Source organism: Salvelinus namaycush, chromosome 30, assembly GCF_016432855.1.
Source record: "Salvelinus namaycush isolate Seneca chromosome 30, SaNama_1.0, whole genome shotgun sequence".
Classification (NCBI taxonomy): domain Eukaryota; kingdom Metazoa; phylum Chordata; class Actinopteri; order Salmoniformes; family Salmonidae; genus Salvelinus; species Salvelinus namaycush.
The window spans coordinates 18,907,574-18,979,662 of NC_052336.1; the positions used below are offsets into that span (position 1 = coordinate 18,907,574).

Below are 72,089 nucleotides of genomic sequence, written 5' to 3' on the forward strand. Positions count from 1 at the left end.
GTGAACCTGAAATGGTGTGTTCCTTTATCTGCAATTGATTGAATTTGAGCTACTAGAGTGTGCAGCTTCACCTTTTCTTCTTGAATGATAGCATCTTCAACCACTGATAGTGTGGGGATAGTCTACTCAATGATACTGAGATGAGGGTGGCTCTCATTTCACGGTAAGTTAACTCAGGGGTAAAAAGTTGTAGAAGAAAAAAGAAGAGGAGGCCTCTGTCTACTTAAACCCAAATGAGAGGGAGATGAGTTGAATCAAACTGTATTTAAAAATGGAAACCACAGCCATCAGATTATGTAAAGGACTAATGGTTCATCATTTATCTCATTTAAGTGAGACCTCCCGACTCTGTCTACGTTGTGTAATACTACAGAGACTGATGCAGCGCTCCATTACACAAACACTCTGTGATTCCCCAGCTTCCCCTAACTGTGGAAGTGTTCAGAGTATTCCTGGCGTTTCAGAGAGGGGGGACTAGAGTGAAGAGGCTGACTGTCAGAAAACAGTGCAGTGTATAAGAGTCTGCCTGTATCTTTGTATCTGTAGGGGTTGAACTCCTCCTCCTCATCATCACGCCTTTCATAATCACTGTCTGTTCTGTTCTCCTTTAGCTTTAATATAATGATGATAAGGGCTGTTCTCCTTTAACCTTAATATAATGATGAGAAGGGCTGTTCTCCTTTAGCTTTAATATAATGATGATAAGGGCTGTTCTCCTTTAACCTTAATATAATGATGATAAGGGCTGTTCTCCTTTAACCTTAATATAATGATGATAAGGGCTGTTCTCCTTTAGCTTTAATATAATGATGATAAGGGCTGTTCTCCTTTAACCTTAATATAATGATGATAAGGGCTGTTCTCCTTTAACCTTAATATAATGATGATAAGGGCTGTTCTCCTTTAGCTTTAATATAATGATGATAAGGGCTGTTCTCCTTTAGCTTTAATATAATGATGATAAGGGCTGTTCTCCTTTAACCTTAATATAATGATGATAAGGGCTGTTCTCCTTTAACCTTAATATAATGATGAGAAGGGCTGTTCTCCTTTAACCTTAATATAATGATGATAAGGGCTGTTCTCCTTTAGCTTTAATATAATGATGAGAAGGGCTGTTCTCCTTTAACCTTAATATAATGATGATAAGGGCTGTTCTCCTTTAACCTTAATATAAATATGAGAAGGGCTGTTCTCCTTTAACCTTAATATAATGATGAGAAGGGCTGTTCTAATTTAGCTTTAATATAATGATGATAAGGGCTGTTCTCCTTTAGCTTTAATATAATGATGAGAAGGGCTGTTCTCCTTTAACCTTAATATAATGATGAGAAGGGCTGTTCTCCTTTAACCTTAATATAATGATGATAAGGGCTGTTCTCCTTTAACCTTAATATAATGATGAGAAGGGCTGTTCTCCTTTAGCTTTAATATAATGATGATAAGGGCTGTTCTCCTTTAACCTTAATATAATGATGAGAAGGGCTGTTCTCCCAAAGGCATAACACACATTGCCGATTTTTATTTATTTAACCTTTATTTAACTAGGCAAGTCAGTTAAGAACAAAATCTTATTTACAATGACGGCCTACCCCGGCCAACAATGGGCCAATTGTGTGCCACTCTATGGGACTCCCAATCACGGCCGGATGTGATACAGCCTGGATTTGAACCAGAGACTGTAGTGACACCTCTTACACTGAGATACAGTGTCTTAGAACGCTGCGCCACTTGAAGACGATTACAAATATGCTGTATGCAGAATCAACCACCCTCTTCCAGAGACAGAAGAGGAAGCGAGGACATCCCACTGCCTCATTTTTTCTGTTTCAATGGAAGTCAATTAACTAGGAAGACTCAGCTGCTATTAAATTGGTGTCTATGGGAGAGCCACCCCCCGGAAATGATGATGTTTGGTTCAATAGTAAACGGCCTGAGTGAACTATATTTATCCACCATCTTTGCCTCTTCCATTAGAGAAACAAACTTCTTGTTTACTGTGATCACGGTCACAATAGGAAGAAACTTCTTATAGAAAACCACCAGCAAGGGGAGACAAATACGCAGGCAACAGAACACCATCATCATCAGACAGTATTATGAGTATCTGAAACCTCAGTGATCCTACATTTAATTCCCTCAACAGAGTACAAGGAATGCATCAGATAAAGTTCCTTCCAAAAGTTTATTCACTCACATGTTCACGTGTCTTTTTTCCTCAACCCGTCCTTGGACTGCCCACCTTCATCAGTGTAATGATGAGGCCTGTCGACTGCTCAGGACCGCTGTACCATAATTACTTAAACTAGGCCTTATTAAGAGATAATGGACCTTCAGAGGCACATCATATCTCATTAAGTCTGCCAAATGAGGCCTGAACAACCTAACTGCGAGAAAGAACACACTGAGAAACAAACCTTACACGTTAGTGAGATGAACATATCCCAAATTCAACACTAGCCCCTATCCCTGACCCTCTAGCCCAGAATCCCTAGCCCTGACCCTCTAGCCCAGAGTCCCTAGTCGAAACCTCCTAGCCCTGACCATCTATCCCAGACCCCCTAGCCCTGACCCTCTAGCCCAGAATCCCTAGCCCTGACCCTCTAGCCCAGAGTCCCTAGTCGAAACCTCCTAGCCCTGACCATCTATCCCAGACCCCCTAGCCATGTCCCCTAGTCCTGAACCTCTAGTTCAGCGTCCCTAGCCCTGACCCACTAGACAGATCTATAGTCACCTGATAGGAGTGTATAGGTATAAGCAATATTGTGGAAATTCCCAAACACGTGTGTGAGATATAGAATAACGTTTCAAGATTATACATACTCTGAGTGGATTCCCAGAGTTTTCGTTCCTTGCAGAGCCATTCCCAGGGGAGTCATACAGCATAGAACAAGACTTGCATAAGAATGAGCTAAAAAATCAATCCTATAAACAAAACAGCACCTTTAACGCAGGTTAACGTTTATTGGGATGAATCTTGTCCTGGAGGCTAAGCCAAATGATTTCCACTGGATGGGACAACTGCAAAAGTCACAAAATAGGCTTTTTGGTATTCATTTAAGGTTAGGGTTAGGCCTAAGGTTCAAATCAAATCAAATTGGTCACATACAAATGGTTAGCAGATGTTAATGCGAGTGGGCAACATCGTGACTAAGATAACAAAACATTATTATTATTATTTTTTAATTGTAAAGAGAGCAGGATTTTTAACCACCCAGTACATCTCACGGACCATTTCCAAGAGCCAACATGGAGAATTACAAAAATGTACTTTCTTCAAGACCTGAAAAGATCTTATGAAAGCATTTATTTTTGGAAAAGGTCTTGTTTAGGGTCAAGCAATACATTGTAGGCTGAGTGTAATAAGTGCACTGTAAACTGAGTGTGAGAGATTAAATATTTGACAGGGTTGACAGAGTTCCTTCTCTCTTTCTCTACCTCTCTTTCTTCCTGACTTTCTTGAGTATGTGTTGGCTCTGCTGGGACTCATACTCGCCCTTCTTTGTTTGACATTTTGCTCTTTCCCCCTCTTCCTCCTTTCCCGCTCACTTTGTATAGGAGCTTAGGGTTCTGATAGGTCAAGTCCTCTGCAGGGTCAGAGGTCATGCAGCCTTTCCCTTGCCCAGAATCCTCAGGGACCCACACCCCCTGCTGTGTCTGGGTCCATGTTACTTCCTCTCCTCTCCTCTCTCTCTCTCTCTCTCACACACACACACACACACACACACACACACACACACACACACACACACACACACACACACACACACACACACACACACACACACACACACACACACACACACACACACACACACACACACAATGCCAATGAGTAGATAAAATATGTGCCCTCTTCTGGTGAAATAGTGCAACATACACAAAATACTGAATTATACGTTCCTATTATACAGTATAAGCACAACATATATTCAAAGCACAGTTGTTTCTATGGCTCATTGTGCTGTGTTAGATACAGGTCCAACGTACTCTTTAGTTATGACAGTCTCTGTTTCTCCACACATCTTTGAAAAACAATGAAAATCATTTCTTCACCCACTCCGCCTTAGACATGTCCTCCTGCGTTATGAAAAGGATTATCTTTTTCAATAGGGGTGGGGGGGCTTCGTATCTCCCCATGTGACATGAGTGCTCTTGGGCAGGCTAGAACCAGCATCGTGGCCCACTAAACCCTACACCGCCCCTAATTGAAAAGCTTATAAGGGCCATGGGAAGCTGTTAAAGAGCACCCAGAGAGTCACACTCCTCAGGCCCACACCCAATCACACACTGAGAAGAGCAGGGGGCTCAGGCTCCACTGGGTGCCATAACATTATGATTTGGGGCTTACTAAGGGAAAAATATTCAACTCCATTTTACAAGCTCAGTCAATGTATCAACTTATGTAGGTGAATGATGATGATCAATCCCAAATCAGTTCCAGGACTATCAAATTACTCAAAAGAAACAGGTGGATTGTTCCTTCTCTATCCGTTACTAAAGGGAAAAGATCCAGGGCAATTCTTTGCTGAGCCCTTGTCACGACTTGCCTCTCCTTGTTCGGGCGGCGTTCGGTGGTCGTCATCACCGGCTTTCTAGCTGCCACCGATCCATTGTACACACCTGGTTCCCATTACGTTATTATTATTTCCCTATTTAACCCTCTGGTTCTCATTATGTTTTGTGCGTGATTGTCGCTGGTTTTGTGTTAGTCTTTTGTGTTAGGGTTTGTTATCCCCGCGTGGATTTATTTGGCTGATTATTTTTTCAGAGTAAAGTACGTTATTTCACTCAGTTCTGTGTCCTGCGCCTGACTCCGTCCTCACCTCTGCACAACTGACACTTGATAGCCCTGCTGGAAAGATAAATTAACCTCTCTGGGATATGTGGGACGCTAGCGTCCCACTACGACAACAGCCAGTGAAATTGCAGGGCGCTAAATTCAAAACAACAGAAATCCCATAATTAAAATTCCTCAAACATACAAGTATTTTACACCATTTTAAAGATAAACTTCTTGTAAATCCAGCCACAGTGTCCGATTTCAAATAGGCTTTACGGCAAAAGCACACCAAACGATTATGTTAGGTCAGCACCTAGTCACAGAAAACCATAAAGCCATTTTCCAGCCAAGGAGAGCCCTCACAAAAGTCAGAAATAGTGATTAAATTAATCACTAACCTTTGATGATCTTCATCAGATGGCACTCACAGGACTTCATGTTACACAATAAATGTGTGTTTTGTTCAATAAAGTTAATCTTTATGTCCATAAACCTCATTTGAAATTGGTGTGTTATGGTCAGAAATGCATTGTCTCAAACAAATATCTGGTGAAAGTGAACGCTTTACGGTGAAAGTGAACGCTTTATGGCGAAAGCACACCTTGTGATTATGTTTGGTAAGCGCCAAGTCACAGAAAAACAATCAGCCATTTTCCAAAGGAGGAGAGGTGTCACAAAAGTCAGAAATAGGATTATAAATATTCACTTACCTTTGATGATCTTCATCAGAATGCACTCCCAGGAATCCCAGTTCCACAATAAATGTTTGTTTTGTTCGATAAAGTCCATAATTTATGTCCAAATACCTCCTTTTTGTTTGCGCGTTTAGTACACAAATCCAAACTCAGAAGGTGCGGGCAAGTTCAGACGAAAAGTCATAATACAGTTCGTAGAAACATGTCAAACGATGTATAGAATCAATCTTTAGGATGTTTTTATCATAAATCTTCAATAACGTTTCAACCGGAGAATTCCTTTGTCTTTAGAAATGCAATGGAACGCAGCTAACTCTCACGGGTGTGCGCGAGACTGAGCTCATGGCACTCTGCCAGACATCTGGTTGAAACAGCTCTCATTCTCTCCCCCTTCACAGTAGAAGCCTCAAACAAGGTTCTAAAGACGGTTGACATCTAGTGGAAGCCTTAGGAAGTACAATATGACCCCATAGACACTGTATATTCGATAGGAAATGACTTGAAAAACTACAAACCTCAGATTTCCCACTTCCTGGTGGATTTTTTCTCAGGTTTTTGCCTGCCATATGAGTTCTGTTATACTCACAGACATCATTCAAACTGTTTTAGAAACTTCGGAGTGTTTTCTATCCAAATATACTAATTATATGTATATTCTAGCTTTTGGGCCTGAGTAGCAGGCAGTTTACTCTGGGCACCTTATTATCCAAGCTACTTAATACTGCCCCCCAGTCCCAAAGAAGTTTGAACTAACTACAGGCCACCGACATCACACACACAAACACAAATTGTTTGAATCAACATTGTTTCCACGTCATTTCAAACATAAACTTCAATGTCATAACGTTGAATCAATGTGGGAAACTCATTGGAAAAAGTCATTGCAAAAAGTCATCAATGCATCAATCTAACTTTTAACCTAAATCTAATAACATGGTGACATTGTGTGTTGATTTCACACTGAATTCAGGTTAGTTGACAACCAGGGGTTGGAACCAAAATTATTTTCCAATCCTTTTGTTCTGAACAGAACAACATTTTTTTTGTGTGAAAATGTTCTTAACTGGCTTGCCTAGTTAAATAAAAAAAATTATCCAACTTGAAATGTTATAACTAGGCCTATAGTATCCTTCACTAGCACTGAAAAAGTTAATCCATTCTTTTCTAGCTACAGTGGTTCCTCCTTTGAAAGTTGCGTCATACCACGGCACACCTTGCGTGCTGCCTGCCTCAGCATTCTGTGGCTCGTCATTTAATTCTCAGCCATTTTGTCTGTTACTGCAAGTTATTGCTAGTTTGACCACCAGAGGACATCTTTGAGAAGCATTTGATAGTCTTCCATATTGCATATTCAATCCCCCAACGGGGAGGAAAGAGTAGGCTGTCCTTGTAAATAAGAATGAGTTCTTAACTGATTCCATATGTGTTATTTCATAGTTGTGATGTCTTCATCATTATTCTACAATGTAGAAAATAGTAAAAATATAGAAACATCCTGGAATGAGTAGGTGTGTCCAAACTTTTGACTGGTACTTGCTTAATTAATTTGATTGATATTATGGTGTTTTTATTCCATGAAAAAAGAAAAACCCTCTGGGTTTCTGTTAGGATGGAACGGAAAATATAGCTCTGTACGTGACGGTCGGCAGTACAGTACTGGGCTATTTAGCTAAAGAATCCCTGTGTCCTGCAGACGGGGGACCGGGGTTCAATCCCCCAACAGGGAGGACGGAATAGGCTGTCCTTGTAAATAAGAATGAGTTCTTAACTGATTTTATATGTGTTATTTCATAGTTGTGCTTTTAGTAAATTAACTTTATGACAAGAAAATATGCACAATCGTTTGTCTCTACATTAACTAACATATTCCTCTCAATTGTACTTTTTAGCTTGACTGGTTAAGACGTTATAACTACTTACATCTGCTTCCCCTGTAATGTTTTGTCAGCCATCTTCGTTGAAGAAATCCACCAGGGACGGGTGGCTCGCGTCAAATTCGTCATTGGAACCACTCGATATGATTGGTCATATAAAAACCTTGGGACCCAAATGCATAATGAGTGCTCTAACTCCCCCTTGTGGTGGTCTGGAGCAATGAAGCCGTGACGCTGGGTACCTCTAAGTCACTCGGTGTAAGCTCGCAACTTTTAAAGGAGGAACCACTGTAAGTAAAAATCTCTCTCCCTATCTTCTGAATCAAGCTTGTAACTTCAGTACAGTAGCTTATGCTTTGAAAGGGGAAAGAGGCAGGTAGCCTAATCATCCACAAGCAAAGATTTTCATTTTGCAGGCAGACACTGGAATAAGTTTCTGAGTGACAGAGTGAAGCTTTGCATAGGCGCTTTGTTGCATTTTGTTGTGGGACTAGAAAAAAATGCCTGGAACGTAAAAGAAAGTTATTAACCAGTTCCCATGCTTTTAAAATAACGGTTCTGTTCTGGAACACTATGGATCACATTCGTTCCAGGTACCATTTCTGTTCCTTGTGAAAATTTTATTATTTTCAGTTTTTCGTTTCTGTTCCCTGAACCGTTTCCAACCCGTTGACAACTCAACCAAATGTAAATCAAAACTAAACTTTGAATTTACGTCTGTACACAGTGGGTAAAGGCTTTATAATTCATTAAGATCATGTTAACGGACTGATATTATCTAATAGAACAAAGATCTCCTAAGCCTGTGTTAAGGGGCAGGTGGAAGAGAGGCTTGCTTCAGTAAGGGGTCAGGGAGAAAAGAGGGGGCGTGTAGTAGCTTGTCAGAAGTGGTTTTCTGCATGACATGAGTATGGCTCCAATACTTGCCTGAATCTATGTTTTGCTCAAACTGAGTAAAAGCAACGGCCCCTGACCATTTTATGTCACTATAGGCTCAGTGCACTTTTCATGTATTTTTATTTTTGCCATTCAGAATTTGAAAGAGGAATAAAGGTCAGAAAGGTGGGAAACAAAAACTTTACACCCTCTTTAACTTTGGACGTTTTTCCTTGAATATTGCACAAATCTGTTATAAATAAGATCACAACTTTACACTGCTATCCAAATGTGTCAGACTTTGAATACAATTAGGCCTTGGCAGTTTGAACTGACTCAAATCTATTTGTTTTTGCATATCTGGTTTAAATCTGTTACTTTTCCTGCAGTCTGAACAGTGGCATGCATGTATTCATAGATGCCAAGGGAAGCCAGGCTTTGCCCAAAAAATGACCAAGAAAACCCCCCCGTCTCTCTGTGTTCCATACTTTTCCTTCAATTCGCAAGAGGCTGACTGTATCTCACCTGAGAAAGCATCCGAGCGTGGGAAACAGCGCCCCTCTGTCTCTGTATGTGTAACCCATCTTTCTGATGCTGTCTGGTCAAAAAGAGTATGATATTGTTGCCGCCATAGCAGTGAATACAAAGGAAGCCAGTTTGGAATCACTTCACATCAAGCCAAACATCATTTGACAGAAAAAATTATTAATTGTTTCATCTTGCTGTGTTGTTGTCCTCCGGTGGCTAGCTAGCTAGCTAAAATTGGCCCTTTTGATAAATTAGCGAAGGAATGAGATAGGGATTTGGACTTGTGGTTTTACTTCATTCTACGTACTGGATTTTGATCCAACCATAAATTCATATATTGTGCCTCTGGCCTGAGAGGTTGAAAGTTCAATATGCACACTGAACAAAAATATAAATGCAACATGCAACAATTTTAAAGATTTTACAGTTCATACGGAAAATGTAATTAATTAATTAGGCCCTAATCTATGGATTTCACATGACTGGGAGTACAGATATGCATCTGTTAGTCGCAGATACCTTAAAAAAAAGGTAGGGGCGTGGATCAGAAAACCAGTCAGTATCTGGTGTGACCACCATTTGGTCATGCAACGCAACACATCTCCTTCGCTTAGAGTTGATCAGGCTGTTTGTTAATTGTGGCCTGTAGAATGTTGTCCCACTCCTCTTTGATGGCTGTGCAAAGTTGCTGGATATTGTCGGGAACTGGAACATGCTGTTGTACACGTTGATCCAGAGCATCCTAAACATGCTCAATGGGTGACATGTCTGGTGGGTATGCAGGCTATGGAAGAACAAGGACATTTTCAGCTTCCTGGAATTGTGTAGAGATCCTTGCGACATGCATTATCATGCTGAAACATGAAGTGATGGCAGGGATGAATGGCCTCAGGATCTCGTCACGGTATCTCTGTGCATTCAAATAGCCATTGATAAAATGCAATTGTGTTCGATGTCCGTAACTTATGCCTGCCCATACCATAACCCCACCTCCACCTTGGGGAACTCTGTTCACAATGTTGACATCAACAAACTGCTCGCCCACACAACGCCATCTGCCCGGTACAGTTGAAACCGAGATTCATCTGTGAAGAGCACACTTCTCCAGCGTGCCAGTGGCCATCGAAGGTGAGCATTTTCCCACTGAAGTCGGTTACGACTACGAACTGCAGTCAGGTCAAGACCCTGGTGAGGACGACGAGCACACAGATGAGCTTCCCTGAGACGGTTTCTGACAGTTTGTGCAGAAATTCTTCGTTTGTGCAATCCCACGGCTGGTCTCAGACAATCCCACAGGTGAAGAAGCCAGATGTGGAGGTCCTGGGCTGGCGTGATTACACGTGTTCTGCGGTTATGAGGCTGATTGGACGTACTGCAAAATTCTCTAAAACAACATTATGGCTTATGGTAGAGAAATTAATATTTGCAATTATCTGGAAACAGTTCTGGTGAACATTCCTGCAGTCAGCATGCCAATTACATGCTCCCTAAAAACTTGAGACACCTATGGCATTGTGTTGTGTGACAAAACTACACATTTTAGAGTGGCCTTTTATTGTCCCTAGCACAAGGTGCACCTGTGTAATGATCATGCTGTTTAATCAGATTATTGCTATGCCACACCTGTCAGGTGGATGGATAATCTTGGCTAAGGAGAAATGCTCACTAACAGGGATGTAAACACATTTGTGCACAAAATTTGAGAGAAATAAGCTTTTTGTGCGTATGAAAAATATCAGAGAACTTTCAGCTCATGAAACATGGGACCAACACTTTACATGTTGCGTTTAAATTTTTGTTCAGTGTAGCTAGATATAGTAGGTTAATGTTAACTAGCTGGCTAATCGTTGCCCATGAAAGGAAGTTAGGCTAGCGAGCCAGCATTTTAGCCAGGTAGCCTAGGACAACAAAAACTAAAAGCATGTAATGTATGACAGAGTCATAGACTATTTCGGCAACATGAAACAGAGGAAGATCACATTGGTATTTCTCTACAGGTAGGGTGAGTCAACATGATTTTTCTACTTACGCACACACACACACAAACAGCCACATTATATTTAGCTTATGTTGATTGGACTAATTTGGTTTTGGAATCTTTTAGTTGTCACTGTATTAGACTAAGCATACTATAGGTGATTTCATGATATTGAAATGTTGAAGTTGAAATAGTGCTGGAATAGCGGAGGCAGCTCAAGTTTTCTTTGTGACTTGCAGTTACTCTCCAGTGTTCTAAATCAATAGTTGTTTAGTAGTCTGAAAATGTTGAAAACATTAACTGGATTGACAATGCTGACTTGTCTAGTTAAATAAAGGTTAAATAAAATAAATAAAAATAAAAGGCAATGTAACTGTTTGTTACATCCAATATGCTTTGTGGACTCTGACAGTTGCTCTCCGGTTTTGTGATATAACAGAAGTGTGGTTGAATTTATTCTGCCATTGGGTGCGTTCATAAATTCGCTCTGGCTATCTACTCCGATTTCAGAGCACTCTCTCTGAGTGTGCATGTAACGTTCGTCTAAGTCGTCCTCCTCCTCAGACGAGGAGAGGCGAGAAGGATCTGAGGACCAATACGCAGCGAGGTATGATGACATACTGAATTTATTTAACAAGACGAAAAACTGACAAAACACTAGGAAAATACAAAACAACAAAACGACGTAGACAGACCTGAACATACGAACTTACAATAGACACGAAGAACGCACGAACAGGAAAAACTAGCCAAACGAAACAGTCCCGTGTGGTATACACAGACACAGGAACAATCACCCACAAACAAACAGTGAGAACAGCCTACCTTAATATGGTTCTCAATCAGAGGAAACGTCAAACACCTGCCTCTAATTGAGAACCATATCAGGCAACACATTAACCCAACATAGAAACACATAACATAGACTACCCACCCCAACTCACGCCCTGACCAACTAAACACATACAAAAACAACAGAAAACAGGTCAGGAACGTGACAGAACCCCCCCCTCAAGGTGCGAACTCCGGGCGCACCCCTAAAACTCAAGGGGAGGGTCTGGGTGGGCATCTGTCCGCGGCGGCCCCCCGGCGCAGGACGAGGACACCACTCCACCATTGTCTTTGTCCCCCTCCTTAGCGTCCCTTGAGTGGCGACCCTCGCCCCCGACCCTGGTCCAGGAACCTTCACCAAGGCCCCTCCTAAATAGAGGAGACAACTCAGGACAGAGAGGTAGCTCAGCACAGAGGTAGCCCAGGACAGAGAGGCAGCTCTGGACTGAATGGTTGCTTCGGACTAGATGCAGCTCCGGACTAGATGCAGCTCCGGACTATATGGCAGCTCATGACTGGAGGGCGGCTCATGACTGGAGGGCGGCTCATGACTGGAGGGCGGCTCATGACTGGAGGGCGGCTCATGACTGGAGGGCGGCTCATGACTGGAGGGCGGCTCATGACTGGAGGGCGGCTCATGACTGGAGGGCGGCTCATGACTGGAGGGCGGCTCATGACTGAAGGGCGGCTCATGACTGGAGGGCGGCTCATGACTGGATGGCGGCTCATGACTGGATGGCGGCTCTGGCAGCTCCTGACTGGCTGGCGGCTCTGGCAGCTCCTGACTGGCTGGCGGCTCTGGCAGCTCCTGACTGGCTGGCGGCTCTGGCAGCTCCTGACTGGCTGGCGGCTCTGGCAGCTCCTGACTGACTAACGGCTCTGACGGCTCGGGACAGACGGGCGGCTCTAATGGCTCGGGACAGACGGATGGCTCAGATGGCGCTGGGCAGACGGATGGCTCAGATGGCGCTGGGCAGACGGATGGCTCAGATGGCGCTGGGCAGGCAGGCAGCTCAGACGGCGCTGGGCAGACGAGCAGTGCAGGCGGCGTTGGGCAGACGAGCAGTGCAGGCGGCGTTGGGCAGACGAGCAGTGCAGGCGGCGTTGGGCAGACGGCCGACTCTGACCTGCTGAGGCGCACAGTAGGCCTGGTGCGTGGTGCCGGAACTGGTGGTACCGGACTGGAGACACGCACCTCAAGGCTAGTGCGGGGAGCAGGAACAGGGCACACTGAATTCTCGAGGCGCACTATAGGCCTGGTGCGTGGTACCGGAACTGGTGGTACCGGGCTGAGGGCACGCACCTCAGGGCGAGTGCGGGGAGAAGGATCAGTGCGTACAGGGCTCTGGTGACGCACAGGAGGCTTGGTGCGTGGTGCCGGAACTGGTGGTACCGGACTGAGGGCACGCACCTCAGGGCGAGTGCGGGGAGAAGGAACAGTGCGTACAGGGCTCTGGAGACGCACAGGAGGCTTGGTGCGTGGTGCCGGAACTGGAGGCACTGGGCTGGAGACACGCACCATAGGGAGAGTGCGTGGAGGAGGAACAGGGCTCTGGAGACGCACTGGAAGCCTGGTGCGTGGTGTAGGCACTGGTGGTACTGGGCTGGGGCGGGAAGGTGGCACCGGATATACCGGACCGTGCAGGCGTACTGGCTCCCTTGAGCACCGAGCCTGCCCAACCTTACCTGGTTGAATGCTCCCCGTAGCCCGTCCAGTGCGGGGAGGTGGAATAACCCGCACTGGGCTGTGTTGGCGAACCGGGGACACCATACGTAAGGCTGGTGCCATGTACACCGGCCCGAGGAGACGTTCTGGAGGCCAGATATGTTGAGCCGGCTTCATGGCACTTGGCTCAATGCTCAATCTAGCCCGCCCAGTGCGGGGAGGTGGAATAACCCGCACCGGGCTATGCACACGTACAGGAGACACCGTGCGCTCTTCCGCATAACACGGTGTCTGCCCGTACTCCCGCTCTCCACGGTAAGCATGGGAAGTGGGCGCAGGTTTCCTACCTACCTTCGCCACACTACCCTTTATCCCCCCCCCCCCCCCCCCCCCCAATACATTTTTGGGGTTTCTTCACGGGCTTCCAGCCACGCTTCCGTGCTGCCTCCTCATACCACCGCTCCTGGGCTTTAGCTGCCTCCATCTCTTCACGAGAGCGGCGATATTCTCCAATGTGAGCCCAGTGTCCTTTACCCTCCAGAATTTCCTCCCATGTCCAGGATTCCTGTGTAGTGGGCCGCTGCTGCTCGTACTCACGCTGCTTGGTCCGAGTTTGGTGGGTGGTTCTGTAACGTTCGTCTAAGTCGTCCTCCTCCTCAGACGAGGAGAGGCGAGAAGGATCTGAGGACCAATATGCAGCGAGGTATGATGACATACTGAATTTATTTAACAAGACGAAACACTGACAAAACACTAGGAAAATACAAAACAACAAAATGACGTAGACAGACTTGAACTTACGAACTTACAATAGACACGAAGAACGCACGAACAGGAAAAACTAGCCAAACGAACAAACAAACGAAACAGTCCCGTGTGGTATACACAGACACAGGAACAATCACCCACAAACAAACAGTGAGAACAGCCTACCTTAATATGGTTCTCAATCAGAGGAAACGTCAAACACCTGCCTCTAATTGAGAACCATATCAGGCAACACATTAACCCAACATAGAAACACATAACATAGACTACCCACCCCAACTCACGCCCTGACCAACTAAACACATACAAAAACAACAGAAAACAGGTCAGGAACGTGACAGTGCAAGAGCGCAGAATAACTGATGAATTTACCAACGCTCAACACCAGTTGAATATGGCCAGTGTCAGCAAACATTGACAAAAAAGCGTAATTAAATTGTTGCCAGCAGCACAGTTGCAGTCACCAATGCTCTAGATAACATGAAAACAGCCTAACCAGCTCTACTAGGGGGAGTAAAATGGTCAGAGTGAGGTGTACTCTCATTTGTGTCTGGAAGAAGCTAGCAAGCTAGCCAACATTACCCAGTTAGCTTGACTGCTATTGTGAAGTCAGAAAATGGTCTGAATTTAGGAAAGGACAATCTGTCAACACTCTGAATTTACGAACAGCTCACTCTGAGAGCACTTAATGTTTCGGCTGTAGGCCTATATATCATGGTGGCAAGGCATATGAACTAACAGGTTATAGAACAAACAACACAGTTATCACAACACATAGGTTGTAATATGGCTTCCCCAGTGAATTTACCCATGCACCGGTACTAAGTCTGAACTGCCAAAAAGCACATGGAATCAGATATCAAACCACATGAAGGTGGTTTGAAGTCAGATACAAATCTGTCCATGTACCTTGTGTCTGAACGGTTAAATCTTATTGATTTTCCCTAACTGGTTTTTAGACTGTTATTTGGCATATCTGGTTGCTTGATAGCTGCTTTGTAGACAGTTTACCAAGAACATGTGGTAGCTAACTAGCTTGTTAATTGTTTACAAACAAATTAGTGAATACGCTAGAAAGCTTAACGGCTAGCTAGCTAGTTGACTACGGTGGCCAAAAATTGCTTGTTTTGAATGTTGGATCATCTTATCCTTTGAGGCTTTAAAAGTGTTCTTACACTGTGATTTTGACCATTCAAAGCAACTGGGAAATGTACATGGCATGCATTGTTGTCACCTTAGCTTGCTACATAACTTCTGAGTGATAGGAAGAAGAGCACCACCACCAATCAGCCTACACCACTGCCAGTGCGCACACCAATCGTTACTATGATAACTAGCTTGGCCACGTTGTGAGGATCTGTGTTTATTGCACTATAACCCAATACTATATCACATGTGATTGAATATTAGCAACTGTTGGCCTGGGTGCCTGTGTGTGTGCTGAAAGTAACATTTTGCCCCAGATAGTGTGCTGAGAAGCTGTGGTTAACCTTGAGCGGGAACAGTATGCTTTCTATGCAGGTGCAAATAGCTCAACAATGTTACAGAACTCTGACCTCAGTCTCTAGGGTGTGGGAGCGTAATCCACACAGCAACAGCGCCGGACATCTGGGGACCAGCCTGGGCGTCAACGCCAATGATAGGCCAGTAAGTCTAAACCACACTGAGTCTCTACTCTGACAGGCCGGCTCGGAAGCAGGAACTACTACTGTCAGAGTATTAAAGAAGATACCGTTAGGGTGTTGGCCAGTTCTCTGTTCTACCCTGCGAGGTGTTACAGTGAACCCGTATATACGAAAATTGCATTTACCATTTATCGCTTGTGTCAAATAAAAATACTTAAAGTATATTCGGTGACTCTGAATCACATTTTATCCTGATACCAGATTTGATTGACGCAACCCTTTACAACGTCAACTAATGACTGCTGTCTGAAATCCGATTTGGTCACTTGTAACTTGCTGTTTGGACAGTCAGTATTCCTAAATGGATTTGAAAATCTAAACTGATTGGAGCATTAAGCCCTGTAGTCTGAATACGAGTTTATAGTCATAACTCGCTTCAATCTAATTGGAGGAACATAATGGCTTTGATGGATGAACTCGGGACCATGAGTGCATAGCCTATGCCTTCCTGTCCTCATCTGCTTTTCCTCTATGCACATGTTGGTAAAGAAATAAGACAGGTTAAAGCAAATTCTGTCTGTCCTGTTTTTTGTGAAAATAAAGGAGAAAAGCTATTGACTATTATGGACGATTGAGAGGCACTATGTTTCTCTCGCCCAAATCAGACTGAAATTGCGACTTCACGCTTACCGATGTCCTGCAACGCACCCATCAGAAGCGGAACGAAGTCAAGTCAGCTGATTATCAAACCTGCCCGGATAGGATTCTTGGCGTGACACGATTGGATAACTGGCGAGATTGAGTTGTTTACTTTTTTGCGAGTAATATTTCCCCTCTTCTTTCTAACTGTATACGGTTGCAGAAGGCTTTCGTTATTTGTGAAACTGACACACTTCAAAACGGAATGAGTACTGCCATTAGCACCCAACGAGGACAGGTAAATATAACGACTAACGTTAGATAACAAGCTATAGTAGCTAGCTAATGTTAAATTAGCTAACGACACGGATAAACACCATTTTAGCTAACGTTAGCTTCAATAATCACTCGTTTTCATTTTAACCCAAATTGGCCAGATTAGGTGTAGCTAGCTGCAACGTTTTAATGTAAACAACACCGTAACGTTAGTTAATTTAACAAACGTTAGCTAGCTACAGTAGTTTACTAACTTCCGGCTAGCTTGCTGGGTCGTTTTTACGACAGCCAACTAATTTAGAAGGCTAAAGTTTGGCAAGTCTCTCTGGATATAGCCATATAGCTAGCTTGCGCTCCTTAGCTAGAGCTTGCCAGGAGCAATAACCACAAAGGCGTAGTTTGCATTCGGCTAACTAGCTATGAAAATGAGCTACTTACTGGTTAAATCTAAAGTCAACTAGCCAGTTATCTAGCTAACTACTTCTTCGATGGGGTTTAACGGCGATTGGTATCCAATGTTAATGGTCCATTACCGCCTCCAGCTGGGCGAGGTATTGAATAAGAAATTAACAAGAAAACATTCCTGGAAAGGGGGAAAACAACATACAAAATAAAACACGTCAACTAAAAAAAACACTAAAAAACCATATTTCTCCAATCACAGTCCACTCAAAAATACATCCCTGTGATGGGGCTACATTCACTGACAGGATTTTTTGCACGGCTGTGAAATCATGAAGACACAAACGTTCAGCAGCATTCACAATGATTACAATTTTCTTAGACATCTTCTCCGCTTGTGCAGTTTATGACCATTGCAATAAATAATACAAAGTCCACCTTTTTAACATGTAGCATTTCACTATCCCTCGGTTGATGAGAAACCTTGACTGGTCGTGGTGGCGCTACCATTGCTTCTTTCCCGCCACTTGTTCCTTCCAATTTTCTCACCACCTCCAGATAGGAGACACGCTGGACACTCTTTACTCTTTCCACCTCATTCTCCTTCACCCTAACAGGGCACTCCAAGAATTCAGGCGCATGTTCACCTCCACAGTTGCAGCATTTCCCTTCATCTGGCATACGATATTCTTCCCTTCTGCACACATTAACACAAGACCAAATCTTTTACATTTATGACACTGAAGGGGCTTGTGCACAAAAGCTCTTACAGGGTATCTAGGGAAAGACTTTTTATCAAAGAAGAGTAGCATTGATGAAGTGAACTTCTTTTCTCCGTCCACCATACAGGTCAATCGATGTGCACCAACCACTCCATCAAAGTCTTCAGTTATATCCTCTGCTCTTATTTCTTGCGCCACCCCAGAAATAACCCCCTTGATAGGCGTCCTGCTATGGAAATCCATGCAGGAAACATTCCACTCCGATATCTTTTTGACTCTTAACACACGCTTCTAACACACGCTTCTTCTGCTCCGCAGACACAAACAAATCTAAATAAGACCACTTCTTGTGACTCACCGACTCCATACTTTCTTCCAACACATTCCAGATTTTCCTGGAGATGTTAAATGGATTTCCCAAGGAGCAATGATCCAAAACCCTGATTCAGACCAAAAATGAGTCTAGTGGTTTCCTATTTTCCAACATAGCTTTACTTCTCTTGTTTCCCTTTTTCTTCGCCACTGTAACCCACTCATTCTCACTTTCTGTACTATTAGCTAAACTTGACTCACTAACAGTTTCAAACAAAACCTTTAGGTTCTGCCATCTTCCGTCTAGCTAACTACTGTATTCACAGGAGTTGATTTTGTCCCCCCTCCCCAGACACGATCAGGACACGCAGATTGAAATATCAAAACAAACTCTGAACCAACTATATTAATTTGGGGACAGGTCGAAAAGCATTAAACATTTATGGCAATTTAGCTAGCTAACTTGCTGTTGCTAGCTATTTTGACCTGGGATATAAACATTGGGTTGTTATTTTATCTGAAATGCACAAGGTCCTCTAATCCACAGATAAAAGGGTACAAGTTTTTCTAGTAATCTCTCCTCCTTCAGGCTGCTTCTTCTTCTGACTTCATATGGCGGTTGGCAACCAACTTTAAGGTGCATTGCCACTACCAACTTAAGTGTGGACCTCAGTTCATCTTTCAATCACCCATGTGGGTATATGCTCCTAAAATCCAATTAAGAGATGGCACGTGGTATATGCTCCTAAAAACCAATGAGGAGATGGGAGAGCCGGGACTTGCAGCACGTTATACGTCACAAATAGAACCAAGTTCTATTTTGCGTCTGGCTACGCAGACGCTCGCGAGCAGTGTGTGTGCAATGATTGAATACCATGTATTTGGACATTTTATTTTGCAAAGCACGCGAGTGGAGTGGTCAGCATGTGAGGCAAATGGCTGTAGCTAGCGTCTATATGGCCAGATTTAAACTTGCTTGAGTTTATCAGGACACAGCTAAACCAGTGTCGTCTGTTAGCCATTTGAGCTGAAGCCTAGGCAGGAGGTATTAAGCAACATTTTACTGAACCACCTCTATAGGGCAGTGGTGGAGAGGCAGAGACAAGCAAGATCTGATGATGTTGGATTGGTTTCCCAGACTGATTAAACCCTGACCAAATCACCTGACACTTTTTGTCCAATAACTAAAAATAGGGTGGTCATATTGTTATGACATTTTCAAATAAAATGTAATGTTTGAAATTAAAATGCCATATTATGCAAATGTGGCACTTAATACGCAAATGAGTCAGTAGGAAAACACAATTACAGTAAATAAATCCCAATTTAATGTAGGGATTGTCATATTATTAACAAATCTTAATGTTTCATTCAAAACATAGTTTGTAACAATTTATGAAATTAGAACAGCTTTTTGTACGATTTATAAAAATGTGATACTTAATATGCTAATTGACTGTAAACATAAAATACAACAAGTTAAGACCATTCATTTAAACTAAGATGGTCATTGTTAACATATATTGATGTTTTATGCAGAACTGTGAGTTTACACTAAGGAGTAATACCCTGACTACACCGCTCGCGTCGCGTGCCTTGCAAAATAAATGTAGAAGTACATATTATTAAATTATTGCACCCACACTGCTCGCGTGCGTCAACGAGCGTCTGCGTTGCCTAGGGCTAAAATAGAAGTTCTTTGTATTTGTGACGCAGATCGCGCTGCAGGTCGGTGGCGGTAACACCTAATTTATGAAAGTTGCCAATCGCAATATAAAGTTAAGAGAAAAAAAAGGCCCGGAAGGAGGAGAGATGACTAGAAACGATTCAGTTGACCGTTTTATGTGTGGATTAATTGTCGGAGTAGAGGACCTTGTGCATTTCAGGTAAAATAACAACTCAATGTTTATATCCCAGGACAAATTAGCTAGCAACAGCAAGCTAGCTAAATGGGACAAATTAGCTAGCAAGTGCTAGCTATATTGCCATAAATGTTTAATGCTTTTTGACCTGTCCTCAAATTAATGTAATTGGTTCAGAGTTTGTTTTGATATTTTAACCTGCGCGTCATGATCACGTTTGGTGTGGGGGGACAAAATAAATGTATGCATGATTGTGCACGATGGCGCAGCTGGTTTGGGTTCCGTGTAAGGTGGAGCCCATGCGTGTGTACACACACACACACACACCAGGGGTGTCAAGAGTACATATAATTGGGATTAATTACATAATCATGAACAAAAAGCAGGCTTACTATTTAGTATTTACCAATTAGCAACTGTTAGGCGGTTTATATCACCGTTATGTTGGATTTAGTTGTCCAACTGAAGAGGCCTAGAGTGCCAAATATTAGGCCCAACCCTGTGCCACCTGCATACACACTGCATATCCCACACACACAGCATCCCCACACACTCAAACAGCACCCCCACCAACACACACATTTCTCAGAATCCTCACACAGCACCCACCAACACATACACACCACATCACACATAGCCTAACACAGACACACACTTCTCACTAAGTCTGAACTGTTACACAGAAGTCTACTAGTCTAAAAACATAGCTTACTTCTAAGGTAGGCCTACGCCTGAGTTGGGTTATATTGTAATGTTATTTTTTTGTTTTGATAAGTTTCTCTGGTGAAGGGAGGATAAACTGCACCATTTCCAACAAATAATTAGCCTAGACTCAGAAGACAGTGAGCTGCCTGCTAGCCAGCTGCACAGAAAGATAGATGGGACACATTTTCAATTCACTTAGCTATGTTGTTATCGATTGTAGGCCTGTCGCCACTGAATTCTTGTAGTTTTTCTTGAAAGAATAAAAACATTAATCACGAAAATTGCTAGTAGCATAATGCTGCACAGCGCTGCCTCTCGCCACAGTTGCCTCAGGGAACAGTGTCAAGGACTCCCATACATCTAGCAAGCTAGCACTCATCATGGAAATGGGGGTGGGGGGAACAAGAATTTGGAGTGTAAAGGGTTGCGTCAATTCAAATCTGGTATCAGGATAAAATGTGATTCAGAGTCACCGAATATACTTTAAGTATTTTTTATTAAACTCAAGCGATAAATGGTAAATGCAATTTTCGTATATACGTGTTCACTGTATCACCACTCAGGGTAAAGCAGAGAACTGACTCGAAATGATACAATCAACCTTTGTTATACTGTGACAGTGATAGTTCCAACTCGTCCGTTGGCCTATCACAGTAGAGGCTTAGCGTGGTTTAGACTCACTAGCCTGTTGGTGGCGCTCCAGATGTCCGGCGCTGTTGCTGTGTAGATTACGCTCCCACGCCCTAGAGACTGAGGTCAGACAGTTCTGTAACACTGTTGAGCTATTTGCACCTGCATAGAAAGCATACTGTTCTCGCTCAAGGTTAACCACAGCTTCTCAGCACACTATCTGGGGCAAAATGTTACTTCCAGCACACACAGGCACACATGCACAAAGCAGATATAGCATACAATATTCAATCACAAATGATGTGGTGGCGGGCTATAGTGCATAAAATGCATATCCTCACAGGAGCAATCCCTGACAACCCATACATTAAATTGTAGCTACGATACAATGTTGACAATTTAGTGACTTTGTCGCTATATTTAGCAAGTTTTCAGACCCATCCAGTGACTTATTGGTAAAATGTTCTAGCGACAAATTCAGCTACTTTTCAGGCTGCCTTTTGGAGAGTTTTGACACTGTCTTTTTTAACCTTTTATCTAGGCAAGTCAGTTAAGAACAAATTGTTATTTTCAATGACGGCCTAGGAACAGTGGGTTAACTCCCTTGTTCAGGGGCAGAACGATAGATTTTTACCTTGTCAGCTAGAGGATTTGATTTCGGTTGCAAATCCAACACTAACCACTATGCTACCTGCCGCCCGGGTTTCTATAGTTTTGATAGTATTTAGCGACTTTTCCCAATCAATTCTGCCGAAAACAAGAGTGGGAGAAGCTGTCTGCAACAGAAGTCACATCAGAGGCACAAGGGGAGGGGGTTTGCACCGGGAGAGGGGGCGAAAATGCTTCGTCAGGGACAGCAGCTGTGCCGCAAGGCAAAACGTCAACTAGCGACAAATCAAGGAGCCGATAGTTGGTCTCACTGAAATAATTGGCAACACTGGCTATGACGCTCTACTTTGTAACCGGTTATGTTTTTTTCGTGTATCTGAGGAAAACATGTAATGATAGACCCGAAAGAATATAGTTTTACCTGTAATGAAACAGCAGGGAGCAGGTCTCGAACCCTCGACCTTCTAGCCCAAGGTCCGGCGCCCTATCGACTGTGCCCCAAAAGCGTGCTCGTGCGGCAGAGTCAATTTCCGCGCTTATAAACCCAGGGTCGTTACATACCTTATATTTCAGTCCAAAGATGTCCAATACTCATGAAAAACCCTCAGGACTTTCCAATACTTCTTAGCAATACAATGTCACACCGATCTTACTCTGGTAGGTTGAGGAATACTTACGCCAAGAGCAAATATGAACACGCTGATTTTGCGGGTTTCACAAAAAGGTCTGTCCCACAGAATTCTTAGCATGGCACATGCTTTAAATTTGGGCTCATGTCGCGTAAATATCATAACATACAGTATTGGGATTTTTAGACATTGTTAACAACTGCCACATTAATGTTTTCAAATGATTAATGTATTTTGACAACCACATTATTGACATTTAGTGAAAGTAGATTTGTTTACTCCTGTTGTGGAATTCTCACATAGCGTCCATTGTTTGCCGCGTCACTTAACACCCTATCAATGGTGTGTCCGTGAAATCGCTGCATATTGTGACCCTTTTCTTCCTCTAGTGTGGTTTACCTGTCCTCGCTCTCTCAATTCCTCCGCTCGTTTTATCTTTTTAGGTATACGTTGGGGAGTTGCCTCAAGACTTCCTGCGTATTACTCCCACCCAGCAGCAACAACAAGTTCAGTTGGATGCCCAAGCAGCGCAGCAGTTGCAGTATGGGGGATCCCTGGGCACTATAGGACGGCTTAGCATCACTGTAGTGCAGGTAAGATGTTTTTAACTGTGCATCTGCTTGGTCTTTCCCTAGAGTCAAGACTTATTGTGGAACACAAGGTTATTAATGCAGTGGGAATGTTTTCCTGTGAATCACTGTTATGTCCCTCTTCTCTCCAGGCCAAGCTAGCTAAAAACTATGGTATGACACGCATGGACCCTTACTGCAGGGTCCGACTAGGGTATGCTGTTTATGAAACACCCACAGCCCATAATGGTGCCAAGAATCCACGCTGGAACAAAGTTATCCAGTGCACTGTCCCACCTGGAGTAGACTCCTTCTACCTGGAGATCTTTGATGAGGTGAGAAAGAAGGAAATAGGGGGGGCGGTGGTTGAGGAAGATCGTAACTTATTGGCTCGACAACTAGGCCAGTCTGGAGTTATTGATAGCAATCTACTTTGAGTGTTTCTTCTTGATGATCATCCTTGATTTTAGGGACAAGTTATTGATTTTAGCTGTTTGTGCTGGTCACCTTTCCAGAGGGCATTCTCCATGGATGACAGAATTGCATGGACACACGTCACCATCCCGGAAGGCCTGAGAGAGGGCAGTGTGGTTGATGAGTGGTACAGCCTCAGTGGCAGACAAGGCGACGACAAGGAGGGCATGATCAACCTGGTCATGTCTTATGCTGTGAGTGCATAAAACATACATGCTCACATTGTCATTGTAGGACAGTTTGAAAGTGATTGATTGATATTCCTCTTGGCTCTCATGCTTTCAGAACATGCCAGCAGGTATGCATATGTCTCCACCCGTTGTCCTCATGCCCACAGTCTATCAGCAGGGGGTAGGATACGTACCCATTGCAGGTGAGTAGAACCATACTGTGATTTAGTGTTAGGTTGAATTTTTGATACAATAATCCAAACGGACTCCAAGAAATCTCAAGCTAGATTAATTCACCACACTGGATGTTGCAGCTGCAAAAGCACACATACCGGTCATAACACGACTACAGGCTACTGCAATCCACTAGATAATTACACTCCTCATACACAAAAAGCCTAAATCTAACACTACTTTTGATCTCGAAGAATATATAAAAACTGTACATTCATATTTAGAGTATATAAAACAGTAAAGAAACAAGACAGTGTTATAGAACAGTAATTATGATCTATCAGCTCTAACTCCATCAGCCCTATTCCACCCTTATGGAATCATTCTTGCCCTCAGAGACAGGCCCCCTTTCCCTCTTCCCAAATACAAGGCACATAGATCTTTCCGTCTAACCCATAACATAATAATTACTACTGCTAGGCTAATTATACAATTATAAACAGATTAAAATGGGCTCAAGTCAGTCTTCAACAGTTGGCAATCTTAGACAGAGACACTGCAGCCATCTAAGGCCCGATTCTACACTGCTCAAAAAAATAAAGGGAACACTTAAACAACACAATGTAACTCCAAGTCAATCACACTTCTGTGAAATCAAACTGTCCACTTAGGAAGCAACACTGATTGACAATAAATTGCACATGCTGTTGTGCAAATGGAATAGACAAAAGGTGGAAATTATAGGCAATTAGCAAGACACCCCCAATAAAGGAGTGGTTCTGCAGGTGGTGACCACAGACCACTTCTCAGTTCCTATGCTTCCTGGCTGATGTTTTGGTCACTTTTGAATGCTGGCGGTGCTTTCACTCTAGTGGTAGCATGAGACAGAGTCTACAACCCACACAAGTGGCTCAGGTAGTGCAGCTCATCCAGGATGGCACATCAATGCGAGCTGTGGCAAGAAGGTTTGCTGTGTCTGTCAGCGTAGTGTCCAGAGCATGGAGGCGCTACCAGGAGACAGGCCAGTACATCAGGAGACGTGGAGGAGGCCGTAGGAGGGCAACAACACAGCAGCAGGACCGCTACCTCCGCCTTTGTGCAAGGAGGAGCACTGCCAGAGCCCTGCAAAATGACCTCCAGCAGGCCACAAATGTGCATGTGTCAGCATATGGTCTCACAAGGGGTCTGATGATCTCATCTCGGTACCTAATGGCAGTCAGGCTACCTCTGGCAAGCACATGGAGGGCTGTGCGGCCCCACAAAGAAATACCACCCTACACCATGACTGACCCACCGCCAAACCGGTCATGCTGGAGGATGTTGCAGGCAGCAGAACGTTCTCCACGGCGTCTCCAGACTCTGTCACGTCTGTCACGTGCTCAGTGTGAACCTGCTTTCATCTGTGAAGAGCACAGGGCGCCAGTGGCAAATTTGCCAATCTTGGTGTTCTCTGGCAAATGCCAAACGTCCTGCACGGTGTTGGGCTGTAAGCACAACCCCCACCTGTGGACGTCAGGCCCTCATACCACCCTCATGGAGTCTGTTTCTGACCGTTTGAGCAGACACATGCACATTTGTGGCCTGCTGGAGGTCATTTTGCAGGGCTCTGGCAGTGCTCCTCCTTGCACAAAGGCTTGACTTTGTGCATCCAACTTGATTGACTTGGAGTTACATTGTGTTGTTTAAGTGTTCCCTTTATTTTTTTGAGCAGTGTATTTTGATTGCTAGTCTACTTTCCAAATGGAAGTGGGCATAGCGTGCCTTATGTAAGTGAAACTAAAGAACGAAATAGACCACTCCTCTGACTGACCACAGAACATTGTCATTTTCTGTTCATTTTCCTGACTATTGTACATGTTGAATCGCCACTGCTCATCGGGCACCCAGCAGGTGATCTACTTACTGTGCACAGCTGATGTTTATTAGTGTGTGTTGCCCTTAAGAACTGTTGACCTGTTTTAAATTATACATTCACAGGAGATTGTTGCTTACCCATTTCTCTCTGGTTTGCTCTTCTCAGGAGTGCCCACTGTATACAACCAGGGAATGGTGCCCATGGGTATGCCTGCAGCACCCACAGTCGCCCCACAAGAAGCTCCCTGTAGTGAGGAGGATCTTAAGGCACTGCAGGACATGTTCCCCAATCTGGACAGGGAAGTGATCCGCACTGTAATTGAGGCCCAGCAAGGTAACAAGGATGCCGCCATCAACTCTCTGCTCCAGATGACAGAAGAGCTGTAACAGTGGAGCCACAAATAAATCCACTGTGGCGGCCAGAACATTGCCCATTCACAGCAACAGCACCCTGCACAGTTTGTAAATATGCACTCAGGCCTGCGAGCTCTCAACTGTCACTCACATTAAATAAAATCCAGCTGTTTTTTTTAACCATAAGCAGATGTCCATATCTGAGGTATCACACATTTATACATCTGTATACATTACCATCTGTATTATGAATCAATGTATAGCTTTGTTCCCAGTCCACATCTGGGATTGGGTGAAATTGGTTTACCTATTGATAAGTGCGGTGATGGCTGGTTGGCTTCTCAATTTTACATTCCACTTCACTCAGAAGGGGTTATGTACAATTGATGTTGATGCAGTGCTACTTACTCTGTGGGATAATGGAAGGAATTGATCCTGCAGAAGCTTTAGATCTTTGAAAGCAGTTGTTGTGAGACATTGTTGAGAGCTCCCTAACCTGTCTTCTCTGTATATGTGTATTGACCAGTACTGTCCTGAGCCTATCTGTATTTGATTGAGATTGATATATATCAATCTGTATAAATATAGTTATATATATTCAACATATGATAAATTATGAAGACAAGAGATTTAGGTATGCAGCGGTTCAGAGCAGAATGAGGACTTATCACAATATAACAAACAGCGATGACTTAGGACATGTGAAAATTCCCCCAATATTCACACAGCCAATGCCTATCAACCTCTCAAATATTGAGGTTAATTTGCCACCATTCCACTCTACTCTGGATACTGCCATATGATTTTGTACTTCTCCAACCAAAAATGCCTCTCCGAATGTTTCAATATCACTGGTCAGTGGTTTAGTAACAGTGGGTAACTATGGGGGAAGAATATATCATAGTAATCCAATATCAAATAATGACATGGTAATATAAAATTATTGAATGCAGTGCAGTGAAGAAATAAACATATTATTGATATCATCCTTTCCCTTCACCCTTTCTGAATTCACAGGCTTTATTGCAAACCATTATAGGCTGTGAAAATCCCTGCTGGGTTAATAAAAAAATTGTGTGCACAGCCCAATACTATGATATTCAGAAAATTGGTAAATGTTGGTATGACTATCTTACAGATAAAATGTAATGTCCTACCACTACCATATATAGGCCCACACATAAAGAGGAGACTTGTAAAGATCCATTGACATGAGGTATTGAATTTTGCCGTCCCCCCAAAGGTCTGATTTTAACATGGGGTTTTCATTTGATATTTGTATAAGCTTAATCTTCAAAGATGTGCATATATTTTTCCAAGGAAAGATCCTCTGTTTTGGTGTGATTCATTAAAGAAAATATATAGTACATTTCCTTTATGCTTAGGCCATCTCCATGAGTGACATACAGTATGTAAAAATACTTATTGTTTAAATTTAAAAGACCCAATTCTGGGCACTTATGTTTGATTTAGCGTTCTATCCCCTCTTGATTTAACAAATTCCTCTACCTTTCACTTTCATTTTAAATGTTAGGTTTTCTTCTCTGTTTTCCCACATGTCCCATTCTCATAGACATATTTTGAACATGATTGTGTCATGTTTAGCCAGACATCTGTATAATCCCTAACTTCCAACGTTTGGCCATTCTACTTGTTTGTTGGTGGTAGTCCATAAGTAAATGAACCTTCCTAAGCTAAAGAGACCATAACATTTCTTTCACTTTTACAGTCCTTTTAGATCAATGTGCACAAGGATGTTCAAAGGCACTTTAGCGAAAGTTAGGAAGGTTGTTCTGATTCTGTTGTAATGGAATGGCAAGGCTACGTGCTACAACAGTTTACTTGGTTTGAATGTACAACACTTTTTGGTGTCAAATTATGTTTGCAATTTGACATTTGCTCTTGTTTCTTTTACTCATGACACGTTAAGGAAATAAATGTTTTATCTGTATGTGTTTGGTCTTGTAGTGTAGATCTCATCCTGGTTTGTTTGCTATGCCATTTTTGGACTTGATGATTGAAATATACCATAGACTTTTGAAGAATATCACTTAAAAATTACTCATGAGCTTAGTTCAACTGTCGTAACCCATCATAACACAAAATATAAGCTTGTTTTACATCTTTGTAAACTATGAAATTGTAAACAAACACTGTATAGACTCAAAACATGATTAAGGCCAACATTCAATCCGGATTATGGAAGATCTGTGTTACAGAGCAATTGACATATCAAAGTCATTTTCGATTGAGCCGACATGTGCTGCGTTTACCGTTAATGTGGTCTCTGCGATCACTGGAACATTAACTTTAAAATGTGCATATAGTGGACAAAACGTGATTGGATTGAATCTGGCCCTTAAACTATAATTTTGAACTCATGGATGGTACATCAATAGAGACAGAGACTGTCTGAACTGCAGATTGCCCCTTTAAACCCCACCATGTTTTCAATGACACAAGAACATCACTACCCTATTCTAGCTACATATTTTATTATACCTTTACTATCTTGTGACTTACTGCTTGGCAAGTTTTGTTGCGTCAATATATTTTCAATAATCACTAGTAGCTAGCTACAAGTAACTGCCAAAATAATATAAAAACTTGAGTAAATGAGCGTTCTGGTGGCTCTGTTATGGTGTGTGGTGCATTTTCCTGCCATGGTTTATGACCACTATTCCCATAGATCAGTGCTATTCACATTATTTCAGCGCAAACCCCCAATTTTTTCAGCCAGATTTTACATCAACAAATAACCTTTAATTCAATGCATTTTCATCTCTTATCAAAATGAAAAGAAACCAAGAAATACATTTACTCAAAATGTTATCTTTCTAATGATCTTTCTCGAAAAAGTTTGTATATTGTCCCATACAACAATTGGTACCCTATTTTTTTGTTGTTTGACATTTTGGTGACCCCACTGCAGTTCCGTCGCAACCCTGACTTTGAATACCACTGCCCTAGAGGGCAAGATAAACACCAGTACTGTACATACACAACCATTCTGAGTGGTCACCTTCAATTTATGGTGAATAATTTCTATCCTGATGGGAGTGGATGACAATTACCCCATCCACAGGGCACGAGTGATCCCTGAATGGTTTGATGCGTATAAAAACTATTTAAACCATATGCCATGGCCGTCTCAGTCACTAGTTCTCAACCCAATTGAACACTTATGGGAGATTCTGAAGCAGCGCCTGAGACAGCATTTTCCACCACCATCAACAAAACACCACATTATGGAATTTCTCTTGGAAGAATGGTGGCGCATCCCTCCAGTAGAGTTTCAGACACTTGTAGAATCTATGCCAAGGTGCATTGAAGCTCTACTGGCAGCTCCTGTTGGCCCAACGCCCTATTAGGACACTTTATGTTGTTACTGTTATTTTGCCAGTTACCTGTACATACTTCTAAGTAGAATAATGTTACTGTTATAGTGGTCACTGAATAGCTTGAATGAATGTGAGAATTGCTGAAAGAGCAAAGGAACATGCAGAAGCACATGATGTTGCTGTTGTTTATTAATCACTACAAATGAGAAAAGAGATTATCCACTACATTTATCATAGAAAATACATTCATTCTACAATGAAGGTATAAGAACATAATAGTAAGTGTTGCCGATTGTAGAAATACACTGACATGACAGATTGAATTAAAAAGTAACAAGAAAACAAATTTGGACTAAAACATTCAATGTCATGAGGATAATTCCTATATCAGTGTGCATGTTGTCTTCCTAGACGTTTAGCGCCTCCTGCGCTTTCTCGTCGTCCCCGGGGCGGCGGTCGTGCCTGCATCACAGTCTGTGACATGACATCCGCACGACTCAACGTGGATGTAGGAGTGCTTGACCTTTGACCCATCAGGGCACATCAGCTCCACCTCTTTCTGGCTAGTGGTCGCCTCTTGGCAGCAGGAGCAGTAGTGCATCATGGTGTTCGCCTCTGCTGAGTACCTGCACATTCACAGAAACACAAGACAAGTTGAAAAGAGGGCTTAAATTCCCGGGGTTGTCTTGACAAGATGAGCACAGGAACAATAAATAAGTCAAATAGGCTTCTAGTTCATAAAGGGCACACTAGATAGTGAATAGATGATCACTGACTGGGGCCTGCATGACATTGACTAGTGCTGCATTCAGCATCTGTAGTACTTACATGGAAGAGGTTCCACAGTTTCCTGAGCAGGAATTGATCTCCACAGGCTCTGCGGTCGCACAGCCACTGATGACAATGCTAGTGGTGGTGTACTTCATCTCACAGACATTGCTGCGTTCTGTGCCTGCTCAGGGAAGATGCATCAAGAGTTAGGCTACTGTTTGGTATGACACAGATGAAGCAGAAACAGCCAACATATACATTTTTGGCCAGTATGTAGGCACACAATGTTTCCTGTTGGTCTTATTTAGGTGACATAGCATGCTATTATTAACCAGTAGATAGGTGGTTATTAGGAACGCTTGGCTGGACGTGTTACTTACAGGTCTTGCAACATCCATTTGCATCTGTCTTTTCTGTGCCCTGGGGTGAAAAATAGGAGAGATGATTCATAAGTGGCAGATTGTATACATTATCTGAGCTCCCTTCCATTCTAAATGTTACTGAAACATCTATCGCTATGACCCAAGAGCGCTACAAATTATAGTAACATTCTGTTAACAGAATTTATAACGGTTGAAGAAAAATGATTAAATAATTCTACCCGGAAACTTAACCATTAGGGATTAGAGGTTATGTAGCATAGACAAGGAGTAATTAAAGCTGATCAACATAAGTCCAAATAGGTTGGACTGGGGAAGAGAGGAATGTATGTGGGTGCCGAAAGAAAGCAAAGAGACTCCTTAACCTATGTTTGAACCGACCCGGCTATAACTCTGGGGAGATAAGATGGGACAGGGAGAACCCCTCCAGGTTTCCCTTATCTTGGGGGGAATGGAACTGTCAGTTGGGTAGTGATCAAATGTGGCGAGAATGGTAGAAAACTAGATAGGATAGCTCTCCTCCTGTTAGTGTGTATGTATGTGTGTAGGTTAAGAGAATGTTATAAGAGGAACACCTTTGGATATGCACAGCATAGCTCTCGCGAATAAAATGGGATTTGACTAATTGTGAGATGGGAAATCTGTCTGTTTCATTTAAACCAGAACTTTACAACCTCTGGGTTGCAGACCTAAAAAGATAATTGCAATTTATGAACATTGATTACTAAATTCCACAACACATTCTGAGTGAGAATGGGAAACAGTGTAACTGCAGTGTTGATTGTCCCCACGAAGGAGGTGAGATAGGACAGAAACTCACTGGAACACAGATCTCTGGGCTGAATGCAGGGCACACAGTCTTCACCTCCACTGGTATATATTGGTCATCAGTTTTGTCACACGTGTACATCACACATTTGTCACCAGGTGGTGACCATGTTTCGTTCACCTGTCGCACAAGGAGAAGATGATGAATTATGAAGTTTCAGATCATGCAGACAGATTATGCATCCTCATAAACACTTGTGGTACTCACCTGAATAGTGTGTTTGGTCTTATCTGGCATATTAACCACACAGCTTGTCTGTACACATTTCCCACAACACTGACCAGGAATGGCCTGATACTGGAAGCCCTAAGACAAGGATGAAGAGCCATCATTGAATCATTATTCACTTACTACTGCAAGTTTCTTATAAATACGTAAATGCATTTCTCATCTTTGTTAAGAGAGACATAACTACCTGTGAACATGTAGTGTCGCAGGAGTTATTTGTGCACACAATGTTGTTGAGCTTGGTGCTAGGATCCATGGTCGAGCTGCAGATACAATTCTCACATGTTCCTTTAGGAACTTCAGCACCAGGCTGGAGTGAAAGAGAGAGACACAAGTTATAATCCACTATAACAGACTGTTTGAATAGAGGAGGGTCAGAGTGCAAAGGGAGCAGTTCTATAGTATAATGTATCTAATTATGAAGGCAGCAAACACAATACAGCGTATCTCAAGCTATGTGTGTGGGTATCTTTCAGAAGCTTGTTGAATTTAATTATTGATTTGAAATGATTTATTCTTACCTGGTACTCAATGTTATTGTAGACACATACACCCTTAGGAACTGAACAGACACACATTGAGAAGGAATCAGTCAGTGATACCAGTGATTCATGTCATAGTTAACACAAACGTAATTCAAACCAGTGATACCTGGGAATTACAAAGTCAATGAACTAACTAAACCGCTGATGACGAAAATCAAAGGGACTTACCACAGGTATACTCTGGACAGCAGCTTGAGTTGGACGTGCTTATAATTGCCTCCCACCCTGGCTGGCAGTCCATCATGACTTTGGGGCAAAGCAGTGCATCGCACTCTGTTACAGCGGTAACCAATGAGAAGTGATTAAAAGACAAGCCGATAGAGGGTCAAATAACCCCTATGACCCTACAGAACACTTCAGATAATCTTGGTCTAGTACTGTATGAATAAGAGTTGGCTTTCTAATGATTTACTGAAGGGTCTGTTCCATCACTCACCACATGTATATTTCTGGCAGCAGCCTTCTGTCTTGTTCACCAATCTGTAACCAGTCTCATTGCAGATGGGTATGGCTGGTGTGGGGCAAGTGATAGGCTGGCACTGGACAATCATGGAGTCCATGTCACAGGTGCACTGCTGGCAACCACTTTCCCATGTCTCGCCAGGCTTAATGGAAAAACAGGGTAATGTCAGGTCAATACATAAAAAGAAAAGAGTAACTCAAATGTTGTTGTTCTGCAGTGAACTGGATTTAACCATGGCAGTTAATATGAACCATCATTAGGTGAGAAGAAATGGGTTGGAAGTGGTTATTCAGAGATGAAACGTTTTCTGGTCTGTTCTTTGGAAGGAATAAAGAGGACAAGACCTCTTGTCAATGAAAAGTATCCCTCCTAAGTATGTGAGTTTCCCTGATTCTCGTGAAATGCATCTCATGATATGTCTATGTGAGAATGAATATCTGGAGAATATTTAGATGGAGGAAATTCTTACCATTTGGGGGTTGCCATCAGGTCCGGTGCAGCCTGAAAATAAATACAGAGTGTGTTTAAAATGTTTGTCTCGCATAGTTGGGGTCAAGTTCTTCACACCTGCACATTTTGTTAACTGTTCCATTACAAATAAAGCCAGTAAACCGTGATTCATGCTGAATTCAAGGTTTAAAAGTACAGAAAGGTCTAATTCTTATATTGATAGCTACCTGCAAAATGACCCATAACCCATTCTTACCACAGGAGACCACACAAGTATCAGAGTAGGTGCTGAACAAGACGGTTTTAGATGGACAGAAGCAACCCTCCTTCGTCTTATTGGTCATTTGGGTTTGGTTGTTCAAATACTTCTCATTATATCTGCATACAAAATAGGTTTGCGATTATGCAGGAGATCATTTATTTAAAAGAAGGCTCATATGAAGGAAATTCATATGACATCCAATCAGACTAAAGCTTACCTGGTATTACATGTTGGTTCAACTGCTGGACCACATGGCATGTACACCTTAGTGGCTGGGCATGTATGCTCTGCAGGACAGAAACAGGTCACAGTTATGCTAAACACCAGCAAAAAAATGTTTTAAGTAGTTGCCTATTACAAAAGTCGCTGCCTTTGAATTTGTGGCATGACTACTATGCTTGGATTCATAGCTCACCACATTCTCCATCGGTGGACTTCCTCCATTCAATGCAGATCCCTTTCTTTGCACATTCAGATGCATACGCCTCCAGACTAGAGCAGCTAGAATTAGCATTGTAGCAGACATCTGATCTACAGGCCTGAACGAAGGCATCAGGAGAAACTGCTTCATGGCATTCCTCAAAGACCCTTCGACAGAAAATAACATAGTGATTAAGAGAGATGCATGGAGTGCAACCTTTAACCAGAAATGCCAATGGAACGGTACCTGTATTATGATAAAAACAGGTTTCAAATACAAGCAAATTAACATGACAGAAAATGTACATTACAATTGATAAAACACATTAGGAAGTGAATGATCATTTAGGCATTCCTATTGTGTGCTTGTTCCCTTTTTCAAACTTAGTTTGATATGTTCCTTACTTGCTCTTCATGATTTCACAAATAGCTGTCTTGCAGGGGGTAGGGGATGTGCTTGTGGGTGGTGCTGTTGGAGGAGTTGGACAGTCCTGGTTTGGAATTAGCCACTGGCTAGCTGTGACTGAGCAGCTCTCAATCTGACCATTAGGTGACTGGCAGTCATTCTTCTGGGAATTATCACAGGTACCTTGAAAAAATGGATATTAAGTAGGGTATAACCTAGTTAGAAAGGCCAGGTCATAGTTTTTTGTTGTATGCAATTTCTATAGGGTGGTCTCGATAGGAGCATCTACTGAAAGTTTGAAACTGTGAAATGTATATTCACCCACTTTAATAATACTCACCACACTGGCCCTCTGTGCTGCTTTGGAAGAGGGAGTAAGGAAGGTTGATGCTAAATGATGACCCCTTGTAAGACACCTGAACCTTAAGATCAGGGATCTCCAGTACGACCTCCACACCAGTACTTGTTAGAGCAATGTCACCCATTCTGTAAGCTGGGTAGATTCGTTTACTGTTGACATATACCTGCGTTTGTGCAGAAATGAATACACATTTAGATGGTTGAGTCATGTGTTATCTTGAAAGTAGTAACATGACAATGTTAACCCCGTTATTGGTTTTAATTTAAAGTTATGGGATTTTAATAATGCATGATAACGCAGCAGCATAAAAACGCAGGAGCATTAAAAAATACAAGCAATGAGAATGATAGTTTTTTAAATAGTTACCACGTTTTCTGTTGTTTCACCAGATCTCTGCTGGGTAAGAATCACTTCATAGGAATTGTAGTGAATGATAAGGGACTGAGGACAGAATCCACTGTCAGCGTTTCCACAGTAGTGGTTATCAACAATAATGGTAAGGTTGTATTTGAAGTTGATTTCTTTCACTAAGGTGTAGGAGCAGTTCTCCTTGAAATTGTAATATACTCCATCAAATGTCATGTAGTGAGATCCACCCCATCCACTGCATACACCTGCAACATGATAAAATATGAGTTGATAATAATCTAAGCTATTGACAGAGGACAATGAAAACGAATGAGCAACAATGTCTTATTTTCATTCAGATTGTTGGGTTGTTAGATTGTATGTTGTCACTTACATTCACATTCATATGTAAAGCAGCATCCAGTTGAATCATAGACCTTGACAGGTGGACGGCCATTCACACACTGTAGTGGCTCCACTGGCTTGCATTTTACTGGTAGATGGACAACAATGCCGTCCTGGCAAATTGCTGTGGTACAGCTATTCAGCTGCCAAGATTCTCCATTCTGCCATTGATTTGATAAGGGAAAGCAATTACTCAAACATGCACACACAGGGTTGAACATACAAGCATTACACCACAAAGACAAATATACCCATTCACCCATTTTATTATTGAAAACCTTATTAAAATGACCTTTCTTGGTGGCTGAACGCTAGTGCAGTCTGGGGAGGATTGAGATGTTGGTGGTGTGGTCGTGGTCTCTTCTGAAGTTGTGGTTGATACAGTGGGTGGTGTAGAGGAAGGACATGGATTTGATTCCACTTCAACTTGACACGTTGCTTTGCAGTAAGCGGTGAAGCACCAGCCTGAACCATCAGTCACATTATACACTAGGTTCCCTGATTGTTAAGAAAGGCAAGTGTTAAAACATTTCATTTTGCAAAGTTCTTTAAATGATTAGTGAAATGTAATTTATTTTGATTGTCTGAATTTACATTATACATTTATAACATGTTACCTGGTAGATATTGTGTCCCATTAACATTGCAAATACACTGGCTGGTGGTGACTGCTTGTGATGTTGGTGTAATAATCACTTGTGGCGATGTTGAAGGAGTTCTTGTTGTTTCTAATGGGCCTGTGATGACAACTGGCTCTGTTGTTTCTGTACTTGTTGTTGAAGAATGTGATGTTGAAGTTTTAATTATAGCAGCTGTAGAATATGTAATTGGGCCTGTGGTGACTTCTTTAGGTGGCTTTGTGGAAGTAGATAGAAAAGTCTCTGATGTGGTTTCTTCAGCTGTTGTAGTTCCACCTGTTGTAGGTGTAGTTACCGCTGTAGTTGATGTTAAAGTAGTGGGATTGGTTGTTATGACAACTGGCCTTGATGTTTCTTCAGCTGTTGTTGTGGGCTGTGATGTTGAGGTTTCAGAAATTACAGTGGTGGAAGTGGTTGTTGGGCCGGAGGTGGCTTCTTTAGGTGGCTTTGTGGATGTAGATGAAATTGTCTCATTTGTGGTTTCTTCAACTGTTGTAGTTCCACCTGTTGTAGGTGTAATTACCATTGTAGTTGTTGTTAAAGTTGTGGGATTGGATGTTATGACAACTGGCCCTGATGTTTCTTCACCTGTTGTTGTGGTCTGTGATGTTGAAGTAGAGGTTTCAACAATTACAGTGGTGGAAGAGGTTGTTGGGCCGGAGGTGACTTCTTTAGGTGGCTTTGTGGATGTAGATGAAATTGTCTCCGTTGTGGTTTCTTCAATTCCTGTAGTTCCACCTGTGGTAAGTGTCGTTGGTGTGGGTGCAATTGTAATTGTTGTTAAAGTAGTGGGATTGGATGTTATGAAAACTGGCCCTGATGTTTCTTCACCTGTTGTTGTGGGCTGTGATGTTAAGGTTTCAGAAATTACCGTGGTGGAAGTGGTTGTTGGGCCGGAGGTGGCTTCTTTAGGTGGCTTTGTGGATGTAGATGGAATTGTCTCCGTTGTGGTTTCTTCAATTCCTGTAGTTCCACCTGTGGTAGGTGACGTTGTTTTTGGTGCAATTGTAGTTGTTGTTAAAGTTGTGGGATTGGATGTTATGACAACTGGCCCTGATGTTTCTTCACCTGTTGTTGTGGGCTGTGATGTTGAGGTTTCAGCAATTACAGTGGTGGAAGTGGTTGTTGGGCCAGTGGTGACTTCTTTATGTGGCTTTGTGGATGTAGATGGAATTGTCTCATTTGTGGTTTCTTCAACTGTTGTAGTTCCACCTGTTGTAGGTGTAATTACCGCCGTAGTTGTTGTTAAAGTTGTGGGATTGGATGTTATGACAACTGGCCCTGTTGTTTCTTCACCTGTTGCTGTGGGCTGTGATGTTGAGGTAGAGGTTTCAACAATTACAGTGGTGGAAGTGGTTGTTGGGCCGGTGGTGACTTCTTTAGGTGGCTTTGTAGATGTAGATGAAATTGTCTCAGTTGTTGTTTCTTCAACTGTTGTTGTTCCACCTGTGGTAGGTGTAGTTACCATTGTAGTTGTTGTTAAAGTTGTGGGATTGGATGTTATGACAACTGGCCCTGATGTTTCTTCACCTGTTGTTGTGGGCTGTGATGTTGAGGTTTCAGCAATTCCAGTGGTGGAAGTGGTTGTTGGGCCGGAGGTGACTTCTTTAGGTGGCTTTGTGGATGTAGATGAAATTGTCTCCGTTCTGGTTTCTTCAACTGTTGTAGTTCCACGTGTGGTAGGTTTAGTTACCTCAGTAGTTGTGGTGGTTGAAGTCGTGGGAGTGTAATCAATGACAACTGGCCCTGATGTTTCTTCACCTGTTGTTGTGGACTGTGATGTTGAAGTAGAGGTTTCAACAATTACAGTGGTGGAAGTGGTTGTTGGGCCGGTGGTGACTTCTTTAGGTGGCTTTGTGGATGTAGATGAAATTGTCTCAGTTGTTGTTTCTTCAACTGTTGTTGTTCCACCTGTGGTAGGTGTAGTTGTTGTGGGTGTAATTGTAGTTGTTGTTAAAGTAGTGGGATTGGAAGTTATCACTACTGGCCCTGTTGTTTCTTCACCTGTTGTTGTGGGCTGTGATGTTGAGGTTTCAACAATTACAGTGGTGGAAGTGGTTGTTGGGCCGGAGGTGGCTTCTTTAGGTGGCTTTGTGGATGTAGATGGAATTGTCTCATTTGTGGTTTCTTCAACTGTTGTAGTTCCACCTGTTGTAGGTGTAATTACCATTGTAGTTGTTGTTAAAGTTGTGGGATTGGATGTTATGACAACTGGCCCTGATGTTTCTTCACCTGTTGTTGTGGTCTGTGATGTTGAAGTAGAGGTTTCAACAATAACAGTGGTGGAAGTGGTTGTTGGGCCGGAGGTGACTTCTTTAGGTGGCTTTGTGGATGTTGATGAAATTGTCTCATTTGTGGTTTCTTCAACTGTTGTAGTTCCACCTGTTGTAGGTGTAATTACCATTGCAGTTGTTGTTAAAGTAGTGGGATTGGATGTTATGACAACTGGCCCTGATGTTTCTTCAGCTGTTGTTGTGGGCTGTGATGTTGAAGTTTCAACAATTACAGTGGTGGAAGTGGTTGTTGGGCCGGAGGTGACTTCTTTAGGTGGCTTTGTGGATGTAGATGAAATTGTCTCATTTGTGGTTTCTTCAACTGTTGTAGTTCCACCTGTTGTAGGTGTAATTACCATTGTAGTTGTTGTTAAAGTTGTGGGATTGGATGTTATGACAACTGGCCCTGATGTTTCTTCACCTGTTGTTGTGGGCTGTGATGTTGAGGTTTCAGCAATTCCAGTGGTGGAAGTGGTTGTTGGGCCGGAGGTGACTTCTTTAGGTGGCTTTGTGGATGTAGATGAAATTGTCTCCGTTCTGGTTTCTTCAACTGTTGTAGTTCCACGTGTGGTAGGTTTAGTTACCTCAGTAGTTGTGGTGGTTGAAGTCGTGGGAGTGTAATCAATGACAACTGGCCCTGATGTTTCTTCACCTGTTGTTGTGGGCTGTGATGTTGAGGTAGAGGTTTCAACAATTACAGTGGTGGAAGTGGTTGTTGGGCCGGTGGTGACTTCTTTAGGTAGCGTTGTGGATGTATATGGAATCGTCTCAGTTGTTGTTTCTTCAATTCTTGTAGTTCCACCTGTAGTAGGTGTAGTTGTTGTGGGTACAATTGTAGTTGTTGTTAAAGTAGTGGGATTGGATGTTATCACTACTGGACCTGTTGTTTCTTCACCTGTTGTTGTGGGCTGTGATGTTGAGGTTTCAACAATTACAGTGGTGGAAGTGGTTGTTGGGCCGGAGGTGGCTTCTTTAGGTGGCTTTGTGGATGTAGATGGAATTGTCTCATTTGTGGTTTCTTCAACTGTTGTAGTTCCACCTGTTGTAGGTGTAATTACCATTGTAGTTGTTGTTAAAGTTGTGGGATTGGATGTTATGACAACTGGCCCTGATGTTTCTTCACCTGTTGTTGTGGTCTGTGATGTTGAAGTAGAGGTTTCAACAATAACAGTGGTGGAAGTGGTTGTTGGGCCGGAGGTGACTTCTTTAGGTGGCTTTGTGGATGTTGATGAAATTGTCTCATTTGTGGTTTCTTCAACTGTTGTAGTTCCACCTGTTGTAGGTGTAATTACCATTGCAGTTGTTGTTAAAGTAGTGGGATTGGATGTTATGACAACTGGCCCTGATGTTTCTTCAGCTGTTGTTGTGGGCTGTGATGTTGAAGTTTCAACAATTACAGTGGTGGAAGTGGTTGTTGGGCCGGAGGTGACTTCTTTAGGTGGCTTTGTGGATGTAGATGAAATTGTCTCAGTTGTGGTTTCTTCAATTCCTGTAGTTCCACCTGTGGTAAGTGTCGTTGTTGTTGGTGCAATTGTAGTTGTTATTAAAGTAGTGGGATTGGATGTAATGACTATTGGCCCTGATGTTTCTTCACCTGTTGCTGTGGGCTGTGATGTTGAAGTAGAGGTTTCAGAAATTACAGTGGTGGAAGTGGTTGTTGGGCCGGAGGTGGCTTCTTTAGGTGGCTTTGTGGATGTAGATGAAATTGTCTCATTTGTGGTTTCTTCAACTGTTGTAGTTCCACCTGTTGTAGGTGTAATTACCATTGTAGTTGTTGTTAAAGTTTTGGGATTGGATGTTATGACAACTGGCCCTGATGTTTCTTCACCTGTTGCTGTGGTCTGTGATGTTGAAGTAGAGGTTTCAACAATTACAGTGGTGGAAGTGGTTGTTGGGCCGGTGGTGACTTCTTTAGGTGGCTTTGTGGATGTAGATGAAATTGTCTCATTTGTGGTTTCTTCAACTGTTGTAGTTCCACCTGTTGTAGGTGTAATTACCATTGTAGTTGTTGTTAAAGTTGTGGGATTGGATGTTATGACAACTGGCCCTGATGTTTCTTCACCTGTTGTTGTGGGCTGTGATGTTGAAGTAGAGGTTTCAGAAATTACAGTGGTGGAAGTGGTTGTTGGGCCGGAGGTGACTTCTTTAGGTGGCTTTGTGGATGTAGATGAAATTGTCTCAGTTGTGGTTTCTTCAATTCCTGTAGTTCCACCTGTGGTAAGTGTCGTTGTTGTGGGTGCAATTGTAGTTGTTGTTAAAGTTGTGGGATTGGATGTTATGACAACTGGCCCTGATGTTTCTTCACCTGTTGTTGTGGGCTGTGATGTTGAGGTTTCAACAATTACAGTGGTGGAAGCGGTTGTTGGGCCGGAGGTGACTTCTTTAGGTGGCTTTGTGGATGTAGATGGAATTGTCTCCGTTGTGGTTTCTTTAATTCCTGTAGTTCCACCTGTGGTAGGTGACGTTGTTGTTGGTGCAATTGTAGTTGTTGTTAAAGTTGTGGGATTGGATGTTATGACAACTGGCCCTGATGTTTCTTCACCTGTTGTTGTGGTCTGTGATGTTGAAGTAGAGGTTTCAATAATTACAGTGGTGGAAGAGGTTGTTGGGCCGGAGGTGACTTCTTTAGGTGGCTTTGTGGATGTAGATGAAATTGTCTCCGTTGTGGTTTCTTCAATTCCTGTAGTTCCACCTGTGGTAAGTGTCGTTGTTGTGGGTGCAATTGTAATTGTTGTTAAAGTAGTGGGATTGGATGTTATGAAAACTGGCCCTGATGTTTCTTCACCTGTTGTTGTGGGCTGTGATGTTGAGGTTTCAGAAATTACCGTGGTGGAAGTGGTTGTTGGGCCGGAGGTGGCTTCCTTAGGTGGCTTTGTGGATGTAGATGGAATTGTCTCCGTTGTGGTTTCTTCAATTCCTGTAGTTCCACCTGTGGTAGGTGACGTTGTTGTTGGTGCAATTGTAGTTGTTGTTAAAGTTGTGGGATTGGATGTTATGACAACTGGCCCTGATGTTTCTTCACCTGTTGTTGTGGGCTGTGATGTTGAGGTTTCAGCAATTACAGTGGTGGAAGTGGTTGTTGGGCCAGTGGTGACTTCTTTATGTGGCTTTGTGGATTTAGATGGAATTGTCTCATTTGTGGTTTCTTCAACTGTTGTAGTTCCACCTGTTGTAGGTGTAATTACCGCCGTAGTTGTTGTTAAAGTTGTGGGATTGGATGTTATGACAACTGGCCCTGATGTTTCTTCACCTGTTGCTGTGGGCTTTGATGTTGAAGTAGAGGTTTCAACAATTACAGTGGTGGAAGTGGTTGTTGGGCCGGTGGTGACTTCTTTAGGTGGCTTTGTGGATGTAGATGAAATTGTCTCATTTGTGGTTTCTTCAACTGTTGTAGTTCCACCTGTTGTAGGTGTAATTACCATTGTAGTTGTTGTTAAAGTTGTGGGATTGGATGTTATGACAACTGGCCCTGATGTTTCTTCACCTGTTGTTGTGGGCTGTGATGTTGAGGTTTCAGCAATTCCAGTGGTGGAAGTGGTTGTTGGGCCGGAGGTGACTTCTTTAGGTGGCTTTGTGGATGTAGATGAAATTGTCTCCGTTCTGGTTTCTTCAACTGTTGTAGTTCCACGTGTGGTAGGTTTAGTTACCTCAGTAGTTGTGGTGGTTGAAGTCGTGGGAGTGTAATCAATGACAACTGGCCCTGATGTTTCTTCACCTGTTGTTGTGGACTGTGATGTTGAGGTTTCAACAATTACAGTGGTGGAAGTGGTTGTTGGGCCGGAGGTGGCTTCTTTAGGTGGCTTTGTGGATGTAGATGGAATTGTCTCATTTGTGGTTTCTTCAACTGTTGTAGTTCCACCTGTTGTAGGTGTAATTACCATTGTAGTTGTTGTTAAAGTTGTGGGATTGGATGTTATGACAACTGGCCCTGATGTTTCTTCACCTGTTGTTGTGGTCTGTGATGTTGAAGTAGAGGTTTCAACAATAACAGTGGTGGAAGTGGTTGTTGGGCCGGAGGTGGCTTCTTTAGGTGGCTTTGTGGATGTTGATGAAATTGTCTCATTTGTGGTTTCTTCAACTGTTGTAGTTCCACCTGTTGTAGGTGTAATTACCATTGTAGTTGTTGTTAAAGTTGTGGGATTGGATGTTATGACAACTGGCCCTGATGTTTCTTCACCTGTTGTTGTGGGCTGTGATGTTGAAGTAGAGGTTTCAACAATTACAGTGGTGGAAGAGGTTGTTGGGCCAGAGGTGACTTCTTTAGGTGGCTTTGTGGATGTAGATGAAATTGTCTCCGTTGTGGTTTCTTCAATTCCTGTAGTTCCACCTGTGGTAAGTGTCGTTGTTGTGGGTGCAATTGTAATTGTTGTTAAAGTAGTGGGATTGGATGTTATGACAACTGGCCCTGATGTTTCTTCACCTGTTGTTGTGGTCTGTGATGTTGAAGTAGAGGTTTCAACAATAACAGTGGTGGAAGTGGTTGTTGGGCCGGAGGTGACTTCTTTCGGTGGATTTGTGGATGCTGATGAAATTGTCTCATTTGTGGTTTCTTCAACTGTTGTAGTTCCACCTGTTGTAGGTGTAATTACCATTGCAGTTGTTGTTAAAGTAGTGGGATTGGATGTTATGACAACTGGCCCTGATGTTTCTTCAGCTGTTGTTGTGGGCTGTGATGTTGAAGTTTCAACAATTACAGTGGTGGAAGTGGTTGTTGGGCCGGAGGTGACTTTTTTAGGTGGCTTTGTGGATGTAGATGAAATTGTCTCAGTTGTGGTTTCTTCAATTCCTGTAGTTCCACCTGTGGTAAGTGTCGTTGTTGTTGGTGCAATTGTAGTTGTTATTAAAGTAGTGGGATTGGATGTAATGACTATTGGCCCTGATGTTTCTTCACCTGTTGCTGTGGGCTGTGATGTTGAAGTAGAGGTTTCAGAAATTACAGTGTTGGAAGTGGTTGTTGGGCCAGTGGTGACTTCTTTAGGTGGCTTTGTGGATGTTGATGAAATTGTCTCATTTGTGGTTTCTTCAACTGTTGTAGTTCCACCTGTTGTAGGTGTAATTACCGCCGTAGTTGTTAAAGTAGTGGGATTGGATGTTATGACAACTGGCCCTGATGTTTCTTCACCTGTTGCTGTGGGCTGTGATGTTGAAGTAGAGGTTTCAACAATTACAGTGGTGGAAGTGGTTGTTGGGCCGGAGGTGACTTCTTTAGGTGGCTTTGTGGATGTAGATGAAATTGTCTCCGTTGTGGTTTCTTCAATTCCTGTAGTTCCACCTGTGGTAAGTGTCGTTGTTGTGGGTGCAATTGTAGTTGTTGTTAAAGTAGTGGGATTGGATGTTATGACAACTGGCCCTGATGTTTCTTCACCTGTTGTTGTGGGCTGTGATGTTGAGGTTTCAGAAATTACAGTGGTGGAAGTGGTTGTTGGGCCGGAGGTGGCTTCTTTAGGTGGCTTTGTGGATGTAGATGAAATTGTCTCATTTGTGGTTTCTTCAACTGTTGTAGTTCCACCTGTTGTAGGTGTAATTACCATTGTAGTTGTTGTTAAAGTTGTGGGATTGGATGTTATGACAACTGGCCCTGATGTTTCTTCACCTGTTGTTGTGGGCTGTGATGTTGAAGTAGAGGTTTCAACAATTACAGTGGTGGAAGTGGTTGTTGGGCCGGTGGTGACTTCTTTAGGTGGCTTTGTGGATGTAGATGAAATTGTCTCAGTTGTGGTTTCTTCAACTGTTGTTTTTCCACCTGTGGTAGGTGTAGTTGTTGTGGGTGCAATTGTAGTTGTTGTTAAAGTTGTGGGATTGGAAGTTATGACAACTGGCCCTGTTGTTTCTTCACCTGTTGTTGTGGGCTGTGATGTTGAGGTTTCAACAATTACAGTGGTGGAAGCGGTTGTTGGGCCGGAGGTGACTTCTTTAGGTGGCTTTGTGGATGTAGATGGAATTGTCTCCGTTGTGGTTTCTTTAATTCCTGTAGTTCCACCTGTGGTAGGTGACGTTGTTGTTGGTGCAATTGTAGTTGTTGTTAAAGTTGTGGGATTGGATGTTATGACAACTGGCCCTGATGTTTCTTCACCTGTTGTTGTGGGCTGTGATGTTGAGGTTTCAGAAATTACCGTGGTGGAAGTGGTTGTTGGGCCGGAGGTGGCTTCCTTAGGTGGCTTTGTGGATGTAGATGGAATTGTCTCCGTTGTGGTTTCTTCAATTCCTGTAGTTCCACCTGTGGTAGGTGACGTTGTTGTTGGTGCAATTGTAGTTGTTGTTAAAGTTGTGGGATTGGATGTTATGACAACTGGCCCTGATGTTTCTTCACCTGTTGTTGTGGGCTGTGATGTTGAGGTTTCAGCAATTACAGTGGTGGAAGTGGTTGTTGGGCCAGTGGTGACTTCTTTATGTGGCTTTGTGGATTTAGATGGAATTGTCTCATTTGTGGTTTCTTCAACTGTTGTAGTTCCACCTGTTGTAGGTGTAATTACCGCCGTAGTTGTTGTTAAAGTTGTGGGATTGGATGTTATGACAACTGGCCCTGATGTTTCTTCACCTGTTGCTGTGGGCTTTGATGTTGAAGTAGAGGTTTCAACAATTACAGTGGTGGAAGTGGTTGTTGGGCCGGAGGTGACTTCTTTAGGTGGCTTTGTGGATGTAGATGAAATTGGCTCATTTGTGGTTTCTTCAACTGTTGTAGTTCCACCTGTTGTAGGTGTAATTACCATTGTAGTTGTTGTTAAAGTTGTGGGATTGGATGTTATGACAACTGGCCCTGATGTTTCTTCACCTGTTGTTGTGGGCTGTGATGTTGAGGTTTCAGCAATTCCAGTGGTGGAAGTGGTTGTTGGGCCGGAGGTGACTTCTTTAGGTGGCTTTGTGGATGTAGATGAAATTGTCTCCGTTCTGGTTTCTTCAACTGTTGTAGTTCCACGTGTGGTAGGTTTAGTTACCTCAGTAGTTGTGGTGGTTGAAGTCGTGGGAGTGTAATCAATGACAACTGGCCCTGATGTTTCTTCACCTGTTGTTGTGGACTGTGATGTTGAGGTTTCAACAATTACAGTGGTGGAAGTGGTTGTTGGGCCGGAGGTGGCTTCTTTAGGTGGCTTTGTGGATGTAGATGGAATTGTCTCATTTGTGGTTTCTTCAACTGTTGTAGTTCCACCTGTTGTAGGTGTAATTACCATTGTAGTTGTTGTTAAAGTTGTGGGATTGGATGTTATGACAACTGGCCCTGATGTTTCTTCACCTGTTGTTGTGGTCTGTGATGTTGAAGTAGAGGTTTCAACAATAACAGTGGTGGAAGTGGTTGTTGGGCCGGAGGTGACTTCTTTAGGTGGCTTTGTGGATGTTGATGAAATTGTCTCATTTGTGGTTTCTTCAACTGTTGTAGTTCCACCTGTTGTAGGTGTAATTACCATTGTAGTTGTTGTTAAAGTTGTGGGATTGGATGTTATGACAACTGGCCCTGATGTTTCTTCACCTGTTGTTGTGGGCTGTGATGTTGAAGTAGAGGTTTCAACAATTACAGTGGTGGAAGAGGTTGTTGGGCCAGAGGTGACTTCTTTAGGTGGCTTTGTGGATGTAGATGAAATTGTCTCCGTTGTGGTTTCTTCAATTCCTGTAGTTCCACCTGTGGTAAGTGTCGTTGTTGTGGGTGCAATTGTAATTGTTGTTAAAGTAGTGGGATTGGATGTTATGACAACTGGCCCTGATGTTTCTTCACCTGTTGTTGTGGGCTGTGATGTTGAGGTTTCAGAAATTACCGTGGTGGAAGTGGTTGTTGGGCCGGAGGTGGCTTCTTTATGTGGCTTTGTGGATGTAGATGGAATTGTCTCATTTGTGGTTTCTTCAACTGTTGTAGTTCCACCTGTTGTAGGTGTAATTACCGCCGTAGTTGTTGTTAAAGTAGTGGGATTGGATGTTATGACAACTGGCCCTGATGTTTCTTCACCTGTTGCTGTGGGCTTTGATGTTGAAGTAGAGGTTTCAACAATTACAGTGGTGGAAGATGTTGTTGGGCCGGAGGTGACTTCTTTAGGTGGCTTTGTGGATGTAGATGAAATTGTCTCATTTGTGGTTTCTTCAACTGTTGTAGTTCCACCTGTTGTAGGTGTAATTACCATTGTAGTTGTTGTTAAAGTTGTGGGATTGGATGTTATGACAACTGGCCCTGATGTTTCTTCACCTGTTGTTGTGGGCTGTGATGGTAAGGTTTCAGCAATTACAGTGGTGGAAGTGGTTGTTGGGCCGGAGGTGACTTCTTTAGGTGGCTTTGTGGATGTAGATGAAATTGTCTCTGTTCTGGTTTCTTCAACTGTTGTAGTTCCACGTGTGGTAGGTGTAGTTACCTCAGTAGTTGTGGTGGTTGAAGTCGTGGGAGTGTAATCAATGACAACTGGCCCTGATGTTTCTTCACCTGTTGTTGTGGACTGTGATGTTGAAGTAGAGGTTTCAACAATTACAGTGGTGGAAGAGGTTGTTGGGCCGGAGGTGACTTCTTTAGGTGGCTTTGTGGATGTAGATGAAATTGTCTCCGTTGTGGTTTCTTCAATTCCTGTAGTTCCACCTATGGTAAGTGTCGTTGTTGTGGGTGCAATTGTAGTTGTTGTTAAAGTAGTGGGATTGGAAGTTATGACAACTGGCCCTGATGTTTCTTCACCTGTTGTTGTGGGCTGTGATGTTGAGGTTTCAGAAATTACCGTGGTGGAAGTGGTTGTTGGGCCGGAGGTGGCTTCTTTAGGTGGCTTTGTGGATGTAGATGGAATTGTCTCCGTTGTGGTTTCTTCAATTCCTGTAGTTCCACCTGTGGTAGGTGACGTTGTTGTTGGTGCAATTGTAGTTTTTGTTAAAGTTGTGGGATTGGATGTTATGACAACTGGCCCTGATGTTTCTTCACCTGTTGTTGTGGGCTGTGATGTTGAGGTTTCAGAAATTACAGTGGTGGAAGTGGTTGTTGGGCCGGAGGTGACTTCTTTAGGTGGCTTTGTGGATGTAGATGGAATTGTCTCCGTTCTGGTTTCTTCATCTGTTGTAGTTCCACGTGTGGTAGGTGTAGTTACCTCAGTAGTTGTGGTGGTTGAAGTCGTGGGAGTGTAATCAATGACAACTGGCCCTGATGTTTCTTCACCTGTTGTTGTGGACTGTGATGTTGAAGTAGAGGTTTCAACAATAACAGTGGTGGAAGTGGTTGTTGGGCCGGAGGTGACTTCTGTAGGTGGCTTTGTGGATGTAGATGAAATTGTCTCCGTTGTGGTTTCTTCAATTCTTGTAGTTCCACCTGTAGTAGGTGTAGTTGTTGTGGGTGCAATTGTAGTTGTTGTTAAAGTAGTGGGATTGGATGTTATCACTACTGGACCTGTTGTTTCTTCACCTGTTGTTAGGGGCTGAGATGTTGATGTAGAGGTTTCAACAATTACAGTGGTGGAAGTGGTTGTTGGGCCGGTGGTGACTTCTTTGGGTGGCTTTGTGGATGTAGATGGAATTGTCTCAGTTGTGGTTTCTTCAACTGTTGTTGTTCCACCTGTGGTAGGTGTAATTACCGCCGTAGTTGTTGTTAAAGTTGTGGGATTGGATGTTATGACAACTGGCCCTGATGTTTCTTCACCTGTTGCTGTGGGCTTTGATGTTGAAGTAGAGGTTTCAACAAGTACAGTGGTGGAAGTGGTTGTTGGGCCGGAGGTGACTTCTTTAGGTGGCTTTGTGGATGTAGATGAAATTGTCTCATTTGTGGTTTCTTCAACTGTTGTAGTTCCACCTGTTGTAGGTGTAATTACTGCTGTAGTTGTTGTTAAAGTAGTGGGATTGGATGTTATGACAACTGGCCCTGATGTTTCTTCACCTGTTGTTGTGGGCTGTGATGTTGAGGTTTCAACAATTACAGTGGTGGAAGTGGTTGTTGGGCCGGAGGTGACTTCTTTAGGTGGCTTTGTGGATGTAGCTGAAATTGTCTCCGTTGTGGTTTCTTCAATTCCTGTAGTTCCACCTGTGGTAAGTGACGTTGTTGTTTGTGCAATTGTAGTTGTTGTTAAAGTTGTGGGATTGGATGTTATGACAACTGGCCCTGATGTTTCTTCACCTGTTGTTGTGGGCTGTGATGTTGAGGTTTCAGCAATTCCAGTGGTGGAAGTGGTTGTTGGGCCGGAGGTGACTTCTTTAGGTGGCTTTGTGGATGTAGATGAAATTGTCTCCGTTCTGGTTTCTTCAACTGTTGTAGTTCCACGTGTGGTAGGTTTAGTTACCTCAGTAGTTGTGGTGGTTGAAGTCGTGGGAGTGTAATCAATGACAACTGGCCCTGATGTTTCTTCACCTGTTGTTGTGGACTGTGATGTTGAGGTTTCAACAATTACAGTGGTGGAAGTGGTTGTTGGGCCGGAGGTGGCTTCTTTAGGTGGCTTTGTGGATGTAGATGGAATTGTCTCATTTGTGGTTTCTTCAACTGTTGTAGTTCCACCTGTTGTAGGTGTAATTACCATTGTAGTTGTTGTTAAAGTTGTGGGATTGAATGTTATGACAACTGGCCCTGATGTTTCTTCACCTGTTGTTGTGGTCTGTGATGTTGAAGTAGAGGTTTCAACAATAACAGTGGTGGAAGTGGTTGTTGGGCCGGAGGTGACTTCTTTAGGTGGCTTTGTGGATGTTGATGAAATTGTCTCATTTGTGGTTTCTTCAACTGTTGTAGTTCCACCTGTTGTAGGTGTAATTACCATTGTAGTTGTTGTTAAAGTTGTGGGATTGGATGTTATGACAACTGGCCCTGATGTTTCTTCACCTGTTGTTGTGGGCTGTGATGTTGAGGTTTCAGCAATTACAGTGGTGGAAGTGGTTGTTGGGCCAGTGGTGACTTCTTTATGTGGCTTTGTGGATTTAGATGGAATTGTCTCATTTGTGGTTTCTTCAACTGTTGTAGTTCCACCTGTTGTAGGTGTAATTACCGCCGTAGTTGTTGTTAAAGTTGTGGGATTGGATGTTATGACAACTGGCCCTGATGTTTCTTCACCTGTTGCTGTGGGCTTTGATGTTGAAGTAGAGGTTTCAACAATTACAGTGGTGGAAGTGGTTGTTGGGCCGGAGGTGACTTCTTTAGGTGGCTTTGTGGATGTAGATGAAATTGTCTCATTTGTGGTTTCTTCAACTGTTGTAGTTCCACCTGTTGTAGGTGTAATTACCATTGTAGTTGTTGTTAAAGTTGTGGGATTGGATGTTATGACAACTGGCCCTGATGTTTCTTCACCTGTTGTTGTGGGCTGTGATGTTGAGGTTTCAGCAATTCCAGTGGTGGAAGTGGTTGTTGGGCCGGAGGTGACTTCTTTAGGTGGCTTTGTGGATGTAGATGAAATTGTCTCCGTTCTGGTTTCTTCAACTGTTGTAGTTCCACGTGTGGTAGGTTTAGTTACCTCAGTAGTTGTGGTGGTTGAAGTCGTGGGAGTGTAATCAATGACAACTGGCCCTGATGTTTCTTCACCTGTTGTTGTGGACTGTGATGTTGAGGTTTCAACAATTACAGTGGTGGAAGTGGTTGTTGGGCCGGAGGTGGCTTCTTTAGGTGGCTTTGTGGATGTAGATGGAATTGTCTCATTTGTGGTTTCTTCAACTGTTGTAGTTCCACCTGTTGTAGGTGTAATTACCATTGTAGTTGTTGTTAAAGTTGTGGGATTGGATGTTATGACAACTGGCCCTGATGTTTCTTCACCTGTTGTTGTGGTCTGTGATGTTGAAGTAGAGGTTTCAACAATAACAGTGGTGGAAGTGGTTGTTGGGCCGGAGGTGACTTCTTTAGGTGGCTTTGTGGATGTTGATGAAATTGTCTCATTTGTGGTTTCTTCAACTGTTGTAGTTCCACCTGTTGTAGGTGTAATTACCATTGTAGTTGTTGTTAAAGTTGTGGGATTGGATGTTATGACAACTGGCCCTGATGTTTCTTCACCTGTTGTTGTGGGCTGTGATGTTGAAGTAGAGGTTTCAACAATAACAGTGGTGGAAGTGGTTGTTGGGCCGGAGGTGACTTCTTTAGGTGGCTTTGTGGATGTTGATGAAATTGTCTCATTTGTGGTTTCTTCAACTGTTGTAGTTCCACCTGTTGTAGGTGTAATTACCATTGCAGTTGTTGTTAAAGTAGTGGGATTGGATGTTATGACAACTGGCCCTGATGTTTCTTCAGCTGTTGTTGTGGGCTGTGATGTTGAAGTTTCAACAATTACAGTGGTGGAAGTGGTTGTTGGGCCGGAGGTGACTTTTTTAGGTGGCTTTGTGGATGTAGATGAAATTGTCTCAGTTGTGGTTTCTTCAATTCCTGTAGTTCCACCTGTGGTAAGTGTCGTTGTTGTTGGTGCAATTGTAGTTGTTATTAAAGTAGTGGGATTGGATGTAATGACTATTGGCCCTGATGTTTCTTCACCTGTTGCTGTGGGCTGTGATGTTGAAGTAGAGGTTTCAGAAATTACAGTGTTGGAAGTGGTTGTTGGGCCAGTGGTGACTTCTTTAGGTGGCTTTGTGGATGTTGATGAAATTGTCTCATTTGTGGTTTCTTCAACTGTTGTAGTTCCACCTGTTGTAGGTGTAATTACCGCCGTAGTTGTTAAAGTAGTGGGATTGGAAGTTATGACAACTGGCCCTGTTGTTTCTTCACCTGTTGTTGTGGGCTGTGATGTTGATGTAGAGGTTTCAACAATTACAGTGGTGGAAGTGGTTGTTGGGCCGGTGGTGACTTCTTTAGGTGGCTTTGTGGATGTAGATGAAATTGTCTCCGTTGTGGTTTCTTCAATTCCTGTAGTTCCACCTGTGGTAAGTGTCGTTGTTGTGGGTGCAATTGTAGTTGTTGTTAAAGTAGTGGGATTGGATGTTATGACAACTGGCCCTGATGTTTCTTCACCTGTTGTTGTGGGCTGTGATGTTGAGGTTTCAGAAATTACAGTGGTGGAAGTGGTTGTTGGGCCGGAGGTGGCTTCTTTAGGTGGCTTTGTGGATGTAGATGAAATTGTCTCATTTGTGGTTTCTTCAACTGTTGTAGTTCCACCTGTTGTAGGTGTAATTACCATTGTAGTTGTTGTTAAAGTTGTGGGATTGGATGTTATGACAACTGGCCCTGATGTTTCTTCACCTGTTGTTGTGGGCTGTGATGTTGAAGTAGAGGTTTCAGAAATTACAGTGGTGGAAGTGGTTGTTGGGCCGGAGGTGACTTCTTTAGGTGGCTTTGTGGATGTAGATGAAATTGTCTCAGTTGTGGTTTCTTCAATTCCTGTAGTTCCACCTGTGGTAGGTGTAGTTGTTGTGGGTGCAATTGTAGTTGTTGTTAAAGTTGTGGGATTGGATGTTATGACAACTGGCCCTGATGTTTCTTCACCTGTTGTTGTGGGCTGTGATGTTGAGGTTTCAACAATTACAGTGGTGGAAGCGGTTGTTGGGCCGGAGGTGACTTCTTTAGGTGGCTTTGTGGATGTAGATGGAATTGTCTCCGTTGTGGTTTCTTTAATTCCTGTAGTTCCACCTGTGGTAGGTGACGTTGTTGTTGGTGCAATTGTAGTTGTTGTTAAAGTTGTGGGATTGGATGTTATGACAACTGGCCCTGATGTTTCTTCACCTGTTGTTGTGGGCTGTGATGTTGAGGTTTCAGAAATTACCGTGGTGGAAGTGGTTGTTGGGCCGGAGGTGGCTTCCTTAGGTGGCTTTGTGGATGTAGATGGAATTGTCTCCGTTGTGGTTTCTTCAATTCCTGTAGTTCCACCTGTGGTAGGTGACGTTGTTGTTGGTGCAATTGTAGTTGTTGTTAAAGTTGTGGGATTGGATGTTATGACAACTGGCCCTGATGTTTCTTCACCTGTTGTTGTGGGCTGTGATGTTGAGGTTTCAGCAATTACAGTGGTGGAAGTGGTTGTTGGGCCAGTGGTGACTTCTTTATGTGGCTTTGTGGATTTAGATGGAATTGTCTCATTTGTGGTTTCTTCAACTGTTGTAGTTCCACCTGTTGTAGGTGTAATTACCGCCGTAGTTGTTGTTAAAGTTGTGGGATTGGATGTTATGACAACTGGCCCTGATGTTTCTTCACCTGTTGCTGTGGGCTTTGATGTTGAAGTAGAGGTTTCAACAATTACAGTGGTGGAAGTGGTTGTTGGGCCGGAGGTGACTTCTTTAGGTGGCTTTGTGGATGTAGATGAAATTGGCTCATTTGTGGTTTCTTCAACTGTTGTAGTTCCACCTGTTGTAGGTGTAATTACCATTGTAGTTGTTGTTAAAGTTGTGGGATTGGATGTTATGACAACTGGCCCTGATGTTTCTTCACCTGTTGTTGTGGGCTGTGATGTTGAGGTTTCAGCAATTCCAGTGGTGGAAGTGGTTGTTGGGCCGGAGGTGACTTCTTTAGGTGGCTTTGTGGATGTAGATGAAATTGTCTCCGTTCTGGTTTCTTCAACTGTTGTAGTTCCACGTGTGGTAGGTTTAGTTACCTCAGTAGTTGTGGTGGTTGAAGTCGTGGGAGTGTAATCAATGACAACTGGCCCTGATGTTTCTTCACCTGTTGTTGTGGACTGTGATGTTGAGGTTTCAACAATTACAGTGGTGGAAGTGGTTGTTGGGCCGGAGGTGGCTTCTTTAGGTGGCTTTGTGGATGTAGATGGAATTGTCTCATTTGTGGTTTCTTCAACTGTTGTAGTTCCACCTGTTGTAGGTGTAATTACCATTGTAGTTGTTGTTAAAGTTGTGGGATTGGATGTTATGACAACTGGCCCTGATGTTTCTTCACCTGTTGTTGTGGTCTGTGATGTTGAAGTAGAGGTTTCAACAATAACAGTGGTGGAAGTGGTTGTTGGGCCGGAGGTGACTTCTTTAGGTGGCTTTGTGGATGTTGATGAAATTGTCTCATTTGTGGTTTCTTCAACTGTTGTAGTTCCACCTGTTGTAGGTGTAATTACCATTGTAGTTGTTGTTAAAGTTGTGGGATTGGATGTTATGACAACTGGCCCTGATGTTTCTTCACCTGTTGTTGTGGGCTGTGATGTTGAAGTAGAGGTTTCAACAATTACAGTGGTGGAAGAGGTTGTTGGGCCAGAGGTGACTTCTTTAGGTGGCTTTGTGGATGTAGATGAAATTGTCTCCGTTGTGGTTTCTTCAATTCCTGTAGTTCCACCTGTGGTAAGTGTCGTTGTTGTGGGTGCAATTGTAATTGTTGTTAAAGTAGTGGGATTGGATGTTATGACAACTGGCCCTGATGTTTCTTCACCTGTTGTTGTGGGCTGTGATGTTGAGGTTTCAGAAATTACCGTGGTGGAAGTGGTTGTTGGGCCGGAGGTGGCTTCTTTATGTGGCTTTGTGGATGTAGATGGAATTGTCTCATTTGTGGTTTCTTCAACTGTTGTAGTTCCACCTGTTGTAGGTGTAATTACCGCCGTAGTTGTTGTTAAAGTAGTGGGATTGGATGTTATGACAACTGGCCCTGATGTTTCTTCACCTGTTGCTGTGGGCTTTGATGTTGAAGTAGAGGTTTCAACAATTACAGTGGTGGAAGATGTTGTTGGGCCGGAGGTGACTTCTTTAGGTGGCTTTGTGGATGTAGATGAAATTGTCTCATTTGTGGTTTCTTCAACTGTTGTAGTTCCACCTGTTGTAGGTGTAATTACCATTGTAGTTGTTGTTAAAGTTGTGGGATTGGATGTTATGACAACTGGCCCTGATGTTTCTTCACCTGTTGTTGTGGGCTGTGATGGTAAGGTTTCAGCAATTACAGTGGTGGAAGTGGTTGTTGGGCCGGAGGTGACTTCTTTAGGTGGCTTTGTGGATGTAGATGAAATTGTCTCTGTTCTGGTTTCTTCAACTGTTGTAGTTCCACGTGTGGTAGGTGTAGTTACCTCAGTAGTTGTGGTGGTTGAAGTCGTGGGAGTGTAATCAATGACAACTGGCCCTGATGTTTCTTCACCTGTTGTTGTGGACTGTGATGTTGAAGTAGAGGTTTCAACAATTACAGTGGTGGAAGAGGTTGTTGGGCCGGAGGTGACTTCTTTAGGTGGCTTTGTGGATGTAGATGAAATTGTCTCCGTTGTGGTTTCTTCAATTCCTGTAGTTCCACCTATGGTAAGTGTCGTTGTTGTGGGTGCAATTGTAGTTGTTGTTAAAGTAGTGGGATTGGAAGTTATGACAACTGGCCCTGATGTTTCTTCACCTGTTGTTGTGGGCTGTGATGTTGAGGTTTCAGAAATTACCGTGGTGGAAGTGGTTGTTGGGCCGGAGGTGGCTTCTTTAGGTGGCTTTGTGGATGTAGATGGAATTGTCTCCGTTGTGGTTTCTTCAATTCCTGTAGTTCCACCTGTGGTAGGTGACGTTGTTGTTGGTGCAATTGTAGTTTTTGTTAAAGTTGTGGGATTGGATGTTATGACAACTGGCCCTGATGTTTCTTCACCTGTTGTTGTGGGCTGTGATGTTGAGGTTTCAGAAATTACAGTGGTGGAAGTGGTTGTTGGGCCGGAGGTGACTTCTTTAGGTGGCTTTGTGGATGTAGATGGAATTGTCTCCGTTCTGGTTTCTTCATCTGTTGTAGTTCCACGTGTGGTAGGTGTAGTTACCTCAGTAGTTGTGGTGGTTGAAGTCGTGGGAGTGTAATCAATGACAACTGGCCCTGATGTTTCTTCACCTGTTGTTGTGGACTGTGATGTTGAAGTAGAGGTTTCAACAATAACAGTGGTGGAAGTGGTTGTTGGGCCGGAGGTGACTTCTGTAGGTGGCTTTGTGGATGTAGATGAAATTGTCTCCGTTGTGGTTTCTTCAATTCCTGTAGTTCCACCTGTGGTAGGTGTAGTTGTTGTGGGTGTAATTGTAGTTGTTGTTAAAGTAGTGGGATTGGAAGTTATCACTACTGGACCTGTTGTTTCTTCACCTGTTGTTATAGGATTAGATGTTGAGGTAGAGGTTTCAACAATTACAGTGGTGGAAGTGGTTGTTGGGCCGGTGGTGACTTCTTTAGGTGGCTTTGTGGATGTAGATGGAATTGTCTCAGTTGTGGTTTCTTCAACTGTTGTAGTTCCACCTGTGGTAGGTGTAGTTACCTCTGTAGTTGTGGTGGTTGATGTCGTGGGAGTGTAATCAATGACAACTGGCCCTGATGTTTCTTCACCTGTTGCTGTGGGTGTTATGTTGGTGAATGAGGACCCAAAAGCGACGTAATAGTAACAGAGTCTTTATTCCAGTATTAAACAAATAATGATTCTCCTGGATATTATCAATGGTCAATCCAAAACAGGAACTGAAATCCTCTCGTCAATAGAGAGGAACGACTGGAGACGCGACCACAGACTGCAGGTCGCTTCAGGAAGGCACTGGCCGTAGCTGACATAGACACCTGCTCACACGCAGCATCTGAAGAAGGCAAAGAACACGACAGGGCGGAACAAGGACACAGGAACAGCAAACATCAAACAAGAATCCGACAAGGACAGAAGCGGAAAACAGAGGGAGAAATAGGGACTCTAATCAGAGGGCAAAATAGGGGACAGGTGTGAAAGAGTAAATGAGGTCGTTAGGAGAATGAGAAACAGCTGGGAGCAGGAACGGAACGATAGAGAGAGAGAAAGAGGGAAAGAACCTAATAAGACCAGCAGAGGGAAGCACAGGGACAAGACATGATGAAAGACAAAACATGACAGTACCCCCCCACTCACCGAGCGCCTCCTGGCGCACTCGAGGAGGAACCCTGGCGGCAACGAAGGAAATCATCAATCAACGAACGGTCCAGCACGTCCCGAGATGGAACCCAACTCCTCTCCTCAGGACCGTAACCCTCCCAATCCACTAAGTACTGGTGACCACGTCCCCGAGAACGCATGTCCATGATCTTCCGTACCTTGTAAATAGGAGCGCCCTCGACAAGGACGGGGGGGGGGGAGGGAAGACGAATGGGGGCGCGAAGAAAAGGCTTGACACAAGAGACATGGAAGACAGGGTGGACGCGACGAAGATGTCGCGGAAGAAGCAGTCGCACAGCGACAGGATTGACGACCTGAGAGACACGGAACGGACCAATGAACCGCGGAGTCAACTTGCGAGAAGTTGTCGTAAGGGGAAGGTTACGAGTGGAAAGCCACACTCTCTGACCGCGACAATACCTAGGACTCTTAATCCTACGTTTATTGGCGGCTCTCACAGTCTGCGCCCTGTAACGGCAAAGTGCAGACCTGACCCTCCTCCAGGTGCGCTCACAACGTTGGACAAAAGCCTGAGCGGAGGGAACGCTGGACTCGGCGAGCTGGGACGAGAACAGAGGAGGCTGGTACCCAAGACTACTCTGAAACGGAGATAGCCCGGTAGCAGACGAAGGAAGCGAGTTGTGAGCGTACTCAGCCCAGGGGAGCTGTTCTGCCCAAGACGCAGGGTTTCGAAACGAAAGGCTGCGTAATATGCGACCAATCGACTGATTGGCCCTTTCTGCTTGACCGTTAGACTGGGGATGAAACCCGGAAGAGAGACTGACGGAAGCACCAATCAAACGACAGAACTCCCTCCAAAACTGTGACGTGAATTGCGGACCTCTGTCTGAAACGGCGTCTAACGGGAGGCCATGAATTCTGAACACATTCTCAATGATGATTTGTGCCGTCTCCTTAGCGGAAGGAAGCTTAGCGAGGGGAATGAAATGTGCCGCCTTAGAGAACCTATCGATAACCGTAAGAATCACAGTCTTCCCCGCAGACGAAGGCAGACCGGTAATAAAGTCTAAGGCGATGTGAGACCATGGTCGAGAAGGAATGGGAAGCGGTCTGAGACGACCGGCAGGAGGAGAGTTACCTGACTTAGTCTGCGCGCAGTCCGAGCAAGCAGCCACGAAACGGCGCGTGTCCCGCTCCTGAGTAGGCCACCAAAACCGCTGGCGAATAGAAGCAAGCGTACCCCGAACGCCGGGGTGGCCAGCTAACTTGGCAGAGTGAGCCCACTGAAGAACAGCCAGACGAGTAGAGACAGGAACGAACAGAAGGTTACTAGGACAAGCGCGCGGCGACGCAGTGTGAGTGAGTGCTTGCTTTACCTGTCTCTCAATTCCCCAGACAGTCAACCCGACAACACGCCCCTCAGGGAGAATCCCCTCGGGGTCGGTAGAAGCCACAGAAGAACTAAAGAGACGGGATAAGGCATCAGGCTTGGTGTTCTTATTTCCCGGACGATAGGAAATCACGAACTCGAAACGAGCGAAAAACAACGCCCAACGAGCCTGACGTGCATTAAGTCGTTTGGCAGAACGGATGTACTCAAGGTTCTTATGGTCAGTCCAAACGACAAAAGGAACGGTCGCCCCCTCCAACCACTGTCGCCATTCGCCTATGGCTAAGCGGATGGCGAGCAGTTCGCGGTTACCCACATCATAGTTGCGTTCCGATGGCGACAGGCGATGAGAAAAGTAAGCGCAAGGATGGACCTTATCGTCAGACTGGAAGCGCTGAGACAGAATGGCTCCCACGCCCACCTCTGAAGCGTCAACCTCGACAATGAATTGTTTAGTGACGTCAGGAGTAACAAGGATAGGGGCGGATGTAAAACGCTTCTTGAGGAGATCAAAAGCTCCCTGGGCGGAACCGGACCACTTAAAGCAAGTCTTGACAGAAGTCAGAGCTGTGAGAGGGGCAGCCACTTGACCGAAATTACGAATGAAACGCCGATAGAAATTAGCGAAACCGAGAAAGCGCTGCAACTCGACACGTGACTTAGGAACGGGCCAATCGCTGACAGCCTGGACCTTAGCGGGATCCATCTGAATGCCTTCAGCGGAAATAACAGAACCGAGAAATGTGACAGAGGAGACATGAAAGGCGCACTTCTCAGCCTTCACGTAGAGACAATTCTCTAAAAGGCGCTGGAGTACACGTCGAACGTGCTGAACATGAATCTCGAGTGACGGTGAAAAAATCAGGATATCGTCAAGGTAAACGAAAACAAAAATGTTCAGCATGTCTCTCAGTACATCATTAACTAATGCCTGAAAGACAGCTGGAGCATTAGCGAGACCGAACGGCAGAACCCGGTATTCAAAATGCCCTAACGGAGTGTTAAACGCCGTTTTCCACTCGTCCCCCTCTCTGATGCGTACGAGATGGTAAGCGTTACGAAGGTCCAACTTAGTAAAGAACCTGGCTCCCTGCAAAATCTCGAAGGCTGACGACATAAGGGGAAGCGGATAACGATTCTTAACCGTTATGTCATTCAGCCCTCGATAATCCACGCAGGGGCGCAGAGTACCGTCCTTCTTCTTAACAAAGAAAAATCCCGCTCCGGCGGGAGAGGAAGAAGGCACCACGGTACCGGCGTTGAGAGAAACAGACAGATAATCCTCGAGAGCCTTACGTTCGGGAGCCGACAGAGAGTATAGTCTACCCCGAGGGGGAGTGGTCCCCGGAAGGAGATCAATACAACAATCATACGACCGGTGAGGAGGAAGGGAGCTGGCTCTGGACCGACTGAAGACCGTGCGCAGATCATGATATTCCTCCGGCACTCCTGTCAAATCACCAGGTTCCTCCTGAGTAGAGGGGACAGAAGACACAGGAGGGATAGCAGACATTAAACACTTCACATGACAAGAAACGTTCCAGGATAGGATAGAATTACTAGACCAATCAATAGAAGGATTATGACATACTAGCCAGGGATGACCCAAAACAACAGGTGTAAAAGGTGAACAAAAAATCAAAAAGGAAATGGTCTCACTGTGGTTACCAGATACTGTGAGGGTTAAAGGTAGTGTCTCACATCTGATACTGGGGAGAAGACTACCATCTAAGGCGAACATGGGCGTGGCCTTCCCTAACTGTCTGAGAGGAATGTCATGTTTCCGAGCCCATGCTTCGTCCATAAAACAACCCTCAGCCCCAGAGTCTATCAAGGCACTGCAGGAAGCAGCTGAACCGGTCCAGCGTAGATGGACCGACAAGGTAGTACAGGATCTTGATGGAGAGACAGGAGTAGTAGCGCTCACCAGTAGCCCTCCGCTTACTGATGAGCTCTGGCTTTTACTGGACATGACATGACAAAATGTCCAGCAGAACCGCAATAGAGGCAAAGGCGGTTGGTGATTCTCCGTTCCCTCTCCTTAGTCGAGATGCGAATACCTCCCAGCTGCATGGGCTCAGTCTCTGAGCCGGTGGAAGGAGATGGTTGAGATGCGGAGAGGGGAAACACCGTTAACGCGAGCTCTCTTCCACGAGCTCGGTGACGAAGATCTACCCGTCGTTCTATGCGGATGGCGAGTGCAATCAAAGAGTCCACGCTGGAGGGAACCTCCCGGGAGAGAATCTCATCCTTAACCTCAGCGTGGAGTCCCTCCAGAAAACGAGCGAGCAACGCCGGCTCGTTCCAGTCACTGGATGCAGCAAGAGTGCGAAACTCTATAGAGTAATCCGTTATGGATCGATCACCTTGACATAGGGAAGCCAGGGCCCTGGAAGCCTCTTTCCCAAAAACTGAACGATCAAAAACCCGTATCATCTCCTCTTTAAAGTTCTGATAAACGTTAGAACACTCAGCCCTTGCCTCCCAGATAGCTGTGCCCCACTCCCGAGCCCGACCAGTAAGGAGTGATATGACGTAAGCGATCCGAGCTCTCTCTCTTGAGTATGTGTTGGGCTGGAGAGAGAACACAATATCACACTGGGTGAGAAAGGAGCGACACTCAGTGGGCTGCCCAGAGTAACATGGTGGGTTATTAACCCTAGGTTCCGGAGACTCGGAAGACCAGGAAGTAGCTGGTGGCACGAGACGAAGACTCTGAAACTGTCCTGAGAGATCGGAGACCTGAGCGGACAGGGTCTCAACGGCATGACGAGCAGCAGACAATTCCTGCTCGTGTCTGCCGAGCATTGCTCCCTGGATCTCGACGGCAGTGTTGCGAGAATCCGTAGTCGCTGGGTCCATTCTTGGTCGGATTCTTCTGTTATGTTGGTGAATGAGGACCCAAAAGCGACGTAATAGTAACAGAGTCTTTATTCCAGTATTAAACAAATAATGATTCTCCTGGATATTATCAATGGTCAATCCAAAACAGGAACTGAAATCCTCTCGTCAATAGAGAGGAACGACTGGAGACGCGACCACAGACTGCAGGTCGCTTCAGGAAGGCACTGGCCGTAGCTGACATAGACACCTGCTCACACGCAGCATCTGAAGAAGGCAAAGAACACGACAGGGCGGAACAAGGACACAGGAACAGCAAACATCAAACAAGAATCCGACAAGGACAGAAGCGGAAAACAGAGGGAGAAATAGGGACTCTAATCAGAGGGCAAAATAGGGGACAGGTGTGAAAGAGTAAATGAGGTCGTTAGGAGAATGAGAAACAGCTGGGAGCAGGAACGGAACGATAGAGAGAGAGAAAGAGGGAAAGAACCTAATAAGACCAGCAGAGGGAAGCACAGGGACAAGACATGATGAAAGACAAAACATGACAGTGGGCTGTGATGTTGAAGTAGAGGTTTCAGCAATTACAGTGGTGGAAGTTGTTGTTTCGCCGATGGTGACATCTTTAGGTGGCTTTGTGGATGTAGATGAAATTGTCTCCGTTGTGGTTTCTTCAACTGTTGTAGTTCCACGTGTGGTAGGTGTAGTTACCTCTGTAGTTGTTGTGGTTGAAGTCGTGGTAATAGAGGTAATGACAACTCGCCCTGTTGTTTCTTCACCTGTTGTTGTGGGCTTTGATGTTGAGGTAGAGGTTTCAACAATTACAGTGGTGGAAGTGGTTGTTGGGCCGGCGGTGACAATTTTAGGCGGCTGTGTGGATCTTTCAGTAGTAGTATATGTAGTTACCTCTGCATTTGTTGTGGGTGCCTTTGTAGTTGAAGTTGAAGTTGATGGCTGTGATGTTGAGGTAGAGTCTTCAACATTTACAATTGTAGATAATGATGCTGTGGTGTGTGTGAATATCTCGGATGCAGTTGTATTGATAATCTGGGAGGTAGGCTCTGTTGTCATTATTCCACCTGTGATGGCCGATTCTGTTATTGTTGAGGGCTGTGTTGTTGATGTTAAAGGCCACAATGTACCTGTAAAGTAAGGTAGTGTTTTTGTAATTAACGCAATCGAAGTCACTGAAGGTTTGTTTGTGACAAGTGATGTCGTTGTTATGGTACCAGTGGTGACTACTTTAGGTGGCTTTGTAGATGTGATGGTCTTAGTTGTGGTTTCTTCCATAGTTGAAGTTTCAGCTGTGGTCGATGTAGCTACTTCTCCACTTGTTGAGGGTACCGTAGTTGTTATAGTTCCAGTTGTCGGGTTGGGAATTGTGACTGTACTTGTTCCAGATGTTGTAGTTGAAGGATTTAATGATGAAGTTGTGGTGCCAATAGTGATTTCAGGTGTTGTCTCCATTGTTGTGGATGACCAAGTAGATGTTGGTTCTGTTTTTGACAAATATATATATTTTGTTAACTAGGCCAGAAAAATAACATTTGAATTTACCAAGTATTTACAATACTTACCAGTCATATTCAATTTGAACATATCGTCAATATGAATTAATCTCATCACTACCACCTAGGGTCCACCCGAACCTGAATACCCGAGACCCCACCAGGGGCCCGAGCTGGTACGGGTCCAATATTCTAAGTATTCCTTCGGGTCCGGGTCTAGTCATGTTTGATTGTCATCGGGTCTTGGGTCTATGTAATTACAGGTGATTGACCTGAGTGGACCTGAATGGACCCGACCACAGCTCTGCATAGCCTGTACCATATTTATTTTCCGCTAATATGGTGAATTTATTGACTTATAGAAGGCCTAGGCAAAATATAAAGACTTATTAATTAACCAGAGGAGCATCTTGGCTGATAAATATAATTTGTTTGTCACTTGGGTCCAATCAGGTCTGGTTGGACCCATACCTGGACCCGTTAGGGTATGGGTCGGGTCTAGGTCTGGTTGTCGTCGGGTCCATTCGTGTTTGGGTCTGATTGTTCTCGGGTCTGTTTGGGTCCAGGTCCCACTTTATTTTAAATGATCGTGTCCGTTCAGGTCCGGGTCTGATTGTCCTCGGGTCCGTTCGGTTCCGGGTCCAACTGTTTGGACCCGAGAAGACCTCTACTACCATCTTACATACAAATTGCTATTCATTTCCATCAAGATTTTCATTTATCAGTATGGTAGTTAGCAAGAATTGGGCTGCACTTTAATCATTCAAGAGTTTCTCTGCTTACCAGGTGTTGAGAAGTGGAAGACAGTTGTGGGCTTTAGTGTTGTCGTAGAGACCTGTGTTGTTGTTGTTGTGGTCAGAGGGGAAGTTGTGGTTGGTACTGGAGTTGTGGTCACTTTACAAGGGGAAATGTTCCTGGTAATGGTTCCGTTTGCGGCACAAACAGCAACTATGCAGTTACCAATCCCATCTGTTGTATTGTAGAGGGTTTCTCCATATGGGTGTTGTTTACCATTATGCAAGCATGTACAATCTGCAGGGGGGAAAGTATTTTATAATTAGATTTAATCAATGTTGCTTTGGTCATTGCTAAATATGTTACTTTTATTTGGGGATGTCATCCTTACCATTTACATTATAACTACAACTCACTCCAGTCATTGTACAGGTGCTTTATTAAAAGAAGAAAATAATTTAAACATTTGAATTATTCCCAGTTTCAACTGAATAAGATGTACATTTTTGTTCAAAATACCATTATAGAGGTTAAACTAGTCAGGGCTTGGTAATAAAGTACTGTAAGTTGTGAAATGGTTGGGGAGCAGGGCACGTTTTGAGATTGCAATATAGCCATAATTGGCATCACTATGGAAAAACTAGCATGACCTTCCCATCTTAGACAAACCCCTACCCAACCTCTTCCCTAAAATTCACGCAAAACAGAAAACCTAATACTTTCACAGTTGTAACATTCAGAATAGGCTCTGAAATAGTACAGGTACTGTGAACTGATTTATTCAAACATACCATGTTTCACAATTTTGTGCCGGAAGATTCTGTCCATTGGTGTACTGGTTTCCTTCATAGTCATAACAGCCACATTGTTCCCTCTCCACACACTTCATTGTCTCCTCATTGAAGTAAGGTTGTGCCGCAGGACAGTTAGGATAGCAGCCTGTAATAAGCACAATAGCCAAGAGGTTACAAAAGGTCAAGTCTTGTTAAGGATAACTGTAGTCAGTGTAAATGTAGCCTGAGGCTGCTCAGACACACAGCATGTAGATGTATAACAATTGTTGGGGTCAGTTTCAGTTACAATTGTTATTCAGAAATAATATCCAAAATGAGACAAAATATGAGTTAGACGGTCATATCCCTACCTTCCAATGCTGGAATTAAACTAGAACAGTCTCCGGAAGGGTTTCTGCAGGTCTTCATACACTGAGCTCCACATGCCTTGTAGTGCCACTCACATTCTCCAGTAGGGTTGTAGTAATCACAGAACAGTGCTGTTTGTGGTGGACAAAATATGGTGGACAAAAAGTTTTCATTATTTGAACTAGAATAATGATCCTTTTCCATGATCAACTGTCCTATATGATAATGTGTCAACCTAGTCCAGTATTGAATTGACAAGCGCCTTAATGTAGTTGAAAATCACATTCACTGTTGATTGTGAAGAAACTTACGGCAAATTCGAGGGGTTCTCCAGGCTACGCATGCTCCAGCTTCATTGCAGGCCTTTGCATAAGCTGCCACTGCGGTACAGAAGCACTCGCAGTCTCCACCACTGTCACAAGCACATGAGTCTCTCACACAAGCATCGTAGTAAGGAGAGGGGTCCACCTTAAAAGCACAGAAATGTGTTGTAAGATATACAGAAGTTGCATGGTGAAGTACATTTCTTTGTCCACAAAAGACAAATCCACATATCTTACTAGTAGTATATCCTAGTTGAATATATCCATACCTGGTTCTGGCAGGCTGCGAAGACATCACTGTTAATGATGCTGCACTGTTTCTGGGCCCAAGACGCTCTGTACGGGTTGGAGGCACATGGGTGCACTACAGCGGATACACTTGGGCAGCTTGATGAAACTTTCCAGCTGTTTCCAAATTCCACCGGATCAACAACAGTCGCTTGGGCTCTAGTGGTGAAGTCATTGTTTGCGTTGCCATCATAGTTTCCACACAGACCACACACTTGCCCCTGAAGAAAAGAGATCATGAATTAAAATGATTGATTTGGCAGGGTTCTACAAAAGTCTTGGTAATATCAGTTTTGACTGAATTCTGAATTAATTTCTTCATCAGAGAATCTTAATGTACCTGGTATTGTGGGCTAAGCTTGATAAAGAGACTGGTCTTCTTGTCCCACATGAGGATTAGACCACTTTTGACTTCAATGACCAGATAATTCCCCAGAAGGCTGATCTGTTTAGGAAACTGCTCTTCTGGAGTACTCCTGACAACTTGAGCGTTCCCATCTGCCAGTATGAGCTCACTGGTCTGAAGAAGAGAAATATGTTTTCATACATAACTTGGTCTAAAATCGGATCTCAACCTGATGTTTGGTTGATGATTTGTTGATTGTTCTTTACATGAGGGATGGAATGTACAGTATTGTGTGAAGTCAAGTTGCTCATTACCCCCAGGAAGAGCTTGATGGTCTTGGAGCAGGTGGTGCCTTTAGTTCCACAAGGAACGTTCTCAGTGAGAACTCTGAAGCTGCCACTGCCATTAGTATTGCCACAGTAGTCCTGTGCGAAAGGAAAATATTATTAATATGGTTAAAATTCACACTTTTCAATGCTGATACAATTCTACCAAATAAAGAGACACAAACCTGAATGAGAGTGTATTCACAGTTTCCATTAAAGTTGAACCTTTTCTCATCAAAAGTGATATAGTGACCCTCTCCATAGATTGCACAAACTCCATCACAAAGATGTGTGGTACACTGCCATTGACTGTCCTTGCAAGTACTGTGAACAACACACACATCATTTTTCATTATTTGTAAGTCTGTGTTCCATATGTTTTCTCCCCCATGAGATATAAAACACAAAACAGGCATACCATGTATTGCAGTCAACCTTAAGGGTCTCTCCAGCTTGGTAAGTAGCTCCATTGTGAGAACAAGGACAAAGTTCCTCCTTGATGCAGTCTCCATTCCCATCAGACACCAGTCCGTTGGGGCACATACAACCTGATGTGCACTCTGTGCTAATCTAAAGGGATTTAACAAAACAAAGTACATAAATAAGTCATGGCAAATGAAAGAGATGTGGACTATGTTTTTGTACGCGGGGGGCGTGTCTATTTGACATAATTTCGATTTTCCACGGATTTTGTTCATTCAACACGAATCTGTATAATAGTCTCAGTGTTTGACAATCCCATTTAGAGTGAATGGGGGACTCACACAGGTCATATCCAGAGTTGTGCAGCTCTTCTGACACTCTGAACCTGAAGCTCCTGGATGTGCAGTTGAGCAGTTGAAGAAAACCATAGGCAGTGTGCATACTGGGGATATATGAGAATACAAGTAAAAAATAAAAAAAAGATTTTCAATTCTCAAACAAGCAGAATATAATTGTAATATGTACAGAAATATTCACAGTCATTAATCACAATGTCTTGAATTGCTTGAATCCTCTTGGTTCATTTCAAATGTACCTGTTTTGTGAAGGATGCATGTAAAGTTAAATAATATCGAACCATATATTCTATAAATAACTACTAAATTGGAAGCAAAGAACATAAAACTTACTAAATAGTCTTGCTCCCCCAGTGCAACTCAGTGTCCCTTGTCTGCAAGTACTGTAAAATAGTTACAGTATTAATAGTTATAGTTAGATAATCAAATTAACAGCAAATTGTCACGCCCTGGCCTTAGTTATCTTTGTTTTCTTTATTATTTTTAGTTAGGTCAGGGTGTGACATAGGGGATGTATGTGTTTTTGTATTGTCTAGGGGTTTTTGTATGTTTATGGGGCAGTGTTCAGTCTAGGTGTTTGTATGTCTATGGTTGCCTAGATTGGTTCTCAATTAGAGACAGCTGTCTATCGTTGTCTCTGATTGGGAACCATATTTAGGCAGCCATATTCATTGGGTATGTCGTGGGTGATTGTCTATGTGTAAGTTGCCTGTGTCTGCACTTGTCATTATATAGCTTCACGTTCGTCGGTTTGTTGTTTTGTTTAGTTTGTAAGTGTTCTTCGTCTTCGTTGATTAAATTATGTGTTCATTTCACGCTGCGCCTTGGTCCTCCTCTCTTTCACGTAACGACGATCATGACACAAATATCATTATGACATAATTTAATACACATTTTTAAATATATCCATCAAGTTTCACTAGTACCTGTATTTATTTTGGTCTCCTAGCTTTATACGTATGAGGGAGGTGCTTACCAGGTGGCACCGTCTCTGCTGATAGTCTCTCCTGCAGGGACCACCGAGCCCTTGTCATAGCAGGGACAGTTGGTGGGGGCAACACACTTGGCAGCCTCGTCCATGTAGGTGCCCTCTGCGCAGCCACAGCCGTCCACCGGAACAAACTCCACCTGGCAAGATTGGTCTGTCATGCTCAGGGAGCGACAGGTGCGTCCACAGCTGGTCATGTTGTAGGTATAAACTGTTTGACTGGGGCAAGTGCCAAATGTATCTGAGAAAAGTAATTAGATATGAGTAGTATTAGCAAGACCATTTTTTGTTTCCTTAAACCTTTGTATTTGTGCAGTTATTTATTCAGGTTATTTGTTTTTAGTAACTCAACCCTATGGTTGTTGTGTCAATCATTCTATTCTAACTGATTTGCAGCGCTCATTATAATGACACATTGAGAGAGGTCTCCATGGTGCCGTGCTGTCTACTCACTGCAGATTGTGTCTCTCCAGCCAGTGAGCTGGATACCCTCGGCAGCACAAGCGTGGACATAAGAGGAGACGGCAGCACACATGCAGTCCTCACTCTTCTCGCAGTTACAGCTGTCATACATGCAGTTCTGTTGGAAAAAGGGTCAAAGTGTGTCAAGACTATAACCTCATCACATAAGAGTTTAATGGTTTTACTTTTTGATTGTATCCTTCTTAACTAACTTATGGTTTTGTAGGTGTCAGGTCTAATTTCAGAATGACAAGGGGAGAACACTCCTTTAGGATCCGATAACATGGAACACCAGTGCTGGGCATATTTCTCTGTGAAAAAGACAATCATAATTTCCACATACGTATATACTATCTTATATGCATTTGTTATAATCATTCAACAAGTGATTCATCTGTAGGCTTAATAAATATGTACCATTTTCAATGCTCAAACTGCAGGGGTTTTCAAAGCTAGTCTTGACATCAGGGCAGCTAGACATGGTCTTCCATGTGTTGGCAAAAGCTACAGCTGTGCCCTCCACCAATCCACTGATGACTCTGAACTCATCTGCCTGAACATCATTGTAGTTTCCGCAAAGGCCTGTGGAAAAATAATTGAAGCCGTATGATGTATTATATTTTTATGAATAGAGATACTGAAGAAAAAGGTATGAAACTGGTGGATGAATCTGAAGCATACCACAGGTTGTTCCTTTGTAGGATGAGATGGCAGTTATGTAGATCTGCATAACTGGTGAAAGCTGGATCTGAAGTTGAACTCCAAGAGTTGTCTGGATAACAATGTAGAATGAGGAGGGCTTGAAGACGGTCACTTCAGCTGCAATCCATGAAATAAATAGAGGGAAACCATTAATGCTTCATCTAGTGAATATAAATGATATGGTGTTTATACACGGATCCACACTACAGTTTAATTTGGCATTACAATGGATTATCTCACCTGTATAGAGTGGGAGCTGAGAAAGAATCTGATTTACAAAAACACTTCCACATGACTGGACTCGGATCACCTGTGAATTAGAGAAGATAATGTATTCTATAAAATTGAAAAAATAAATATTTATTGAACAATCCCCTCAAGACACAAACATTACCATGCATGAGCACTTGAAAAGATTGCAAACAGCCAGGCAATATTTGCCAAATCAGGGCAATTTTAAATAACGTTATTGTGTGTTTAGAACCATCCAATATTTATGTATATCATTATCAAAGACTTTGCACACATTGACATAAAAGGCATAATGGGTAAAAGTGTGGTGTTTTCATGATGTGCTTAAGGTTAACTTGTACAACAAAGTTGAACCTATGTGGTACCTAGAGGACAGAAGCAGCCGCCTGTACAGTGGTCTTCACACAACTGGCTGGCCTCTGGGTTGGAGCAGGTGTCAACACAGGGGCTTCCACACTCCTGGTACTCCATGTTGTAGGGGCATGTCTTATCTGAGAAAATAAACATTGTGATTAACAGTTTCCTTAAAATAGATTGTGAACATGATCATTAAGTGTTTGGTGGGCATGTTGAAGAGTATCTGCATGCTTACAGCAGAACTGTTCAGTCCTCCATTGCTGGGGCTTCCCCCCTGCGTGAACACACTGACGGGAGTACTCTGAGATGGTGTTGCACAGGCAGAAGGGGTTGGTGCTGTTATCACAGTGGCACAGGTCAGCCAGGCAGGTCTCGACGAAGGCGTCCTTGTCCAAATAATTAGTGCAGCTACTGAAAGCTGCACTGGAGAACAGCTGCTGACAAAATTCCTACAAATAGAGACAAACCACAAAAGGTTACCATATAGAAAACATTTGATGGATCACATGGATTAATTGCCATTTCTAACTTCTATTAATATTGTTTTGTATTCTTCTTCTGTGGTGTGAAATGGAATACCTCATCTCCACAACTCTCCGCAGAAGTTAGCGTAGGCTCCTCACAGACTTCCAGAGGACCATCCAGTTTCCAGAGGTTTCCATAGTCAGAGCTAGAGAGTTTCCCACCTGCAACAGCACAAACATTGACAATTAGCTTATCCACCTACAGTATGTAATGCAGTTACATTTCAATAGTTTTGGTAGTTTCAGAAATTATTTTACCATTGATGATGAACTCGTTGTATGTTTGGACTTCATTGAAGTCACCACACAGTCCGCAGGTCTGGTTTCTGTACTTATCGTTCATTTCAATCTGTAGAATGACCAGACCCAATGTGTTTACTCAACAAAATCTCATCCTGTTCAGCACTATACACATGTTCAGTCTTGGCTATCCTCCACGTTACCAAACTTTATTTTTTATTAGTCTTTGTATTAGGGAGTGACAAAAAATCTCATTCAAATGTACAAATATTTGCAAACACGTCATCAAATAAACATTGGAGCATGAGCCTGTGTGTGTATAGCCTATACATCTTCACAGATCCTGTTAAATTCATCCTCGTTCTTCAGGTAATTCTGCCTTTCAATGTTAACATATCTGGAGGTGAGTAGACAGTGCTTCAGCCAACATGAGACAAAGTGCAGCCAAAAATAGGTGTCTTTCACTCACAATCAACTGCTGATCATTGCCATTGACGGCAAAGATGCTATGCTTTTAATCTAAAGACAAATTAAACATGGTTAACTAATCAACCATTGAAGAGGAAAGTTAGAAAAGCAGGTATTTTACCATTAGGGAGTCATCCTTGTTCCAAACAGCAACCAGCCCCAGTTTGGCTACGACCTTCACATTAGATGTAGTCTTCACGATGCTGACTCCAGACAAGCTGAACGGCAGGGTCACCCTTCAGGAGGAAGAAGATACTTAAAGATCATCCTATACATTATGATTGTAATTTTTATTAAACTCCAGAATGTAGCACATAAAATCCTCAAGAGAGGTGCTTGCAGAATGGCGTATAAGTCAAATGACAGGGAAACTCACGTCTGCCCATTGACCACAACAACACCCTTGGATAGCTCCACCACTACACCATCCAGCTTCATGGTGATCTTGCTAATGGTGGGCTGGTTGTCCACCACCTGCCGCCTCATCTGGATGTTGAAAGTCTCATAGCTGCTCTTACACAGTGAGGTCACAACATGGTTGCAGGTGGAGGGGAGCTGGAAAAAGTACCCGTCGAAGGTCTTGAAGTGGTAGTTACCCCATGTGCTGCAGACCTGGTCATTGTGTGAGGCATTCACTCCTTAGGGACAAGGAATACAAATGTCAGTTCCTTCTTAGCTTATTGATGGATACCCAGTCATTTATTTGGTGTGCATTCAGTCAGTCGTTTACCTGAAAATGTGGGTATCGTCATGGTCATTGTCGGGATGATTGTTACACTTGTGGTGGGGCTCACTGAAATAAAAGCAATTCATGAGTATTTTACAATATTATATGTACATTACGGATGGAATTCAATCATTGCAGATATAGATTGTTGCACTGCGCTTTTAGAAGTGTATTTGATTTGCACAGCAGTATGTCCAGACGAAGGGACATTTGAGGCATGATGTGACCCATTCAATATTTACAGTGAACCTAAGGCTCAATTCAATCCGTATTGCCAAAGTTCAGCGCTATCGTGCAATTGAATTTTAAACGGAATGTTCCTGCGTTCGCAGCGTTTGTGTTCAAGGTAAACGCTGCATATGTCGGCTCAATCGGAAATTACCTTCACATTTCAAGTACGGCGATAGGGATTGAATTGAGCCCCTAGTTTACCAAAAGCTGCATGGTTAATGTGGCACTTCATTTCACTTGACAATTGTCAAGTCAAACAGCTGCAAACAGCTAACAATTGTAAAATCAATGTTTCAGGGTCTTCTGTGCCTGAACTACTTTGATGTTCTATGAATTGCGTAGGTGGGGTCAAAGCTTTTGGAATGCTCAGCCCTGGCTGACAGGTCATCTGACACATGCAACAGGCCTGAAGATTCCTTAATCAAGTGTCATCTGCTGTCTAAACTAAACACATTGAATTCCGATGACAGTTCAGTTCCTATTTTACATATTTAGGCATCACATTTTTCCTGTCAGTATTATTTGAATAATATCAGACATACTTACCACAACTATTATTTTAACGATATACATTTGAGTTTTTGACTGTATTCTGTTCTTGTTTTCATTCCCGATCTAAATTTGGTTTGAAAAGTATTAACTCGCACCCAGTGGGGGGAGTGCTTTATGTATTTATAACACTATACACTATGCTACAACCACTCATGATAACAATCACAAATGATAATGATACAAAGTTACAGATGTTTCACCACTAATGTGTAGCATTTTCAAATTTAGACAGAAACAATCTCATAACAAATGTGTTTAGGGAACAGAAATAGGATGAACATTTAAATGAATAATGTAATAATATGATCGTAGTAAATGTGTTCGCTGCCTAAAAGCAGAAAACAGGGAAACCGTTATTACTGATTGCGTAAAAACTGCTACTGTATGCCGACTGTTGAATTCTTCAAAATGCTTGTATAATACATGTAATTCATGTTCTGTGTGTTAGTACATTTCTGAATAGCTAATACATACATTTTTTTTTACATAATGAGATTTTACACAAAATATATATGTTATCAAATCTGAAAGTTACCTAATCATACTAAACTTGTGGTTACAGCTTTTAAAACCTATCGACCTGCTGAGTGTCAATAATCATAATCATTTGGTGTTGTCCTGAATACTTACTATTTGTAATTAACAATTAGTCTGATTTATGAAATAATATGTAGATTTTACAGATTTGTCAGATTTTTTAAAATGTAGAATAATTATATTATAGTAATAATCAGAACAGTTTCTGATTTAGGCAAATGAATGAATATTCTACCAACCTGTTTGTGTTGATCTGATCAGTAGTGCCAGGCATATCAGCCTCCATATCGGTGTATCCTTGGTTGTCCCCATGGTGATCCTGTGGGTAGTGAACAGGTCCTACACAGGTGATATGAGAGAGGTGCTAAGGATGGGTCTGGTCTTTATAACCACCTGTAATTGAGGAGGGACCTTAAAGGTTAAAACAAAGGTGGGGCCAAAGGTTAAACATGACTCAATGATGACTTTAAGACTTCAATGTTCTGTCTTATGAGGTTTTTAAGTACATTAACAGTACATTAAGCATGAGCATTTACATACAGATTTAGCTGTTTTCATTAGGTATTCTATTATTGGGATTATTTGTGTACCCCTATTGTTATTATAAACTCAGGTGGTTCATAACGTCCTTTAT

The 72,089-nt window shown here is 43.2% G+C and overlaps 2 protein-coding genes and 1 pseudogene across 2 annotated transcripts; 1 reads left to right on the top strand and 2 right to left on the bottom strand.

Annotated features, from left to right (window-relative positions):
• Positions 1-16,369: 16,369 nt before the first annotated feature.
• LOC120024973 (toll-interacting protein) lies at positions 16,370-27,956 on the top strand. The gene is made up of 6 exons (XM_038969367.1): positions 16,370-16,561; positions 22,854-23,003; positions 23,132-23,314; positions 23,495-23,647; positions 23,739-23,826; positions 25,818-27,956. Exons 1-6 carry the CDS (start codon positions 16,529-16,531, stop codon positions 26,036-26,038), a joined length of 828 nt encoding a protein of 275 aa, XP_038825295.1. The 5' UTR covers positions 16,370-16,528; the 3' UTR covers positions 26,039-27,956.
• A 1,805-nt stretch (positions 27,957-29,761) lies between these two features.
• Positions 29,762-37,326, bottom strand: LOC120024996 (intestinal mucin-like protein; the record flags this gene model as incomplete). The annotated part of the gene is made up of 20 exons (XM_038969410.1): positions 29,762-29,972; positions 30,175-30,298; positions 30,498-30,537; positions 31,318-31,446; positions 31,534-31,632; positions 31,742-31,864; positions 32,076-32,116; positions 32,268-32,372; positions 32,536-32,704; positions 33,032-33,063; positions 33,269-33,390; positions 33,492-33,561; positions 33,690-33,862; positions 34,100-34,283; positions 34,441-34,624; positions 34,828-35,075; positions 35,204-35,375; positions 35,507-35,712; positions 35,832-35,996; positions 37,161-37,326. Coding segments are annotated over 20 exons (2,763 nt in total), but the record flags the coding sequence as incomplete, so codon positions are not given.
• Positions 37,327-60,944: 23,618 nt separating this feature from the next.
• LOC120024836 overlaps positions 60,945-72,089 on the bottom strand; it is a 17,662-nt pseudogene continuing 6,517 nt past the window's right edge.

Excerpts from the sequence above, each read along its gene's own strand:
- LOC120024973 (XM_038969367.1), top strand. The coding sequence starts at position 16,529 with ATGAGTACTGCCATTAGCACCCAACGAGGACAG. Across the intron at positions 23,004-23,131 it reads TTAGCATCACTGTAGTGCAG|GCCAAGCTAGCTAAAAACTA; the intron begins GTAAGATGTTTT and ends TCTTCTCTCCAG. Across the intron at positions 23,827-25,817 it reads AGGATACGTACCCATTGCAG|GAGTGCCCACTGTATACAAC; the intron begins GTGAGTAGAACC and ends TGCTCTTCTCAG.